This window comes from Aphelocoma coerulescens, chromosome 4, assembly GCF_041296385.1.
Source record: "Aphelocoma coerulescens isolate FSJ_1873_10779 chromosome 4, UR_Acoe_1.0, whole genome shotgun sequence".
Classification (NCBI taxonomy): Eukaryota; Metazoa; Chordata; class Aves; order Passeriformes; family Corvidae; genus Aphelocoma; species Aphelocoma coerulescens.
The window spans coordinates 59,617,135-59,689,223 of NC_091017.1; the positions used below are offsets into that span (position 1 = coordinate 59,617,135).

Sequence of the window (72,089 nt, forward strand, 5' to 3'; positions counted from 1 at the left end):
CCCATTTAATTTTTCACTTCCCTTAATAAGAAATTTGTATGGGCACCCGTGAACAACCATCCTGCACTACTTTTTGCAATCTGTATAAAAATGACAATGTCGGAAGATGAAAAATAATATACTACATAAACATTTTGCTGCCAAAACATATATGGTTAAAAACCTTATACCAAAGTATTTCCTAATAGGGCAATCAGCTCACATACCTGTGATCTTCATTCCTGAAAACTCTTTGAAATTATTGAGTCCAACCATAAACCCAACATGGACGAGTCCACCAGTAAACCATGTCTCTAGGTGTCATATCTCTAAGATTTTTCAGTATCTCCAATGATGGTGACTTGACCACTTTCATTGGCAGCCTGTTCCAATGCTTGCTAACACTTTCCGTAAATATTTTTTTTTCTAATACCCCAATTTAAACCTCTCCTAGATAAACTTGAGGACATTTCTTCTCATCCTAGATGCTTCATGCCTATCCAAAACAGACCCCGGACCATACTGCACCCCTGGACGCCTGGGGAGTGAGGCTTTGAGAAAGCCTGCCAATGAGCCCAAGGCTCCCCAGACCTACTTTAAAGATACAGCAACCATTTTTGAGCATAAAGCAGAGGTTCAGGGAATAGACCATCATCATAGATCACCCCAAGAAAAACATGCAGTAACAACACAAGGGGGAATGAGGAAATGGCTTTAAACTGACAGAGAGTAGGTTTAGATTAGATATGAGGAAGAAAATCTTCACTTCTGTGAGAGGTGAGGCATTCAAACACATTGCCCAGAGATGCTGTGGATGCCCTGTTCCTCGCAGTGTCCAGGGCCAGGTTGGATGGAACTCTGAGCAACCTGGTCTAGTGGAAGGTGTCCCTGCCCATGGCAGGGGAGTTGGCACTTGATGATCTGTAAGGTCCCTTCCAACACAGGCCCTTCTATGATTCTATGATTACAAAAGACCTTTTATCTTCCAATTGTGGGACTACAGTTGTTAGCAGACACCTCTTCAAAGGTACTTTTTCCAAGGACAACCGTCTCATTGTATAAAACTTTTGGACACTTTGATGTGGTCATTAATACAGAGATTCAAGTCATTTAACACCAAGTAAAAGAGAGTATGTCATAAAATCTGCAGCAACAAAATCATAACAATTGAGTGAGATCAAAATTTTAACACATTATGGTGAAATAAAGACTAAGGAAGAAAAACTTACAGGCAGAACCAGGACAAAAAGAGATATAAAGCAATCTGATATTTGCAATAGCTCTATTTCAAGCGTGATGTTCTCACTAGGACAGAGATGTTGTTCAACAATGTTGGAAATCAGGAAGCACATAAATGTTGGATGCACTAAAATTGAAAGTACATTAGAAGTTGCATTTCATCTTCACTGCATGGGCAGCGACATAGAAGACATGATTCACTGACTAAAAATAAGTGGCAGAGATGAAGATGTCCTTGAAAATGCCCTTAGTATTCTAGCTGACCTTTTCTCTCTAGGAAATAATATGGTTTATGAAACATTTGCCTTCAAGCAGGGCAGACAAAAGGAAATGAAAAGCTGACCAGCTTTCCTGCCAGATCGTACCAATTGGCATGCATACGGAGTGTATTGAGCTGGATCCTTCAATCAAAATGTAAATCGTGTGTCATTACTTATTATCCGGGCTCTGAGCAAGCTTTCTGCAAGCCAAAACTCATGGCTGACAGATTTTTGAACATAAATGAGTAGTGATAACGGCAGAGATACAGACTCAACACAGGAAAACTGATGTGCAATTTATTAGCATACCAAAAGGAAATGAGATCGTATTCCAAGAAAGCCAAGCCTCATAAAATTATGTGGATATTGAGATATTTACAGAAGCTGAAGCAGATAACCTACATTGGAAGAGACATTTCTCTTATAAAGGCTTGATAGTAGTAAACACAGAAAAAAACCCAAACAAACCATCTAACAAAACTTTATGGAGTTCATTCTATCTGTAATCAAAATCGAAATCACTAGGAGTATAGAAGAAATGCCATTGTGAATTTGAAAAAATTGAAGTCATTTAGTCAAGGAGTATGGTAGCAAAATATACAGATTCAAAGGAAGCAAAATACATTATGGAAATCTCTGTGAAATACGAAAGATATAAAAGTAGAAAGTAAGAGATAAAACCAAGGAGAAAATCTCAATAAATATGTTATTTGAGATATGATTTTTCAATAGAAGACTCTACATAAATTAACTGAAAATAAGAAAATGTAAAAGCCAGAACATGGTATATGAAAGCAGACTTAAAATTTCAGGAAACTGGAGGTTGAAAACACACAGGATGCACAGGAAAAAAATGAATGATTTTCATAAAAACAGGGTATGTAAAAGTCTGGCAGACCAGAGTGTAAGAAGGGATGCATTGTCAAAAATAGCTCAGAAAATGAAACATAACATACTGCTGGTAAAAATATGAATACACTTTGATAGTAAAGACAAGGAAATACATACAGCCTAACCTGCTATTCTGAATATTTCAAGGATTTCAGAAAAAAAGATAAGGTGATTTGTAAGGAAGAGAGAAATTAGTAAAGAAGTTGACAAAATTCAGTAAAGTTCAAAGAGACAAATTAGTTTGCTAGAATTATTAAAATTATTTCAGTGAACAGGGGAAGCTGGGCAGCTGGGAGACCACATGGTTCCTTTCCCTGAAATGTACCTCAGTGCAGAGCAGCAAAGACATCCACATAATTAAAACAGTAAGACTAATAATTTTTTTTTAAAATAAAATTCACAGATTTATGACACAGATATAATAACATAATAATATGGTCTGATAAATCAAGCATTCACATCAGAAATAAAACAGGTTGCATGTTATTTCTGTCATCTCATTTGCCATGCCAGAGCCTCTCGGACCCTGGGACCCCTCCCGGCCTCCTCGTGTCCCTCCTTGCCCGCCCAGGCCCCAGGGCCACAGTCCGCCCCAGCACTGCGAGCCCCTCTCCCAGCACTGCTGCAGCCGGCCGGGCTCCCCTGCCCATGGGCACTGCTGCACCAGGACTGTCCACAGGTCCACATCGCAGCTCGATCCTGGCCGGCCCGCAGCCCAGGAGGTGCCCGAGGATGGGGCTGAGTGCCTGGCTGGCAGTGGGACAGGCTGGGCAGTGAGGAGCAGCCCTGCTGCCCTGAAGGGCCCCTTCTGGTCCCAGTTCCTGACCCCAGGGAGCTGCCAGCTGCCATGACCAGGACAGTCAGTTGTGTAGTAAAAATTCAGTGTGGTGCAGTCTCTCATTACATAAGCCCTTGCCAAGTTTTCCTGTGCTATGACCCTACACCTGAATCGCTGAGCCAACAAAGCCAGCAATGTCGGCTTAAAAAGAGACTGTTTTCTGCTTATGCCGTGCATGCTCCTTGGTTTGCTTACATAAACTATTTCTTCTCTGCTGTGAATACAAATTTTTTTTCCTGCAAATCTATCACTTGAACAATGAATTCATTTGTACTAAGCTTTCCCAAAATAAGATAATGTAACTATTCCCATTTCACAGCTGAGATATGACATGCATAAAATTATAGTGGAAAGCACACTCTCATTTTGTGTGTCTGTGAGTTCCTTTCCCAGACTAGTTCCACTAACTATACATTTTAAATCTCTTACTGATTCCAGTTAGAGCCCAGAAAACTAGAAGGTTTTGATTTTTTATCTCAAATTCAATAGTTAAAAAATTCACCATTATTGTGTTATAAAACTTAGTAAAGAAGAAAACTGAATGCAAGAAATCATAAGAAAGCAGAAGATCAAATCAAAGTCCTCAGACAGATTTCAGCTGCTTTAATTATGACTTTTTTCTATGTATTTGGCTGTCTTATTCCACATATGACTTTGCACATATCCAAAAAAATGAGATACTCTTCCAAAGAACAATATCTATCCATAGGCAATAATGTCTTACGTTTCTGTAATTTATAAATTTTCACACGGCTAATTCCTATATCAAAGAGATCCCTATTTGTCCCAAATGCGAAAAAGATAGTTTGAAAAAATATGTAGGTCTGACTTTTTAAATGTCTGATGACTTTTACAAAGAAATAAGATATCTTGCATCCCTTAGACAAGAAAATTACATATTTGCATATATATACACACAGACAATAATTTGCTATTAGACTAGTAAAAACTTAGCAATCCCATCAAATTAATTTAGCAATCCCATCAAAACTTACCATCCCATTAGTATAGTTACAACAATTCTCATGGCCCAGATCAATACACAAAAGTTTAATCAATAATATGCTTCATTAATATGCTTAAAATCTTTATACAAATAATTTCAGTTTTTCTGCCCTTCTGTGGTTTTAGGCTCGTATTTTCATTGTCTTCTGGTCAGCAGCATCAGTTTTCTTTAAGGAGAGAAATGGTGGGATGTCTAGCTACTCAGCTCTATAACATATTCTGTGCAAGGAGGAATTTAAAGCTCTTTGTGTTGCCTCTTTCCTCCTGAGCCTTGGGATCTTTTTAGTTTTGTTTCTTTATCACAGTTTATTTCCTTCTTATTGATTCCCATGTGAAGTTTGAAAGTTGTATACTGGCCTTTCCCAACCTCAGCTGGTGTAAAGGGCTGCTCTTTGTTTCTCAAATGTTACCCAGGTTTGTCAGATCTTCAGTATGTAATCTACTCACAGAACTTCAGCTAGTCAGTTGGATCAGTTAATAGTAACTTGACTACTAGCTAGTTGTTAAAAAACACATAAAACAAATAAAACCATGCCAAGGTTCCACAAAAGTCCTTAAAATGTGACAGATCAATAAGAAGCCTACAGGTTTTCAGTAACAGCAAAAATCATATTTGGCAGTCTACATAGCAGCCACAAAGGTATCAAAAGTATGAATGAAACTTCTGAAAAATGAAGTCTCTAAGACTATAATTTACAAATTTTTTAAGTGATTTTCATGTTAAATTGTTTTGTATGGAGGTTCTCTTGAGTTTTGTTTTCTACTCTAACATCCACCTGTTGTGTATCTCTTAGAACAATGTATAGGGAAACATGATTTTTTCTACTACTGCAATGATTCCCTTAAATCAGTAAGGAGAATGTCAGTAGACAGGACGTTTAGAAGAAGTATATTAATGAAATTGAAAAATGTGACAAGGAACAAGTAGTCATGTGAGTTCTAGCATCTTTCTTCTGTTAAAATATTGCATCTTTAACAGTGTAAACTGTGTTTTTTGATTATAACTAATGATATAGTCTGATTTTTTAATGCTTTGTGAAAGGGTCTCCTGTTTCCTGGGAACAATGCAAAGTTTCTCAGCTTTAACTACAATCTCAACTATATCCCTAACCAGGAGGTTTTCCTCACGTTTTGCAATGTCCCTGAAGAGGACTCCAAACATCTGATTCAGGTCAACAAAGGTGACACTGTTACCCAGCCTACAGAAGTGTCAGGTATATCTTTCAATCACTTGTAGTCTACAGAGGTACTTCTGTGCAAAGACAAACAGCCAGTTTTGTGGTCTTGAGAGAGGAAGTGATTGCAGCTGCGTATTCTGTAAGACCAGCTTGCTTTGAAGTGGCGAGCAATGAGCACTTAGTCATAGCTGCTTGAGACAAAGTATTTTCCTTTCCATTAAAAAGGATGACCAGTAGCATTTTCCTTTATTACAGCAAACCACAAGCAGCTGTGTTGAAATACCTGAACAGAATCCTCATTGAAAGCAGATGGCAACCTTCTCTCAAAACACAAACAAACCAAAACCAAAGCCTTAAAAAAATCCAGAATTAATGGAATATGAATATAGGGAAATGCCAAAATTGGGAACATGCTGGTTTTTTCTCTTATCTTCCTAAAACGCTCTATGATTCGTCAACACTGACAATTTTGGGGGTTGATGTGGGGCTGATTTTATTTAACAATTAAGTTAGTACATTTTTGAAAGACTTGTTGTATTTGCATAAATAATCAAAATGTATTTTGCTTAAAAAGGCCATTTGGCTAAACTTAAATAATAGAAATTGGGTACTTTATTCAGTGAAGTAATTTGGAAAGCCTCATTTGTGGTTTGTCTGTAGTTTCAGAGAACATCTGCAGAAAACGTCTTCTGTGGTGTTATGCTTTCAACAGAATTAAGTCTCAGTATAGCATCCTTAGAAACTACATTTGGTAAGTTTTATAAGCTCAGTGGGTGTGATTTTCAGTTTGAAATGAATGTTTCAGGCATGTAGCAAGGGTAAATGCCTCTCTGATATGATGTGAATAGGAGCAAAACTGCCTACCATTGCTTAGGGCAGGGAATTGTAATACGCAGTCTCCTCAGGTTTCTTCCAACCTGAATTATCCTATGATCCTGTGATATGCAATAAGAAGTTGGGGCAGAGATTTATGGTGACAGTGGAAAGCTGAAGATGCTGGAGATAAAGGCAAGCTGTGGCTCAATCATGAAAACGTCTCATTTGGGCTCTGAATTTCTTATTAGCAAGGTGAGAGGTATGGTGACCATGCAAAAAATCTCATGTTCTAGTTTATGCTTGTCTGTAATTTCAGGAAGCAGCAAACCTTAATAATAGCACTCAAAACCGACAAGTGTCTCTATGGTTGCTTAGTATCTTTAGAGTGAGCTGCAATTTTTGTTCTTTCCTGTTAAAAGAGGCAGATTCTGAACACTGAAATTTAGTCTCCAGGCAACCATCCAGCTCTTCGGTGGCTGGCTAGACACCACTTGAATCATCTCTCTGTGTGTAGCAGTTAACAAACAGCTGTCTGATGTAAGTCATGGATTGAAATTACAGCGATGAAAGAGGCATAGATTTTCTGGTTGAAAGTAAATGGTTCCATCTTGACCTGTGTTAACATTATCCAGGGCAACATGTGCTGATGAAAAAACATGGTGGAAGCAGTCTTACATGTGTGCCGGTTTGAGACAAATTCGCAGGAACGTCCAAATTTGAAGACAGAAGGCAGGTTACAGCCAACCCTCCCCCACCAGGTTCAGGAAAAAGTATTCCTTGGAGGAAAGTGAAAGAGAAAAAAAAAAAATTAATAACAAACACACGGGAAAGGAATAATAATACTAAATATAAAACCTCTCGCTGTGGAGAGAACCTGGTAAAATTCAAAGTCCTTCTGTAGGTGTGGCGGTTCTCTTTCCAGAGCTGGGGTGTGGCCCCACCAGGCTGTGGCATAAGCCTCCTGGTGCTGGTGATCTAGTCCAGAGCAGAACAGTCCAAGAAAAGTTCTTGCCTCAGTTAGTGAGCCAGCTAAACAGCAAAGAATTTTAACTCTCTGTCTCTTTCCTGAGAAAAAGCCAAAAAACTCAGAAAAAAAAAGGAAGGGTGCTTCCTCTTCTCTTGCCGCTGTAGAAGCACACAGAGAGAGACAGTAATGTGACCCTGGAGCACAAACTGCTTTGAAAAGTTCGTCTGGCTTTTTTTTTTTTTTTTTTTTTTTTCTCTCGCACCCAGTTTTAAAGACACAGAGAGGCACAGGAATCATTCTGGGCACAGAGCGGTGATAGGGGATACACATCATCAAGTCACCCCAAGACAAGATGATATTATGTTTACAAATTCATTTGCAAAACTTATTAAGTTCTGAAAATAGAAACTCTTTAGAATTGCACATGCACATGTGTATGTATATCATCTGCAGAGGATATAAAGACACATATATGCAGAGCTACAGATACAGTTCTAGAGATAAATATATCAAAAAGAGTAGAATATAACTTATGGCAGTAAGATTCCAAGTATAACTCTGGCATTTATTTTTCACATGTGACATCATAAAGACTGTGAAACTAGTCCAGCAGATAATCAATTCATATTACCATTTAAAAACTACCTATTATAAACCTTTCAAAGCATGACATATTTAATACCCCTAATCCCTACTTATTTATCTGGGGTTTTCTGTTTTCATGTACAAATTAATACTGAATCTCAAGTAGAGAAATACCAATGGAGTAGTCCTAGGTTCAAGTCAAAATCTGTTAATATAAGCATATATAAGTTTAATTTTGCATATGTCAAAGCTTTATTTTTCAGAGAGAGCCTGCCTGCTACCTTCTTTCTATTTAGATGTATTTATTTTCATTAATTTTATTTTTGTGTCCACAATATAATTGAAGCATTTTATAAATATAAAATTAGGACAAAAATAGTTAAAAACCATCATATTCCCAATATGGTACTTATGTACTGTTAAAGTAATGATGTCACACAAAAGAATTTTGTTTGCTTTCTTAAGAACTGTTTAATTTTCTCATTCACTTTGCCAATTTTTTTCACAGGAAGTAATCTAAAGAAAAAACGTAGTTTCTCTTAGTATTTTTGGTTTATATTTAGTACCTTAAGACTAAGATATCTAAGAATCCTTTCGGACTGTTTTCTATAATAAATAATAAATTTATTATAGAAAAACAATCTCTGCAGTACTAGTTGTAAAAACAATAAAAATACAAAAATTAAGTAAAGCACATCTGGGAGAAGTGATTTACTTGGTCATTTTCTGTTTTTCCTAAAATAGAGTATAGGGACTTTTCTTTCACATCATAGTTGAGAAAAAATATATGTTAAAGTTATTAAACTACAATTTAGTCTGTTTCCCATGCAGATACCATTAAAATGTACAGGAAAGGTTATTAAGACCTTAAAAATGGCTGAGGATTCAAGACAAGTTCCAAGAGAAAGTAACAAGATCACAGTAGTTCTGCTGTTCAGCATAGCAAGAAACAGAAATTATCTTACTCAAGTACTAAGGACACACAGAGAACCTTCCTAAGTCACGGAGAAAAGGTGTAAAGCTGAGTCTTTGGAGTGCTGGTTCACTTTCTCCTGGTACCTGTTATGAAGGAAAAATTCTCCATATAGATCATAGTATATTGATTCTGTGAAGACTTCTGCTGGCTAAAAAATGCTCCAAGCCCTATACCTGCTTTATCTTCTGATCTCTTGGATTTGATGTCATGTGAATGTAGTCTCCCTCCAAAACTATGACTACACATGTTCCCCTACACTGGAGTAACTCAGTGTTAGACTGCAGTTTGTGCTGTCAAAACTTGTGTGTATGAGCAGATGCCAGATTTCCACAGAGTTGCTGCACAAAGGGAAAGTGCTAGAGCTCCAACTGTCAACACCTCTATTTGTGAGCAGATGCCAGGTCTCGGCAGAATTACAACACAATGGAAAAATGCTTCAGCTGTCAACACCCTATATGGGAACAGATGCTGGGTTTTGGCAGAGTTAAGTGTAAGAGAGAAACACAGTCCTAGCACCAAGCTTGCAAAGGAAGTCTGGGCTTTGTCAGAATTTCTATCAAAGAATAAATAGCCTAGGATCTCTCCACTGACCACTGCCTCAGCTCATACATTGAGAAAAGGTGTCAGAAGTGTTTATATATTTGTCACCCGCCTCTAAAAATTTAAATTAATGTAATCTGGGAGAACAACCAAATCAAATCAAAACAAACAGATCCAAATAGTTGTCTGTTTCCCTACTGTTGAATTTAGTTTGTGATAGCAAGGTGTTGTTAAACAATCAACATGTATCATTGTCACTTGTAATGGTGACAGAGAATATGCTTCATTAGGAAGGCTAAAAGACAGAAAACTCTACAGTCATGTAGAGGGTTTTGAAAATGAGTGATTTAGATGACCCAAAGAAACATCAACAAAAGTATCAGCAAAACCACCTATATTGAAATAAGATGTTATAAAAGTGTGACTTAACAAAGTTTGATTACAATGTTCACTGTATTACTTACTTCACAAATAATGTAAAAATGATTCAAAACTACCAAGTGAGAATCAAAGTCACCAGGACAAAATCAAAATTATCAATACAGAATCTTAGCACACTGTAGTATAAGGTTCTGTGTGATGTCAGTCACTGACAAAAGATCCATATAAGAGGTGTTTGCCTCAATGAGCAACCTTGAGAGATGTCCCAGCTCAGGAGTCAGCAGCCAGTTCAGAGACACCTCCCAGCTCAGATGCAGCCAGGTCCTGAGCAGGGAGAGCTCAAAGAAAGCTTGCTTAGGCTGTCATATTTATGGAATAAAGTGCTTAGCTTGTAGTTAAATTACATGCAATGAGAAAGGTATGCGTGAGACTCCTTAATTTTGTTCCTTGATAAATGAGCTTTGGAGAATCATTCACGTCAGTCACATGGTTGGTGCTCCAAACGCACTGTGTCACTGTTTCTTCACGGGTTTTCAGAGAACAGATTGGAACTAGATATGTGCTTTGCCCAATAATGACTTAGGCTCGACCTCTTTCGGAGATGGTACAGAACAACCACTAGATTGATTAACGACTTGAGTACATCCATCACAGAGGGGCAATGTTTTCAATACTTGCTTGTCTAAGTACCTTTATATCCTAGTGTGTAGCTACAACCACATATTTTGAGAATACTAATGCTGCTAAGATCTTTGTGTACTTTGATTTAAAATGGAATATAAAGAAATATAAGAATAGTATTCTGAGGTTCATTCCAAGTGATAAACTGAGGAGAATTTTAATGTCCTGTTTGAGACCTCTGTAACTTAGGTCTACTGTAAATCTATAGAATCAGAGAATCAATAGAATAGTTTGGTTTGGAAGGGACCTTGAAAGGCCACCTACTCTAACTCCCTGCCATGGGCAGGGACATCTTCAACTAGATCAGGTTGCTTAGAGTTACATCCAATCTGACCTTGAACATTTGCAGGGATGAAGCATCTACCACCTCTCTAGACAGCCTCTTCTAGTGTTTCACCACCCTTATTATGAAAAACTTCTTCCTTATACATAATCTTAATCAATCCTCCTACAGTTTAAAATCATTACCTTTTTTCTTATCACATCAGCTACTGCTAGAAAATCTGTCCCCATCTTTCTTATAGGCCCCCTTAAGTACTGAAAGGCTGCAATAATATCTTCCCAGAGCCTTCTTACTCCAGACTGAACAACCCCTGACTGTCTCAGCCTTTCCTCAGAGGAGAAGTGTTCCATTCTTCTTATAATTTTTGTGGCCTTCTTCTAGACTCATTCCAGCATGTCCACATCCTTCCTGTCCTGAGCTGAACACAGTACTCCATGTGGGGTCTTACAAGAGTGGAGTAGAGGGGCAGAACGACCTCCTTTGACCTGTACAAAAAGGTCTCAAGAAATAAAAAAATATATTATTAATTTTAGAGATATAATTACTTACTACTTACATATTTAAATGGATTTTCTAAAAGAGGATTATAATTTTTTTCTATCTTGAGATGTGAAAAAAAAAGTGCTTAGAGGTGTGATGGCATTTAATACCTGATGTGGATTGTTTCCCTATATGTCTGAACTGGGTGCTGTGTTAGGATTTGAGCTATTGGTTAGATCTTCCATCATTATAATTCATCATATAATCACTATATAATTGTAATAATTAATCTTTTTTCTCTTGTCAGTGTAGATAAGGAGTTGAATCTGATTTGACTAAGAATGAAGAATAACACTTCTAGAGGTATATTCCAAGAACTTGTACAGGAGAACCAGATTCTTCCATTTCTACCACACAGTAAGTGGTGATAGAAATAAGGGGTGACTCTGGATGGTGTCTCCGGTACAGTTTGTTGAATACCTGCTAGTCACTGGGATAATTAAGAGTGGTCAGAGACTTAGGAAATTGAAGAATGAGTAAAGTGTTGTTCAGTGTATATAGGAAGCAGGTGAACACAACATTGTCCAAATACAAAGTGCATAAACCTGCATTTATTCTGAAACACACCAGTTATGTCAATATGTCTTATGCCAGAGTAAGGTCAGAGCACAATGAGGAAACTTTAACTGGATGCATACTATATAAACACTGCCTATTATTTGCTGACCTTAGGCAACTGGAGCCAACATAGACTAACTCTCCAGTCACTCATAACTTTCTGCAAATGTCATCTGTCAGTCTGAAGTGGTCTAAATTTATCTCCATTCATAAGTAAACAAGGAGTTGTTTTTTTCATTTTACTGAAGAATAATGAAAAATGATATGTTACAGAATTTTCTGTGTCCTGCTTTTCAGGTAGCAGCTTGATTAATATAATCAATCCATTTACGATGGGAATGCGCCAATGGTAAAAATAGGAAAAAAAGTATTTTAAAAAAGATAGAAAACTATGTTAGAGCTATAATAATAGATAAAATTGATTAAAAATATATATATACTGTTTCCTATATTCAACTGTCCTAGATTACAATGTAAAATGTAACCAAAAGTATGTATTCTATGATTACCTTCACAAGCTGTTAAAGCAGGTGGGGCAGTGTTTGTTATCTCCTGCCATGACTCATCCCTGATAACTCCCACTGGGGCCTATTTCTGTTCAATGGGCAATCAAGGCCCCACCACATGACTCATAGAATTACATCAGCCCATTGTGAGATGCTCTGCCCAAGGGGGAGGAGCCAAGCATTCCCACCTGGATGCAGTCCAGGGTTTGGAACAGCACAAGGAGTCCTTACTTACTGGATTCCCTGAGGACAAGAGGACACTGGACTGTCAGGTGAGAACCAGACCTGTCTACAGGATCACTGCTTCAACTGGACCACTTCCCCTGGGCTGCTACCACCACCCTGACTAACAGGGTGTCAGGTTGTATCCTGACTCTGTCAGTGTTCTTGTACTATTGCATTTATTTAATTTTCCTATTAAATTGTAGTTCTGATTTATGATCTCCCACTGGTTTGTTTTCAAATTAGTACATCAACCTAGAACTCTCAAAGGCCACCTAGATAAACTTTCTTCTGCTGTATAATCTGAGCTTTATCAAAGTTATAGACTTATTAAAAAAAGATTAGGCATTTCTAAAAGTTGGATTTAGACAAGAAAGAGATTTTTTTCAAAACATTTCTTATTAATAGAATACCTTGGACTTAATTTGCAGAAAGTTTAGGACATTTAGAATCACTTGCTATTTAGGGAGACATGAGATATGACTGAGTAATATTTGGGTAACTCACAAATGAAAATATGAAGAAATTACTAAATACTTTAATTAAATAAGGAGTATATTACTGCCAAAGGCTGAGTGTTCTAACTTCTGAAAAAAATAGGTCCTAGCCTGATTAGAGATATTCAGCAAATGAATAATCACTTGCTAAAAATTCTGTTTCTTCATTTAGCCATCCTATTACTAAAGCTGGGGAACTTGAGAACTCTCTACCTGCACAGGGCACCAGATGTATTCCAGTTTAATTACATGCTTTTAGCTGTGCTATTGAGAAGCTGTCTCCTGCTTCAATTATCTTTGCTAGGTGCAGTTCTACTATATAAAAAAAATTAAATAAATTAGGACATATTTAAAGTATTCCAGATACTAAGCCAGCCAGATAGGAAAATACTCAGACACTTAACAATACTTCACAGTATACCAATTTTCCTTTGCATACAGCAATATGCTTGTCCAAACACCCAGCATAATTTCATAATTAACCATACTATAAACATTTGAACTTTTATTACCACACTCATAGAATTCTGTGAACCAATCTCTGTTAAATCACCTACATTTAGAACATTTATAATGTTTAACGGATTACATGTGAAGATTATTAAGGTACAACATAGCCACCAGGTCAATATCTAATCTAATTAAAAGTTAATCTAAAGTTATGTAAAAGTGCAAGGTTAGCACTACAAACTGTCTTGCTTTACAGTATTTCTGGGGAAGAGAAAAGAAAAAAAGAATTGTGAAAAACCTCACATAACCTTTTCTACAAAATTTCAGGTCAAATGTTTGCCAAGCACAGCTTTGCAGATAATTTAACAGTCTGTGTTAAAGAAAAAAAAATTCTGTGTTGTACGCAGATGATAGTTCACATTTCATAAGTACTTGTTTTCTGAGGTATCTAATTAACCATCACTGCATTCCTGTTAAATAAATCAGCATTATTATCAACATATGACAGATAAAGAAAGGGATAGATGGCAAATCATGTGTCACCAGATGACAGGTGGTTTAGCCAACATCACAGAGGAATTTTGCAGCAAACCAGCAACTAAAATCATGTAACTGCTGAGCTTTGTGCTTTTGAATTCCACGCAGCTGTCTGTGGCAAAACAACTTGGTTTCAAGACTGTGGTGGACTATTTCTTCTGCTTTTCTCAGAATCATAGTCATCTTTTTTCAGTTCTGTTAAATTTAATTCTCTCTTCTCTATGCTTATGACACAGGTAAATTTTAATAATAAATACTTTTTTTCACCATGAAAAAAAATCATGATCCAGATGGAAAACAGATTGACACAACAGTTACAGTTTCAGGTCAGCTATTTTCATGACCCTGACTATTTACAGAGAAGTCTGCTGTTCACCTTCAGGTTTCTTGGCTACAATTCATTTTTCTAAGATATGTTGTTACATGATGTTGATACATAATGCTTCTAAAACCATATAGGCCTGAATTTGTGAAGCTAAATTGGTACGGAGACTGATGCAAAAAGTCCTACTGAAAGCATATTTGTATAACCAGGTCAGAAAGGATATGAATTCTTTTAAAGTCATAACAGTTCCCTTGTTAAAGAACAAAAGACAATGGACCCTCACATTTCAGTTCCACCAGTTCTGTGATTTATAAGAAAATGTCACTGAAGGAAGTGAGGAACTTCAGTTGCATCTTCTATTACTTCAGAACTTGAGTAGGCCATTTGAAAATCTACAGTAAGATACTTCCAATTTTCTCTTTCTTGGCCACACAGACATGCTTAAACCAGCCCTTATAGTCAATGGGATCTGCATGTGAACTACTGCATCTGGTTTATCTTAGAATGTCTGCATTTCTGTAATGTTTTTTTAAGTTTTTTTCCCACTGTCCTTTAGACAATACTAGGCAGAAAACAGTACATGAATTTACTTGCTTATTTCTGATTTTCTGTCATGATTCCTTTATCAGCTAAATAACGACCTGTGCAGGTCAATGTTCTAGAAACACATTGCAAGTGTAAGATAAAAAGTTTTCACCAGATTCAACCCTACTAAGTTGTGATAATCCTTGTGAAGATTGTTCTCCATTTTCTTACAGTAAATTGAAAAAGAATCTTCTGGCCCTCTATCAGTGAAAAAAACCACAAAACTCAAAAAAGTGAGAGCATCATAAAATGCCAACTTATTATTTTCTCATGACACTTTCAGCCAAAAAATACTTTCAGCTGTTTTCCAAAAGGTATAGTTTTGCCTTATCTCTCTCTTTTATCAAGTCAAGCCTTGTACTATTGCTTGCCCACCAGGACTGCAGATAATCAGGTTTTAGGCTCAGCTGTGAACATTCTCCCTACTAAAGCTAGACTAGATTTAAAGGAACCATTTTTCCCCCCTCCTATTAGTTCTTCACTGGTATCAAGCATTGTTCTCAGTAGAAATTATTACTGACATCTATATTCCTGAAACAAAATGAAGGGTGTTTCAAGATACTAGTATTTCTTCATTGAAATGGACTGTCTAGTGTTCATGTTTGTCTAATTATGTGCTTTTCTCTCACTAGGACAAGCATGTACCTGTATAAATTCCCATATAATACACCAAAAGTAAACATAAGGATGGTGGGTTTTTTGTTATTAGTGATGTGAGGTTTTTTTCCCAAAATATTGAATAGATTGTGGAAAACTTAAGCACAAAGGTATTTCAAAGATTTTCAAGAAAGTCAAGGAGGATAGATACATCCCTGACTGTAGTGGTTTGGTCTAAAATACTCATTACTGTTTATTTTCTGTGAGATAAGAATTAGGGGAAATGCAAAGCAGGCACCAACTTGAATGAATATAAAGAAGTTTATTAACAGACCTAAAAGAAGAAAAGAAAAAAAAATTATACCACCTTTAGAACTCTCCTCCTCCCCCCACCTTCCTCCCTTCTCCCACTGACAATGTAAAGACAACACTTAAGATGTTCAGTCTGTTTACCACTTCCATAATAACCTTGTTCAGTCCATTTAGAAAGAGAAGTCTCTTTTTGCTCGTGCTATGAAAACAGTATCACACCGAGACAGCCACCCACTTCCAAATATTGTTCAGTCCATTTAGGAAGAGGAGTCTCTCTGCTTGCGATGTGAGTCCCTTCCCCCGACTTGCAGCTTTTCCCGCAACTGCTTTCGAGGGTCCACTCTTGAAAGTTTTCTGGGTACAATTTTAAGGTTGAGCTGTTCAGAAACAAAAAAAACAGAGGCCCTTCTCCTTCCCTGGGAGCAAAGGGTCATCTTCATCTTTAAGACTATCTCTGGAAGCATCTCTAGGAATTGAGGTTTTTCTCCTTTCCTCTTTGGAGCAAAAGTCCTCATCTGGTTCATCTGGTTCATCTCTCTCTGTCCAAACTTCTCATGAAATTACAGCTGCGGCAGCATCTGCCTATTGCTTACGAGTTGAACACTCCACCCCCCCATATCTTCATGAAATTACAACGGGATACTCTGATTTATCATAGCTTCACAACAGACTTTCAGCTTTAAGCATCTCCTCTCTCTCTTCCCTCAGGTTTTCAGCTCTTCACAGCAATAAAAGGGTTAATCTCACCTCGGCCTTGCAGCTGGAATGTGGCTTATCGCTGTTGGTCACCTGACCTCTGCCGGACAGAGGTGCCGCTTTGCTGAATCTCGGCCGCAGTGGAGGGGGGAGGTTCCGAGCCGCTCCGGCTGCCCACGGCAAGGCAGTGGGGGGGGTTCCATGGCTGGAACAGGCCCATGGCTCCAGGCTGGCCGTGGCCCGGCCCGGCCTGGCCCAAGCAGGGCCTGGCCGGGCCCGCTGGCCCCCGCACGGGGCCGGCAGCCACCTGTGCCAGCGCCGGAAACGAGAGAGAGCTTGGGGGGGAGTTTGTCTATTCTTAAGTGTGGATCACAGAGGCGGTCACAACTTTAAGTGGCTTAAAGAATTGTCCATATTCAAACTGGCCACTGATAGGTTCTATCAGGTCCCAGAGGAAGCTGTAAGCACCCCTTAGCAAGGATATCCCTTCCGGGACTATGCTTGCTAACCTATGACACTGACTGAAATATCAAAGCTTGAATGCAATTTATAGATCAAGAAGATATAAATTTATCATTTACCAGGCAGTAATAGAGATGGCTCAGAACAAGGCTTCAGATGGCTGGAAGCCTTGTTCTTTTTCTTCAATTCTCATTTCTAATGTCTTTCAGAAGAGGAATATTTGACTCACACTTCGGAGTGAGTCATAAGTTTGAATCTTGCATCCATTTCACATTCTTAAAGACACTCAAATACTGATTTGATGATCCCTACACAGACCTATAATATGACAACGAATGTAAGCGAAGAAGTTGTTAAAGACTTATAGCTGCATATTAATGTAGACAAGATATGAATAACATAATAATGAAATGACAAACTGGATTTGTGCTCAGTTATTGAATAAACTGTGGACAAATTGTGCGTTCATCCATTTCTCTATGGAAACAGAGCAAGTATAACATGAAAAAAAGCATGTGGCTGTGTATTAGCCATAAAAGGCAAGGCTTAGTAACAGGGGCTGCCAGATGTGTCAGTCAGAGCAGGTTCTAGATTTCTCTAAAAAGGATGGAGCCATCATGCCTCAAACCTTCAAACAGCCAGACGAGGACACTGTGCCTCTGCTCACATGTGCTTGAGGAAGGGTGGCAGCTGCTAGGGGTAGGAGACAAGAGAAAAGAAGAAAGGTGAGAGGAACCTCAAAACAGGACCTGGGAGGAAGTAAGTAAAGAGACAGGTTTGGAAGAATGTGGAAGGGGACATTACTGAAAATGGCCTGAAGGAAGAACTCTTGAATGAAAGAGGAATGCTCTGAGAAACTGCAGCCCATGGAGGAGCCATGTGAGATCAAATACACCCCCAAAAGGACTGTGGCCTGTGAAGGACACATGCTGAGGCAGGAGAACAGTAAGAAGCAAGGAACAGAAAAAAACTACTGTACCCTGACCACTGCATCACCAAAGGGCCTGGAAGGGACTTAGTGTCATGTGTGATGAAAAGAAAAGGAGTGAAATTGAGGAAGTGAGAGAGAAGTGCTAGACTGAAGCAGAGCCTGAAGAGCAAGTAGAAAAGTAGGTTTTCTAAGTGTTGGTTTAATTAACTTCTCTTGTTAATACCTGATTCAGTAATTAAAAGTACGTGTTAATTTAGAGTGAATTAAACTGCGTGAAGTTCCTCAAGTCAAGGCTGCTTTGCTCATGAAAGGTTCCTATGCGTAAATTTTCATTTTCAGTGTACCTAATATACAAATAAACTAATACACACTTAACAATTAATGTACACATAACATAGCTATCATGTCTTTCCCATTAATGCATATCAGTTACTGCTGTGGTTTAACCCCATCCAGCAACTAAGCCCCACACAGCTGCTCACTTACCCCCCCACAGTGGGAGTGGAGAGAAAAGCAGAAGAGTAAAAGTCAGAAAACTAGTGGATTGAGATAAAGAGAGTTTAAAAAGTAAAGCAAAAGCCACATGTACAGGCAAGGGAAAACAAGGAATTAATTCATCAGTTCCTATGGGCAGACAGGTGTTCAGCCATCCCTAGGAAAGCAGGAGGCCGTCACACACAATGTTGAATTGGGAAGACAAATGCCCTCACTCTGAATGTCTCTTTCCTTCTTTTTCCCCCAGATTTATATGCTGAGCATGAGGTCATATGGTATGGAATATCCCTTAGGTCAATGGGAATCAGGTCTCCTGGCTGTGTCCCAACAAACTTGTTGCACCCCAAACCTGCCTGCTAGTGGGTTGGGTGAGAAGCAAAGACCTTGACTGTGTCAGAGCTGCTCAGCAACAGTTAAAACGTCCTTGTGTTAATCAGCACTGTTTTCAGCACAAATCCAAAGCACATCCCCATACCAGCTACGTGAAGAAAGTTATCCCAGCATAACCAGCACACTCACCTTAGTGTTTTCTTCTTTTATCAGGTCTCATAAACAAGTCTTTTAATCCCTCTCTTGCACATTTTTCCTGATGAGCAGGAGGAACACTCAGTCCCTTGACATTTACAGGTTCGCATGTAAGCACTTTCTGGCTGGAAACCTTAGCTATTCCATTCTTTTAAACAATTTGTCATTGAGATTAAACAGAAATATCCCCCAAAAAGGTTTAAATTTTTCAGACTTAAGAGTAGCTGAAAAAATATCAGGAAGAAACAAATCTGAAGGGCAGAAGAGTTTTGCATATAGTGTCATCTCATTCCAGTTGTATGAGAAAGGAAAGGTAAAACAATTATCCCACTCACAGATCTTACTGTCTCATCTGCTTATGCATGTTATTCTAAAACATTATTATATTGTCAAGATGATATTTATTCTTTTTTGATTAAGTGTTTACTGAATGCTAAATATAGGAGCTGTATTTTGATACTTGAAATTGTTTTTTATTGCGTGCAAGGAATATGCACTCCAGAATGTGATTAGCTAATTAAAGTAAGTGAGGTGGAAGTTGAAATCAAAGTCTCACATGAACTGTTGGGTTTGTTTGTATACAAATAGAGTTTTTGAAGATGAGAAAGCCTGAAGAACTGTGCTTGAGAACAATGAAACTGTGTAATTTCTGTTAATATCACATTTGACACAACTTGTTAATATTTGTGTACATATAAAAATATTTCTAACATTCTAATAAAAATAATTCTAATTCAGTGTTCATCTTATAGTTCTTATAAACTATTGTTTCTTTTTCCTTAAAAAGATAGAAGATGCTTTAAATATAGCAAGGTTCATCCTTTATAGCTTTTATAGAGCTAAAATTTAGAAGTAAAAAATGGAAAAAGTGTTTTAGGCTTCCTTTTTTGTTGGTGGTGATAAATAAATATGTATCAGGTTTTATTTAACTCTGCAACAGACATCTAAAACAATGATCAGATGATCCATTTTATAGGATTATTTATCTTTGTGACTGCAGAGGAAATCTAGAGTATTAGTATGAAGAAAGCACATGGATTGCATCTTGTTTTGCAAAATTGACTTAATAATAATTTCTTTAGAAGACTAGAAAAAGATATTTGCTTTCCAGATTTGCTGCCAGTTCAGATACCTCCAAATATAAATCATTCTGTAACACAATTAATATACAAAGAAATATGGTTTTTTTTCTGTTAATATAATCATCCAACAGCATAAAGTAGATGTTTTTCTTTCTTTTACATGTTTAACAGTTCAATAGCTGAGGAACATAAAGAACCCTTTCATAATTTTTAGTAATTTTTCTGTGTTTCAAATAAAGCTTAATGAAGGTGCTTTATTACATTTTAGTAAAACAACATTTTACACTTGTCTTCTTTTCTCATTAATCAGGTAGGACTAAGACTATTTTGCAGAATAGTAATGCAGGAACAGGAAAGTGGAATGTCTTCTGATCTGTTAGTCAAGCTGAATTACAGACTGCCAGTCTTCATCAAGCCATAAACAGGCAGAAATAATTTCACATCTGCTTTGAATTTATTGCTAGTTAGAAACAAGTTGATGGTATTTTGAAGTACAGTATCAATATTTAATATAGCATTTCCCATCAAGAGACAGCCCCAAATGGGGCAGGGCGTAGTGCAGAACTGTATAACAAGTCAGCAAGTAGAGCCTCATTTCCTCTGTGTGAAAGTTATCACCCTAAGCCCTTTGCCAGCTTTCTTCTTCCTCTATTATATCTACTCTCTGGTGGATGTCATATTAGAGACTGCAGCCAAAACTCCCTCCATTCTTCACCTACTGGTGCATGAAGGAATCTGTGACAGATGCTGCGGTATCATGCAGTATTCAAAGACCATTCTATTAATTTATTAAATGTTTTTGCAGCCTTATGGCCTTGCCAAAGATTGCATTCTCAGTTAAATGGAAAGATAAAGATTGCCTCCTACAGATAGTGTTCAATATAGTGGCATCAAACTGTTTTTTTGGCATATATCCAGTGAAACAACAACCAAAAAGAAAAACATAGATAAGAAATTTCTATATTTAATGGGATTAACAGTATTAAAAAAAGTAAAACAATTCTACCTAACATGTTAGTAACTGTGGGAAAAAAACATTTCAGGCTTATAGGATGATCCCTCTTGTCCTACAGAGTGAGGTGCTATCTGAAAACTGAAACTTTTGAACCAAGTATCGACTTTAAAACATAAAATTTGATTTTTTTTTTCAGATTTTAGAATACTGTTCATGTGAAAAATGAGTTATAATTTCATGAGACAGAAATATACATCTGTTAGTAAATTAAAATGAATCTTCTCTTGTTTATCATTGTTCCAAAAAAATAACTGGGTTTTTGCAGAGACTTGATTTAATGGAATTTGTTTTTATGATTTTATGATCAAGATTCAGGTGCTCACACTTACTGGGATGATCATTGTGGCTGACTGGATAATCATAGCAAAGGAGCAAGGTCTGGGAGAAGAGGTTTAGTAGATGTCACTCCTCTATAGAAAGACTGAAAAACACTTGAGATCCTGAGGCAAGCTAACCAACAGTACCTTTGAAAATTGTAGGAATGTACACAAAAATCACTGGAGAATATTTTCCTAACAATTTAAGTGGCTAGAACTTAGTGACAGGGGTTGTGTTGCACAAACACAGGCAAGAATATATAATGTCACTCGCTATTTTAAGCAACAGTGAAGCTGTATACTTGGGATCCTTTAGTGATGCTCTTTTTAACACACAGATCTACCTAAATGCAAATGCATGCTCTATATAATGTTTGGTCAGCTGGGGTCATTTATGGAAAAGGAAAAGAAGTTACAAGCATGAATGCTCCACCTTATTCCATGAAACTCAGAAAATGAGAACTTAGTTTTAGTCAGTATTGTTGACTTGTACTGAACGTGCTTCAAATTGGGACAGATAAAAGGATCTTTGGAAATGAATTAATACAAAGACAAGACTGTGGATAAGCATCTGCAATTTGGAATTTACCGTGTTGGTGTGGGGTTTTTTAGTTATAGAAAGTCATGGGTTAATTTTGAATGAATTTGTTTATTCAAGTAAAACAAACATCAATGACCTTATTTATTTTATTTGGCCTTAGTAGATTGAAGTGATGATAATTTTAGGTTTCCCAAGTAACAAAATCACATCAGTAACAAATATTTAAAACCTACTGTATAGACATTATACTGTAAATCATAAATATAAGGGAAAAAACTTTAATAAAAGAAGTGGAACATAAATTGATTTAAATCGAAATTGTACAGATTTAAACAAAATCTATACTATTTATATAATCAAAACACAAAAGGTGTAATTCTTATTTAGCACAACATAATTTTTATTCTAACAAATGTAAATTTCTTGGGGAAAGCAACTTTTCTTTTTACATTAAATTCATTTTCTACAAAGCATGAGGTAATTTTTTTTAAATCTATCAGAATTTGTATAAAGTTTTGTATTTGAAAACTATAGAGACTTCTTTCACATATAATGGTGGGAAAAAGAATTGAAAAAATGTAAAAAATCAACAGTATAAAAACCAAACAAACCCAAATTTTTTAGAATATTTATAGAACTCAATGTTCCACTCCATACTGGTTCACTATCAAAATACAGGACTAGCACAGCAGAATCAATGTTCATTATGTCCCCTGTACCTACTTCACTTTATTTGGAACCAGACTGACTCCATTAACACTTAGTCCAGGTTTCATAACCCTGTACAATCTTCTCTACTTACTGTAGAATTTACAGATGTAGGCACAGAGATGCACTAAGTTAAAACAAATCACTCCTAAGACCCCAAGAAAATGAGTGATAAAGCTAAGAACAGAATAGAGACTCCTGAACTCTTTACCATAGGTCTAATCAATAACAGATTTTTTTCTCCTACTTTACAGCTTCTGTCAGGTTATATTTTCTGGCCTTTCTTTTGTATACAAACAAAATCAAAAACCATAATGACAAGCCAACAAACAAGAAACCCAAAACCCAAACCAAAAAAAAAAAAAAAAAAAGGGAGATGTTCCAAAGTCTCTTTCCTTGGAATTTTTTGTTGATGTTAGTTCACTGTGCACATAGACAGAGTATAAAAACTGTAACTTATTCTTTACAGATCACTGAAAGTAAATACCAGATCCTTCCTTTTCTTAGATATACCCATTTTCCACTTCAACATTTAACTGTGCTACAAGTCATAGTTCTTTTAGAAAGAATGTCTCCAGACAGTTTTATATCAAAATAAATTGTCTGCATTGATATACTTGGTGTCAGTTCAATGACTAATTGTGAATTTAAAAGGCTCAGAATCATGATAAAATTCAAGCATCCTGTCTCTACATCTGATTAGTCCATGCCAGGGGGCAATGAGCAGTCAGTGGGAAAAATACTGCTCCATTAAACAGTATCTCTGGGCTCCCAAAGCCCCTTCTTTTTGACAAACAATCTTTTTCTCAGAATCTGAATAATTTCATTCTTGAGAAAATATGTTTTGATTATTGTAAATGATCAGGTGTTCTGTTTTTTTTACTCTTCTCACATCAAGGTTCAGCACAGTCCAAAGACACACGCTGATACACTGAGCTGGACAATAAAAGTCTGTTTAAAATAAGGACTGTTCAGTACTGAGTCTTTGAATAAATTGTGTTTTAAATACATAAGGCTGACAGTCATATGCTTATGTCTGTTTCTCTCTCTGTCTAACCTCCTAGATGCTAAGATTTTAGAGACTTGAATAATAACATCAGAAGCAAAATCTTTGCAAACTAGTGAAATACAGAGATAGTTTAATGATGTTATCTTTCTGTTTTTACTGTATATGCTAGCCTCAAATGTTGGGTTTGATTTCTGAGGGTTTTTTTGGAAGATTTTAATTTTAACCAAGGGCTAACACCAATACTGTATTTTTAGTTCAACAACTATTAACTGTGAAAAGATAAATTGATTCTGATTGATACAGAACATGACTGTGTCGTGTCATGGTGTGTCAATCCCAAAGAGTCAAAAACCTGTCTCTTCTGTGTTTAGAGATGAATAGTCACTGTGATAGCTCACTCTGAGATTTCTTAACAGACTTCTTACATTCAGGTAAATCTGCCAAACCATCTGAAGACTGTTTCCTTTGACAATGCTTCAAGAGGGATATGCAAAAATTTGAGTCAGCCAGAACACTCTAAACATCTAGATCAGTGCCTGTTCTTTTCACACTCTCTGTGTCTGGACATATTTTTCTGATTCTTGTGTATTTCCACACATTTCAGTTTTTCTCAAATTCCCACCAACCACAATCTTCACCAGACTCTCATGGTCAATTGCTACTCTAATCTTACATATACTATATTTAGTGTCTTTATATGTATTTTCAAAGAAGAAAAAAGGAAGTTAACAAGATGAGCATGTGTCTTAAAAAACTGTAGTGGGTTGACCCCAGCTGTATACTGGGTGGCCACCAAAGCCACTTTATCACTCCTCCTCTTCAGCTGGAAAGATGAGAGAATATACAATGAAATCCTCATAGATTGAGATAACAACAGGGTGAGATCACTCACCAAATACCATCACAGGCAAAACAGACTTGACCAACATTTAATTTATTACCAATTAATAGCAGAGTAGGGTAATAGGAAACAAAAACTAAATTTTAAAAACACTTTCCTCCTTACTCCTCCTTTCATCACATGTTGTCTTCTGCTTATTCCTCCCCAGGAAGAGGACTCACACACTTCTCCTGCTTTTGTTTTTGGGGGTTTTTTTGAGGGAGGGTTTTTTTGAGGGAGGGTTGTAATTGCTAAATACTGCTACATTTGAATAATATATACTTCAGGAATAAAAGTCATTACTACAATTATTTTGTTTTTAAGCACTTTGGGTGCTTCTGTTACTCCAATGGGACATCAGTAATCCCAGGAATATTTTGCAAGTAACAGAGCACATTATCGATCCTTTGTCAGCATTTACTTTTCTTCATGCCTCTTCAATATTAAGTTTTATTATACTTTCTGACATTCTATAAAAAACAATTGTTTCTATTCATTTGGGAATAATTTGGTTTATATAAGTGGTCAGATATTGAAAGCAATGGGAGATGTTGTGATTCTACACAGGCAGTTTAAAAGATTTTAACAGACTTTTTTAATGTGTCAATCTTTTCACTTAGATGGATATAAGAAGACCTCAAAAAAAAAATTCTCCTTATCTTGCTGTAGAGGGTTTAGTTCGTAAAACTGGGTGGAAACACCAATTAAGTGTAGTGGTTTGGTTCAAAATATCCATTACTTACTTATTTTGCTTCTGTGAGGTAAGAATTAGGAGAAAGCAAAGCAGGCACAAAAATTAAAAGAATATAAAGAAGTTTATTAACAAACCTAAAAGAACACTTCCCCCCACCTTTCTCCCTTCTCCCACTGACAACATAAAAAGACAACCCTTGAGATTTTCAGTCAGTTTACCACCTCTATAATAATCCCTTTTTCAGTTCACTTAGGGAGAGGAGTCTCTCTTGCTCATGCTATGGAGACATCTCCACAAGAAACTGTTCTCTCATGGCTTCAGTGTCACAATGAGCCAGCCGCCCGGGTTGGTTCTCTGCTCGCATGCAAAAGTCCTTTCCCTTGACTTACAGCTTTCCCCACAACTGCTTTCGAGGGTCCAATCTTGAGCTACTGGGGTACCATTTTAAGGATGAGCTGTTCAGAAGCAAAGGTTCTCTTCACTTATCTCTGGGAGCATCTTCATCTCTAGTCTTGTTCTTCCCTGGGAGCAAGGGTCTTCATCACTTTCATCTCTCTCTGTTCAAGCTTCTCATCAAATCACAGCTACTTCAACATTTGCTTGTTTCAGCACAGACACTTTTGCTCACAATCGCAGTTTGAATGCTCCACCCCCCCATGCTTTCATGAAATTACAACGGGTACTCTGATGTATCATAGTCCATCACCATAGCTTTACAGCAGAATTTCAGGTCCTAGGTTTGAAGCATCTTCTCTTTCTCGGGGTTTCAGCTCTTCCTTCTTCACTTACTTTGGTGTCTTTATGGTGTTTTCTTCACGTGCCCTCACCTTTCCTCTTCCTCTGATTCGGGAGAGGATTGATGTCTGCAGGCTTCACTGTTCCGGAGAATCTTACAGCACTAAGAGACTTAATCTCACCCAGGCCTTGGCGCTGGAATTTGCCTGTCGCTGTTGGTCCCCTACTCTCTGCCGGGCGGCGGCCGGAGCTCGTTCGGGTGTAGCATTTCATTGCAGCAGCCGCCCTGGGAGGGGCGGGCCGGGCCGCGGGGCCGCCCGCACGGAGCGGGGCCGCGGGGGGCGCAGGGCCTCAGGGCTCCGGGGCGGCTGTGGGCCCCGGCCCGGCCCGCACTGAGGGAGGGGCTGCGCGGGGTGTCCGGCGAGCAGAGGCGGCTGAGATCGCAGCCAAGCCGTGCCCAGGAGGGGCCGGCCCGGCCCCGCTTACCTGTCCGAAAGCCGGCAGCAAGAGAGCTTTCCCAGGCTTTGTTCGTTCTTAAAAGTGGATCACAGAGGCGTGTCAAGCTTCTTAAGTGGCTTAAAAAAGGTGCCAATATTCAAACGAGCCCGTTGATTGGTTCTGTCAGGTCTAGAGGAAGCTGTAAGCACCTCTTTGCAAAGAATCACTTCTGTGGCTGATGGAGTCCCCTTTAACTAAAAACCCAAACTATGCTAAACCGTGACACTTGTTTAATCTATTCTTATTACTGGCTTAAATGTAGTTCTATAAGTATTCATACTGACTTAGGTTGGGAAAGTTCAGGTCTTAGATTATACTGTTTTGAGAGATCGATTTATTTGTTTATAATTTTTTGGGTAGTAAAGTTTATAATTTTAAAACATTTTGTGACAGAGCCATTCTGTTGCCATATATCTATGTAAAAAATTTTGTGCAACCAAACCTTAAAGTTTGCTCAGTTTTCAGAGAAATACATTTGGTACTGTACTTTTAATAAATGTCATGTCTAAGCTGTATTACCTGTGTGATTTTTTCCTACTTAATCTAAGCCAAAGTAATTTTTAAGTGATTAAGTGGGAATGTCAGACAACCTATGAGTTATTCATAAAGGAAATATGAAGAGTCTGTTTATATAAGAACATACCCTACCTGTATTCTTTTATTCCAGCTAATAATAAAGATACAAATCAGATACCAAGTCCTTCTGTTGCTGGATCAGAATAGATGCAAAAGATGTTTAGAAAACCTTGATGAGAGTTGATATGAATGCATGCAAGCTGGCAGAGACCAAAATAAATAAATTAAAAGGACACTTTCCAGAGGCAGAAATTAGTAAGATCAATAAAGGCTTAAAAAGTGTAAAGAAATAATAACATAGAGGTTTGAAGAACCTGGACATAAGAGACCATAATATTTGAATTCTTCTCTTATTCCAAGATATGTTAAAATGAAAGAATAATGCTTATTATAAAGACTAACAACAACAAAAGGCTCTAGGAGAAAAAGAAACACAAAAGTATGCCCTTATTCATCTACTTTTGAATGGCCAAAAGATCACCAAACTTTGTGTTGCCATCATAACCAGTATAATAGCACCAGTAACAATATAGATACTGAGCCTTACCAATAAAATACATTTTTTCATTCCATAAAGTTCTTAAAATATTAGATAATGCATTAAAATGTTGACACTTACATTAGTCAGAACTTAAAAAGTATTTATCAGAGAAATATGTTGGAATTGTATTCCTAATTTTATAGAATGAATGTGGTCTAAAGAGATAAAATTAGAATTTATTTAACATTTTCAGGATACTTTCTGTAGATAATTTCTGAATGCTTCAAAGTAGGTTAACCTATTTGTCTTTTGAAACTTAGTTTAAGTAAGCAAAAAAATATTAAAACTATCAATTGAACTTAAAAATCATATATATTCTTTAAATAGCTAATCTAATTGTAGACCTTCTTATGATAGACAGCTTCAGCAGAAAAGGGAAAGAGTAGCTACTGATGCTGAAATGTGTACTTCTCTAGAGGCCTGTTAACCAGGAACATACAGTAGAGGGAAAAAATTGCAAATCTATGGCAAAATAATTTTGCAGGTAAAACAAATTTTCTAAATTTTCAGAGGAATCAGTGTTGGCGTATCTGTAATGAAGGATTTCAATTTCTTGTCTTGTATAAAGGAGAGGACTTCAGAAGAAAATTTCCATATAGAGATAGGAGTTTAATGATTTAACAATATGTTTAGTGTAATAGTCTTACTTTGAAGTATATATTTTACTTTTCCTTCTTGTTTTATAATACCTGTACTTCATAACTGTACCTAAATGGTTAACCTATCTTCATTGTAAAATAATTATTCTTAGTTCTTTTGTCAGAACTAATATTTGCCTGTAATAATTGTTTCTTTGATTGAAAAGATTATGCTAATTGAAATGTTAATATGTGTGCATTCAATACACATATAAAATATATTGAAACACATTACTCTTTCATAGTGTGTAAACACATAGCTTTGAATACCCTCAACAGTTTTTAGCTGGTCAGAGAACTTTTGTTTGTTTGTTTCCCCTCAGTATTGCTAAGCAAGTCCTTTCTTCCATTTCTGCCCTATTACTTCAGGGAAGAAACACCTAGGGTTATTGACTGTGTCTTGGAGCAGGGCAAATACATAAAACCCAATTAATTCCTAATAAATAAAACATAAAATGCCTCTTGTGAAAAATATAAAAACAGTTCACATTTTTAAGACCTGACCAAAAAAGAGAAAATCCAATACATAATAAAACAGAGGCAAAGCAATGAGTTGTCACTCCAGTTACTGATACAATCTGTAGCACTTCTCCACTCCTCTAGCCAAGACATGTGTCAATCTTAGTATGAACACAGGAGGTGCAATTCTCCTCTAATTATTAAACTTCAACTATATAAATCCTAGGCCATACTTCAACTTTTCATTCCCTACTTAATTACAAACCCATAGCCTCCCAACCATATTTTCTGATTTCTGGACTTTTTGTGCAATAATTTGTGTTTAAAAATATAAGAGTAGAAAAGTGACAAAAGAATTCCACCACACTAAGTAGGTATGGTTCCACACAGGCTATTCAACTCTAAATATTGACCTACTGCAAAGGCACAACATCAAGAAACCTAGTGGGGAAACAGTAAACCTGACAAAGCAGCTCTCCTTGGAAAAAGAAAAAGAAATGGTAGTGAAAGTGTATTTTCTTCTTCCAAATTTTAAGTGAAGATTTCTTTTTCCTTTCTTCCCTTGCTTTAGTCAACTGTAAAGATGCATGATTTTTTAGTCTAGTAGACTAAGGGATTACCACAAGCTATGCAATATCAAACTGTTTCTGTCTTTTACAGGTGGATGTGTTTACCTTCCCTCTTAGAATTACTGCAAAGGTTGTTACAGACTGAGACAAGAAAAACTCTTCACTGGATTTACCTATTTGTGTTTTCTTGGGTATGTAGAAAAGATGAGGACTGTGGAAATAGATGGATTGCATAACTGACACATAAACGCTATTTGAAGGTTATAGTCCCATCAGGACTCAATTTATACTGTACGTCAAAATAGCAAATTCCCAGTCCAAGATGTGATAGAGAGTAAAAAACCTTGGGCACCAAGATTAATTAAGTTTGAAGTGTGGCAACAACTTACATATATCTAGTCCTAAAATCCATCCCATAAACTCTGATAGATCCCATAGACGATTCACCGCCTCTTTTAAGTCACAACTCTCATGCATTTGCAATGCATTTATACAAAAAAAATTGTACAAATTATTCAAGATTAACATTCTAATATGCTCCTTTTAAAATTTATTTTCACTTTTTGAGACATTGTGTGTGGAGGTGAGTGTGGGGGGTGTCCCCATTTTTTAGTATACTCAGTATCTTGTCAGAGCTATTTCAGTGGCATGTCTTTTTCACGGAAAATATGCCAAAATATATTTTGATTTTAGCACAGACATCACAATCATTGGATAGTTCCTCTAAGTTCCACTGAAAGTTATGCAAGTACATGTTGTGGTTTAACCCCAGCCAGCAGCTAAGTACCAAACAACCACTTTGTCACGTCCTTCTGGTGAGAAGATGGAAGAGAATCAGAATCAGAAAAATAAAAGTGAGGAAACTTTTGGGTCGAGATAAAGAACAGTTTAAAAGGTAAAGCAAAAGCTGCACATGCAAGCAAAGCAAAACAAGGAATTAGCAAAGTAAAACAAGGAATTCATTCACCACTTCCTACGGGCAGACAGGTGTTCAGCCATTTCCAGGAAAGCAGAGCTCCATCACGTGTAATGGTGACCTGGGAAGAAAACACCATCATTTTGAGCATGTCAGCCTTAATTCTTTTTCACTCAGCATTATGTACGGAGCACATCATATGGTATGGAATATCCCTAGGGGCATTTGGGATTAGTCGTCCTATCTGTGTCCCCTCCTAACTTCTTTGCCTCCTCACTGGTGGGGTGGCATGAGAAGCAGAAAATGTATTGACTCTGTGTCAGAGCTGTTCAGAAATAATGAAAACATCCCTGTGTTATCAGTGCTGTTTTCAGCACCAATCCAAAGCACATCCCCATACCAGCTACTGTGAAGAACATTAGCGCTATCCCAGCCAAAGCCAACACAGTACAATGCTTGCACAACCTGTCAGGTATTGCATAAAGATACATGCTTTTGAATGCCAAAGCAAAAATTATAGGAATGTGAATTTGCTGAGAGTTTTTAATTTTTAACACAGGGAAGAATAACCAATTTTAAAGCAATATTGACCTTACTAACCAGAAAAACAAAACACATTAAAAAAAAAAAAAAAAAAAAAAAACAACAAAAAAAACACCACACCACCCACAACCTATAACCTATAAGCCATGATTTGCCCTTAGAGTTACATAAAATTAAAGTATTTTCTGAGGTAAAAGAAAAGAAAGTAGTTTGAAAGCTTTGTGAGATTTTTATTATTTATTTTTTTTAGAAAACTAATATATTTTTATGGCTCAACCACTACAATTTTTAAGTATTCATATTAGAATATATATTTTGAAAACATAACTAGTCTTTAAGAACTCTTATTCTTGAAACACAGCGGTTTCTTCAAGAAAATATGAAAATAAATAAATATAGAATAATATATTACCAGAGAAGGGTAAAAATTAAACCCTGAGTTCTTTCCAAGCTGATAGATAATGAGACTGTTCAATTCTTCTATTCAAGTTAATGTACATTTGACCTGTTGAAATGTGCTCTCTGATCCTGTTAACACAGAGGAGATATTTTGAAATGGGCTCACAATATATTGAAAGGGCAAATTTATGTGTGCAGATAGGAGTGAGGAAAGGAGTAAGGTAAGTTCAAATTTTCTAAGGCAAAACACAATTTCATTATGATTATTTAAATCAGTTTTGTCTTTACTTGTGTTGTCCCTTTTAACAGTTCATAACTCCAGAAATTTTATGAAAGAGAATCCAGAAATACATTTCTTCATGAAATTCCCATATTGTTATAATTTTTTTAATAATAGTTTTAAACAACTGATATTTAGGGGTTTTAACTTGGAAATAAACCACCCACTGAAGAACTGAAGTCTCAGCTTCCCAGCTACCATCACAAAGCTGAATGAATCCATGCCCAAAGAAATCTTCCTCAAGCAGATGCTGACACAACAGCAGAAATGCAAAGCTTCCTGCCAACTCAGCTTCAGGATTTAGATTCCCTGAATATCCTAAAAAGAAACCCTCTCTCTCTGGAGTATCCTAGCTAAAGATAGACCTAGTAGGTGATGCCATATCCAGTTCCATGGCAGATAGTTGACATTTTCAGATTGCCAGAGAGATTGGCTTCTTGGCAAGAAACCTTATCCTGGGAAATCTGCCTGGTTGCTGTCAAAGATTCAAGAAAATCAACACTTCCCTTCAAAATTTAACAATTTTATTCATAAGTATTCAAATTAAAAGAGATCTGAAAAAAAACCCACAAAGATATGTTCTTTTAGAAAGCTTCGTAAATATGACTCTGTCAAGGCTGCCACTCTGAACTGTATCCTTAACACTGATTCAATTAAGTAACTTTAATGAAGTTGTCTTACTTCATAGATATATCTCATATTTTGCATTACCAATTAAAATATCATTTAACCAGCACTATCATTTAACCAGGTCTGTGATAATAATTTGCAATTTTTTGGTTTTTAGGGGAGGTTAACAGTTTCCTATTACTTCTTTGGAAAATTACATAGGATTGTTCAATTATTATAAGTATGTAATCAAGCCATCAATATAATAAAATGCCTTTTTAATTAATTAAATTTTCCCATCACTTTATACATTAAAGTATTTAGATACCATTGATGGCTTTCCTAACATATATCTCAGTTTTTGGTGGAGAAATATATCCAGTTTCAATGGATCAATTTGAACAACATGTTTTGGGAGCAGAACAAAACAGAATCAAGAACAACCAGGATAGTCAGTCTGGAATTATAAAATAAATTTGATTAATACTGTGTAGGTATCACAGTTCTCTCAAAGTAACAGGCAAAATGATTCTACAACACTGTCTAGATTTTTCAGACAAGATAAACGTCAAAGCTGAAGTGAATCATTTTATCTGTCCCCATGTTGGAAGAAAATGCTTCCCAGTTTTATGGCGGATGTATTTACATTAGCGAGAAGTAGGTGAATTTTTCAATTGGAGAAGTCTGAAACCAAGAAAATCTATAGGTAGACTTATAAATACTTTTAAAAAAATTAGCTTTGTTGATCCTGATAATTTCCTCTTCATCTCTGAGTCTGTGACCCTTTAAGACTTGATACCTTTACTAGTGCTACCTGAATTTAACGTTATTTTAAGAAAATGTATTGGCATTGGCATGTTTCAAATGCTCCTAGACCATCAGATATAATGTTTTCCTCATAATTTTATTAACCCCTCAATCTTTTAAGATCAAAGACTAAAAACCCTACATAAATCCCATATCTAGCTCAAAAGAGAAAATAAAATATGTGTCATGTCATGTCAGAGGTAACATGATTCTAGATGATTAATGTGTCCTTTACATTGAAGAAACTAATTTGAAGTCATGACTTTAGCCTTTGTGCTGCATATACGGTATAGGAAATTTAGCAGGGTGTGGAGTTCCTATAGTGTGGAAAACCTATGAGTTTTATCAGGACCTTTAAATGCATTAACTAATTGATTTAATCTAAAGCTTTATTTTTGCTTAGCCACTTGTTGAGCAGAGACCAAACATTGTTAAAATTATAGAGTGAATTATTCATCCCATGATCTCTCCTCTTTGAAACACTGTATTCAATGCTGTTTCCAAAATAAGTTGCCGAAATATGCTCCATGATAATTTATAATGCTACTGCTTATTTTTCTGACTCTGGCATTCAACTTCACCTGACAATCTCAATTCCATCTTGAGTCACAAAAGACATTTCTGATACTTTTTTTGTCAATGGTAATTGACAGAAAAAAAACAACAATGGTAATTTGACCTGTTATTCTTTTTTTTGCTTGTTTGGACAGGTTTTATTTTCTACTTTCCCACTAAAGAATGATTGTGTAAAATACTGGTGTAGTGTGTTACCCTGCTTGGATACTAGTCACTGACCAAAGCCTTCTCATATGGACGGGGGGAGAAAATGTAACAAAAGTCCTACCAGGAAATCTGCTTCTGTTGAACTTCTCTCTCCATGGTCTACCAGGACCCTGCTCCAGCACAAGCCTCCTACAGATGTACAGCCTCCTCTGAGGCATCCACCTGCTCTCCTCCATGGGCTGCAGGTGGATCTCAGCATCCCCATGGATCCCCATGGGCTGCAGAGGCACAGCTGCCTCACCACGGTCTACACCATGGGCTGCAGGGGAATCTCAGCTCCAGTGCTTGGACCACCTCCTGCCCCTCCTTCTGCACTGACCTTGGTGTCTGCAGAGTTCTTTCTCTCACAAGTTCTTACCCCATTCCTCTTTGGCCCCACAATGGCATCTGCACAATAGCTTTTTTACCTTCTTAAATATATTATCACAGGGGTATTATCAGTGCTGATTGGCTCAGCCTTGGCCAGTGGCTGCTGGAGCCAGCTGCCATTGGCTCTGTCAGACATGGGGGAAGCCCACTAAAACCGGGCCACTCAAACAAAATTCAACTGGTCTGTGGTAAAACCATATTTAATATTCTGGTTTTTCACTATCTGAAGTGTGTGTTCAAGGCTGGCAAGTGAGCTAAGGCTTAGATCTTTGGTTTTTTGGAGAAAGATTTAATGGACAACAGTCCTTTGATATAAAACTATGTTCGCTAAAGCCTGAATCTGCTGCAGTTTTCTTCACGACGTGTAAAAAAACAAAAGAAAACAAAGAATAGTACACTTGAAATTCAGACCCCCTTCTAACTATACAAGCAAGAAGAGGAAGTTGTAATTTCAAAGTGCTTTCCTTTCTTCGAAGTCTCTAGATGGTTTTAGTAAGGCTTAAGAAACTTTGAAAAAGTTGGTTTTTTAGTTTAAAAGGTGTTTCTTTTGCCTTTTATAATTTTATTTTTTTTCTTATGTGAGAAAATATTATAGAAATTCTTTCTTTGGCACCCTTTCATGAATTCTGTTACTATATGTTTCTTTTGGGTGCAATTTAATTTTTATTTAAAGTGACCATTATGATAAAATGATAAAACATTTTCCAAAAAAGATTATTATAATTCTGCGTGATCATACAGTCAAGTATTTCAGTGAAGGTAAACATTGCATACTTCTGCACGTAAAAGACGACGTTTGAATTTTAAATATTTGTGTTCTGGGAGGTGATCCTTACCAGTTAAAAACAAACAATAAAACAAACAAGCAAACAAAAGGGTTTATGTCTACTAGCAATAAGAAACAGAATATATTTTCTTATATTAAATTTTATTATAAACTATATTTGTAATTGTGCACATTTGCCATTTAATACTTGACTGAAGTATTAACATTATATATAGTCTTATTTTAAAATCTGAATTCTGAATTTATTATTTGGAATCCAAATGGTGTCATGCTGGAGCAGGGTGAAGGAAACAGACATCCGAGTAAACAACTTGTACCATCTTTGCCCTGGGTACAGAATCAAAGAATCAGAGAACGGTTTGGGTTGGAAGGGACATTAAAGATCATCTAGTTCCAAGCCCCCTGTGATGAACAGGGACATCTTCCACTACACCACATTGCTCAATACCCCATCCAGGCTGGCCTTGAGCATTTCCACAGATGGGCCATTGACAATTTCTCAGTGCAACCTGTTCCAGTGCTTCACCACCCTCACAGTAAAGAATTTATTCCATATGTGTAATCTGGTATGCTTAAAAGCAATTATGGAAAAAAAAGCAGTTATGGAAACAAGACTAATACATGTTATTTTAATAAAATGTGTAAAGCACTAACTCTTTGGCATTATAGCAGTAGCACGTGAACAAGCCAGCATCTTCCACATGGGAATTTGAAATAAACAAAAAAACCAAATGACATAATTTTATTGCATTTTAAGATCTTAATTCATTTTAGTAACTAATTGTTTTTATAATATACTACTGATAAGACAATTAGAAAAGTTTATTTTATATCTTTAAAAATACAGGGGCTCAACAGTTATTTGTCTTACATAGGATTACTTAATACAAAACCAATTTGCTTCAGAACATTTTTGGAGGTTTTAGATTTAACTAGCTTATCAAAAGATTGATTTAATTGATGTTGATACATCAATTGGTGTCATTCTGGTGTTGATCTAAGAAAATACAAAGTCTTGACTAAAGAACAGTTGCAGGTTTGGTTAATATTAAGAATCACCAGTATGAAGTCTGTGTTGCAGTGTTATGTTTCTGCCATTGTGTACTTTTTGTATTGTGTGATTTATGTGTGTGACTGGAAATGTGATTTGAAGTTGTTTGTTAAAAATAATGGAACTGATTAAAAATTTATATATATATATGCAAACACTTGAACTGTGAAACTGTTTCTTTTAGTGCATCATTTCTTAAAAGAGAGCAGAAAAAGCTAAATGTAGCATTTCTATGTATCTCCTGAAAAAATGTAAAAGTACCAAATTATTTATGCCTCTTTGCATGTAAAGGTTATTCTTTCGGCCCACTTTTTTTAGTGATACAAGGCAAGCCAGTCAATCTCCTCTCCATTCTTGTAAATCTAAGTAGGGATTTAAGCTAATCTTTCAGCACTGTGAGTGACTATATGATACATTTTATTTTGGAAGAGGTATGAATGTGCTTTAATATTAATGCTCTGGAATACCCTTCCTAAAGCATTCCAGGGTTCATATTTGTATATTTTACAGTTTGTATCTTAACAACATTGCGATGAAGCATCACAGAGTAAGTTGAAATCTGTCTGATTAATTATGTTTATTTTTGGATTTCCAACATGTATGAGAAAATATTTGTAGACATTGGGAAAGTCATTATGAAATGAGACTGTTTTGCATGTAAAACTCAGTAGGTCTTTCAATATACTAGTAAAATTATGAAACTGGTTTTAGGCTGCGTTTTTTCCTAGTAAATAATACTGAAATAGGAATCTTCTAAGTACTTACAGAAAGCCTTTTTTTTTTTTTTTTCAACTGGTTGATTACAAAGCAAATGAGATGTTAATTTATCATATTGTAGGAAAAGATGTTTTAAGGTAAGGCATCTGGCTTCTCAAAAGCTGAGAATAGAGGAATTTAGGAGGTCAAAATAGATATTAACAAAAAAAAAGAAAAGGAAACCAAGAAAGGATGATAGGTCATCTGCTTCTTTTATATTACACCTATTTATGCAGCACAGTAATTTAAATCTATATGCATTTAATAATCTTATCAAGACTAGTTTTTTAAGCAGTAATATTACAATGCAAATAATATCTGAAATGCATGGTATTGCTTTTTAATGCATCATAATAGCACTTAATTATTAGTAACAATGTGAGAGCTAGTGCAGAGCTTTTGAAATGGTGTATGGAGTCTGTATATGTATATGTATATGTATATGTATATGTATATGTATATGTATATGTATATGTATATGTATATGTATATGTATATGTCTGTGTGTGTGACAAGGGGACAAACTAAGTGTTTCTCTAAGCAGCTGGTCATATGGTGATTCATAAGCCATGGAAATTTAGAGGCAATTAGATACAGAAGAGACTGTGGATCTTCTTATGCTTGTTGCTGTTTTGAAGTTGCAACTGTTCCAATGAGGTTTTAAAGAAATATCTCAATGAAATAAGAAAAATTGAGAAAACTTTCAAATGTCTCCATATCAAAAACAAATGCAAAAATTTGTCTAAAATTTCACTGGATGGTTTCAAGTAGTGAGGAGAAGAACATTGGAAAATAATTGTTTTCTCTGTTCCTGGAAGATTTGCTCTCTTTTAGAGCATTCAGTGAGCTTTGCATGTGAAATTATAGCAGGTCCTTCTTCAGACTGATCAATCTAAAAAATATGTCTTATTTTTCTACTGCATTAGATGTTATTCTCCCATTTTAAAAACCAAAAGATTTTTATACTTAGCATATTGTCATATATATTGTTTTTCCTGTGGTTTTTTTCTTTTTTTTTTTTTAACTAGGAGGCATCTTTATTTTTTCACATCTTTGAGCACTTTCCAATCCTTTTATTAGTTTTATTTTATTGTAGCACTGTATGCTTTAATAAGATGTTCTTTGGAGGTGTTAAACAGTTGCAGCTCTTAGTGATTTCTGCTAAAGAAAGAATATTGTAGAAGTACATCTAATGTGTTCTTCCTGTCATTGTTTCGGGAGGGAGAACTGCTGTGAAGACAGTTAAATTACTCTTTATATATAAAAGCCTGATTATGAAAGAAGTACCAAATGCTTTTAAGGCTTTCCAGTATACCAGTGAGTATGATGACTGAATTTTATGGACATTTATGAGAATTTTAAATTTCCATGTCACATCCATTTTGGAGAAAGGCTTTTGCATACCAAAAGCTTCAAGATTTGAGGCTTCTTGGTCACTTTTTTCAATATTTCTTCATTATTCCAAAAACAGGCAAGCAGAAGAGCCTTTTCAGTGTAACATGAGCAAGTCACATAGTGACTTCTTTCCAAAATTTAGTCTTGTAAAGATTAAATATCTAGTCTGATATGCTTTCCATGAAGTTCTCTCTTCCCTAAACCTTTTCATAGACTGTATTCTTTTAATCCATGCAGATTCAGGGACCTCCAGGGTAAACTGCAGCTTGCTCTTTGTAACCATGGCATTGTTCTACCATTCCATGATTTTATGACATCTAAGTTCATATTGAGGGGAAAAAGAATGGAGAGGAGAAACAGAATAATCTGAGGTTTCATTCATGTCATAAAACATGCAATAAAATAGTTTCACTGAAACTGCAGCAGAAACAGAAACTTTCCAACAACATCTTGTAAGTGTTAGAGAATTAGGCATTGCTTTATGCTGGCCAGCATGTGCAATGGAAATCATTCCATCCACACATGCCCATGCTGTGCAGTGGAAGTCATTCCATCACATATGGTTCTTTACCAAACTTTCCTCATATTTATACATAAAAAAACCAAAGAAATTCTCATTCATTGGTTCTCTATTACACAATACTTAGTATTCGATCTCCTGTTGGCTATTGATGCCTTCACCTTTATTGCCTATTTGGTCCTCATTCTTTGGTTCTCTTATCAATCTTTTCCCAGACCAGGTATCTCTGACTGCACCAGGGGGCAATGTTTCTTAGTGTCTGTTTATTTCCTCTCTATCTTCTGGCTACTCCCAATCTGTAGATGTTAAACTCTCATATTCAAATCTTCTTCTTGTTGATTGAGGGTCATCAAGCCTCACCCAGGGAAACTCAAATCCTCAGTAGAGTCTTTTGAAGAGAAACTTCAATTCCCCTCCCCCTGGACAAAGGCAAACTAACCCAAGACTAAAGTTAAAAAAAGAATTTAAAAGTTGTATAGTTTCCAACAATAGTATATTAAATCTTTTAAAGATATCTTCGTGAGAAATAATTTCAGAATATTTAAGAAACCTGGTATAAATAGCAATTCTTCCCAACGGGATTGCCATCTAGCACATAGTACTTTATAAACATGTGAGAAAAACAGGTTAGAGTGAGTTACAGGACAGTGTGTTCAGACATTTTTTAGACAGTTATAGAAGTCACAATATATTTCTTTTTGCCATTGTAAGATTGTAGTTCATTGATAATTTGTTTCAATTTTTGCTTTCTCAAATACTGAATTTCACAGCAATGTACAGTTTACAACCTCATAAAACTGGTAGGTAAAGTAGAAAGTTATTAAGGTCTCTTTAAATATATGTAAATATCATTTCACAAAGTACTTATAGTTCAGGAAGGGCATTTAAACCATAGAAAAGGAATGCCTGAAGCAAATTAAATTCAGACTAGTTTTTGAAACAAAAGTTGGAAACCCTCCCATATGTTAATTCAGATAGAATTGTAAAATAGACTTAAAATTGGTTAATTAATACTGTATAAATAATCATTGCTAAGGGTCTCTTTTTTTTCCTGAAAGAGTCCTGCACAAATTAAAATTGCTCCCCCATTATGTCCATCTCGGCTCCTTTCAAGATGAAGTAAAGGTACAAATTCTTACTGAGTCCTTAGGGTTCAATTCACCTGAAAAGTAGTTATGACCTTCTGTACTGAGCAAGTCTATAAAAAAGCAGCAGGTGGTGTCTCTGTGCCAGTTTGACCTATCCAGATGCAAGGTTATTTGGCATGCAAAGTGCACTTTTGTTATATCAATGAAGGCAATCTCATCCTTTGGAGGGGGAAGGTAAATGAGAACTGTGTTGTAGGTAACCAAAGAAACAGAAGTTTTACAGATGTTCTTTAAGGAAAGTTCATTGCATTATTTAATGGAATAAATAGAACCACAAAAAAAAAAAAATACTGCCTTAATTTTAAAGAAGTGATATGTAAATTTATAGTTCTGCATGGATAATTACTGATGACAATAAACCATTGAAAGAAGGGGATGAAATGCGACTTATAACTATGACCTTTGATGGGCCTGATCTAAAACATAACAAAACAACTAAGAATCTCTTAATTTAGTTGGCTTGGGTCATAGCAAATTTGCCCTTTTGACATGCACTGGCAGTGCCAGAAGGTAACATTAGAGAATTAAGTCCAAAGTAAATCTTCTTAGCTCTATTTGTGGTTGTGTGTCTTGTTAAGTAAACGATTTTTTAAAAAAGGGGTTCTGCAGGACTGAAGGTGTCCCCTGCTATCTGAATGTTTTGCATTCAGTGTCCTGCATAACACCTATTTTAAATAGTAAAACAAAATATCTCTTACAGCTCTTAGAAACGCATTGGGCATATGATATTTGTCACTAGCCATACAAATACAATAAAATGCAGTCAAATGGCTTGATTATTTGCAGAAGTTTTACACTTCATTGTTGATCAGAACTTTACCTACAAACTTAAAACATTTTTTTATTTAAAGTACAGCTTTGCAGATAATGATAAGGAAATATTTTGTTTTCTTGTTTCCCAGAGCTGCCTTTTTCAGCCCATACACTTTCTCAGAAGGATTATGCAAGTCTTGCACAAGGATTTGAACTTTGTTGTCATATCTTACCCCTTTCAATTTATCTAATTGAAAATAAGGATAAATATCTGGACCAAGTTAGTTTTGAAACTTTTATTAAAAATGTGGAAGCACAGGATGTATATTCTTTTACAGAGCATCATTATTTTAGTCCTAGTAGAGCTCCCTGCCATTTTTTGAGGGCAGAAAAGGCAAACAGTACAAAAAGGTAAGGAACTGGTCATAGTGATGCAGTTGTTGTGGACAGAGGAAGAAGATCAGAGGAGATAAGCAGCTTTGTTTGATCATCATGGCTAGGCCCACATAAATGGCAATCACTCTGTTTTCTGCTTACACATCAAGTCTCAGAATTCAGTATCATTAACAATACAGGAAGCGACAAGGAAGATGTGAGGACACAAAATATTTCAATGGCATAACAAGGATGTATTTTTAAGAAACCTTTTGAATCAACACCACTGTTACTAAGCAAAAGTACTGAGAAATTTTCCCTGAAAAAGTAATAATAAAAATAATGTTTACTAAATAACTAAATATTCACATAATGTTGCTTCACTTAGGTGATTATATTCAACTAGAAAAGAACTTTGTAAAATAACCTGAAACCATTTTTCAGAGTTATATTAATGTACTTCTTTTTTCATATTGTAGTAGTCACACAGATTTCTGAAGTCCACTTTCATTATGAGAAAAAAGTGCTTTTGTGCAAGAAAGTTGCATTATTTGGCGGTTCGATATTTCTGGCCATAGATTTGAATGATATTTCCTATACACAGTGCAAATAGGAAATATATGTAGTTCAACATATACATATTGAACTATATACTTTTAAAAATAAGCAGAAAAACCTTAAAAAAATATGAAAAGAACTTTCAGTTTCTTATGGATAAAGGCTGTAGAACTTCTCACAAGACAAACCTAGAGCAGTAAGATCGCTGTCAAAGCTGATGGGTTCTACATTCCTCTGCTGAGAAGTGAAGAATCAATGCAGTTCTAGGTGAGTCATTTTCAGTGAAAGAAGCAGCAGAAAAGAAGTGAGGAAAAAGTGACAGAGAGCATGAATTTACAAGTCAAATGAATAGAATATAAGTTTGGGGGGTTTTCAGAAAAATACACGTACTTAATTGAAACTTTAAATTTCTGAATATGGCATTTGGTGAGTCTTTCTGAATAAAAGATTTTTGATAGTGGTATGTAGCAAAACAACTCTTTTTAATTAACTGTCACTAAGGATACTTTCTAGTCTGACCATTCACAAGACTCTGACTGTCCCAATGCCAGAGACTTTATCTGCTGGGACCCCAGTCCCTTCACAGCCGGCAGCTCCAGTGAGCCAACGGGTGCCTCACTTGTCTCCTGACACACCCCATTCAGACCAGGTTTCCGACCAATTCGACCCCAGGTTTCCCATAGCCGAGTCTCAGATGTCTCCTTCCATAAAGTCATTTAGTCACGGCACTGTAACACATGAACTGCTCAAACTGTTGTCTCCGAGGAAGGAACCCCTGGGTTTTTATACCCTTGCGATTCAAGCGCCAGCAAGTCTGGACCATCCTCCTCAGACCTGCACTCCTCCTCGGTCTCCCAGTGTCCACCCACCTGGCTGGCGCCATTGGTTTTGTGCCCTCTGTTATCCCAAAGATAATCAGTTCACAGCCTCATCTCAGACTCCCATCCAGAGCTCAATCCGCATCTCAATCTGCACCTCAGTCTGCAGTTTGCAAACTGATGTATCCCTCAACAGTATAAGACTTTCATGTTGTTAAATATTAAGATATTTTTAACTAAGAAATACTACTTAAGGTCCTTCAAAAATAAACAACAGTGATGTTCCTTGCTTTCAGTAATTAGTACTCCAATGCTGAATGCATCTCAAATGCAATATTATGCTGTCAAATCTTTGACATAATTTTATTTATGCTGAACCAGATCTATGCCCTATTGTAGTCTAAATCATCAACTTTGTTCTCATTCAGCAGCAGTGTACAATCTTAAACTTTTGTTTTCTGAGAGTCTTTTCCCTGCTGCTAGATGCAAATTTTAGAGGGGTATTATCACCTTGTTGAAATGAAATTACCATCGGTATGCAAAGCTTTGATACAGAAATAGTACAGGGTAACTTGATATAAGGGTGGCTTGTTGCCTTGCCCAAAGACATATGTTCTGATAAGGTCCATCATCTTTTGGCCATATGCATATAGCAACTAATGAAGATTAGCATTTAAGTAGCTTGGTGTTCGTGTTATAAAAGGTAGTCTCCATTTAGGAAGAGATAACTACATCTTTAGCTCTATTTGAATGTAAAATATGCTAAATTGCAAGTACAGGTGTGTCATAAAAAGGGTGGGAAAATGTGTAACATTTCATCAACAATAAATGGTCTTAAAAGATTCTAGCTCCAACAGAGAAATCAGTATCTTTTTAGCTTAGTCACCACTTCCTTAAGTTTACAGGGCAGGAAGCCCAAGTTCTCAATCACTGGAAGTTCCTGACAGGTAAATCTAGACAAGACACCTAGACACTTTCAGGAGCTTTATATAAACTTTTCCTTTTTTTGAGCTGGTAGCCTGGTAGATCTTTTTGAATAATATCCAATCGTTTTTTTTCTAAGAAAACTGTACATTTCTCTCCTGATTGTTGCTTTTGATTTAAAGTCTTCAGAAAAGAAGCCTGCCTCCAGTGTAAGAATGGGAGACATGTCTGCTGTCAGGGAAGAGTATAGTGGAAAATTTCTAATAGAAGAGTAGGAGTTGGTATTCATAAGAGAGAAATTATTCCACTAGTAGGGAGGGAATTCTTGAAGAAGCTTGATAATAAACTAGTGCTTGGCCTCTACAGATCTGTGGTTATTGCTCTTGTGCTGTCAAAGCACCAATTAGCCTCTGGGAATTTCATTGTGTGTTTTCATTGTTGCAGCTGAGGAGATAATAAAGAAGTTTATAAAACCAAATAAGAATATCTGCTAAACTGTGTTTAGCGTTTGGTTATGTACATTTCCTCTATTTTTTTTTTTTTTTTACCTTTATTGATAAAACAATAATAAGCAAAGATCTTTAAAGAAGTTTATATTTTTTCTGTTTCCATCAGTGATAATTGCTTTGATAACCATGGTAAACCATTCCAATCTGATGATCAGCTGTAGTGTGAAATATAAGCGGTTATTGATCAGAGTCCAGGTCAGAATAATTCTAAGAACCCATTACCAAAAAATATATTTCTAAATAATCTCTTAGTTGCTTCAGACGCAAATCACGGTCTGCATGAATGAATTTATTTTTAACAATAATTGTGCATTCTATAATCTATTTTCTATAGAAGAAAATATTTCAGAAGTTGTTTAGCCCGTTCTTTTTCTTCCCGTGGTTTTGTTTGTTCTATTTCTATAGAGAATAAAGTAAAAACATAAAAAGATTCATTTTCAGGATGCGAAAATAAAACATACTGGCATTTCCAAATGGAGTCATTCTATTGAGAAAGTAAAATATTTTGATATTTTCAAAATATTATCCCTAATTTTTAAAGGAGGTCAGCTGAAATTATTTACTGAGTTTAGCTTATTTCTTAGACAAGTCCAATTAACTTCTGGCTCAGTAGCTTTGCTTCTTATAAAACAATTAATACAATTTTAAGCTAAAAAACCCCAGATGTAAGTATATATTTATTCAATTATTAAAGCATAACAACATTTTCATATTCTTATATTTATCACTTCAAAAGTACAGAATCTCAGAACCATAGGTAAGATTGGAAAGGACCACAGTGGGTCATCTGGTCCAACCTCCCTGCTCAAGCAGGGCTATCCTAGAGCACATGGCACAGGAATGTGTCCAGATTGTTCTCAAATATCTCCAGTGAGGGAGGCTCTACAACATCTCTGAGCAACCTGTTCCATGTGTGGTCACTGCACAGTAAAGAAATTATTCCACGTGTTCAGATGGAACTTCCTGTACATCAGTTTCTGCCCGTTGCCTCTTGTTCTATTGCTTGATACCACTGAGCAGAGCCTGGCTCCATCCCAGATATCCATACTGATAGACATTGGTGGAGTCCCCTCTCAAGGCTGAACAGGCCCAGCTCCCTCAGCCTGCCCTTGTAACAGAGATGCTCCAGTCCCTTCCATCATCCTTGTCACCCTCCTCTGGACCTGCTCCAGGAGCTCCATGTCCGTCTTGTATGGAGGAGCCCAGGACTGGACACAGCACTCCAGGTGCACCTCACCAGGGCTGAGTAGAGGGGCAGGATCACCTCCCTCAATATGTTGGCAGTGCTCTCCCTAATCACTCCAGCACTTGGCAATTTAATTCAAAAATAATCCTTCCTAAGGTTTTATGCATTCTAAATTGTATCATCTACATTAATATCAGTCAACAAAAGTTTGACATATTCTTCTCAATCATAAATTAACTAAATATCAATAAATAATATCAACTAAATATCAAATATCTCATAAGCATAATTTAAATCATTTTTATGGTAAAGTAATTCAACATTAAAACAGTTGCAGCTCTTAGAAAATATTTTTTTCAGCAAAGAAATAGATATGAATTCTTTTTAAAAGAATAAAATTATTATCTGTAAAAATAACATTATTATGCTCCTCTTTTATTTATGTCCTGCTGGCACTGTCTGTGAAAAATTTTTGGATTGTACAGTACATACAGATTTTGCATCTATAATGCTTTCTTTAATTCTTCTAAGAATATCAAGGCATTAGCAATATTTAAATCTCTCTGTTTTAACATGTTTTCTCTTTCTCTCTCTAGGCTTGACGTTATTTGTCTTTTCATCTATTTAAACATGAGTCATTCTATGAACCAGTGCACTAAATGACCATCTAAAGATAAATTCCTGCAAAGAAGTTTCCTCCTTATCATTTGGTTCTCAGAAGTTCTGCTTTCCAAAGGCAGTAACAGTTTCTGCCAGAGTTTTTGTCCCTACCCCAAGTTATTTATCAAAAGTAGCAAATGTTTTATCCAAAGCTTCAAAATTATGAAGAATATTTGATAAGTAAAATTATATAATTTCCTTCCTTAATCCAACCCCACAAAAGTGCATAACAACTAAAAATGGCAAGAATCCCACAGAAAAGATCTTGCATAAGTGAAAAATCAATTAAGACAATCCCAAGACTCGTATCCATCATTTATCAGTTGAACAAGGAAGATTGTAACTGCTTAGTGGGACTTACTTTGCTTATATATTTTTGGGATGCTACTACTGCTGCATATCATGAGGTTACACAGACCCAAAATGGCTAAGATACAAAAAGATTGACAGATACTAAGTCTAAGATTTACAAATATGGTCCACATTAAGGGATTTTTTACACATATATACATATATGAACATATATGAAATTTCCTATATTCCTATATAATTAAAGCAAGATGAAAGTGTGATAGTGGCTCCTAATAATATATGCATTTGCAGTGTGAGTAGGCTAGATGGGATAAGTGACAAAGGATGACATTTTAGTAACCCAAACATCTCACAAAATTATGGCCCTGATCTTTATCTCTGAAAGATGTCACAGGGCTCATGGAGATCTTTTGTTTAGAAGGATGAAAGTTACAAGATAAGTTCTTGAATTGTTGAAAATGTGATTTGAAGAGAGGAAAAAAAAGGCTTTTCATAAAGGATGCAGAGTATCCCTGGGGGACCTGATAACACAGTGAAAACTGGTTTGATATACTGCTAACAGATGAGTATGACAATTATGAATGTGACTACAATGTCTCCCTGGTTAATATTTAAATGCTGATTTTATCTTGTTTTAAAATGTCAGAATTAGCAAAATTTTTTATTCCAGTATATTGCTAATGTTTAGCAGAGAAAAATATATGGGAATGTTAAAAGTGTAGAAAACTTAATATTTGTCAGCCTATTAAAAATATTTTAGTATAATGCTTATTTTTTTAAAAAGTCTTTAGGAAGACTTATTTAATGTAGTGTGAATCTTTACCATGCTTGTAAAACCTAGAGCACATGCATCATTATGGACCAAAATGTGAAGTACTTGGCTCATCATAAAACAGTGCAGTACTGCATGGCACAGCACAGGTTGAGCTTGACATATGAAATGTAGGCTTCTTTTGTAACTTGATGATTGTTTCTATTTTTAGTAAATAGGATTTAAGCACCTGCTTTGCTCCCTCATAATTTCAACATCTGTGGAAGGTTTCTTGTGCTTTGTCATTCAGTTAGAGGCACTAGTGACAGTCTCTGACTGCTTCATTTATCATTGTACATTCTGTTCTGCATTTGGAATTGATTGTTTCAAAGATGCAGCCTACTTTGAGTTCAGTAGGCAATTTTTATGCATTGTCTGAAATGTCTCGCTTCATGCTAATAATAAAATCTTTTTGTAAGATATTTATCAAGATCTAAGTAATAAAACAGTTAGGAGTAGGCTTCAGCCTCTAAAATCAGACACATCTTTTTTCAACAGGGACTGAAAGCCCTGTATAGTGTTCCTCTATGGAGCCTCAGTTGTTTGAACTGTAGTGGTTAGTTTGCAACAGAAGTCAGAATTTCTAAATTGCAAAGGAGAAACGTGCACTACAGCACTGACTGTTAATAAAATTCCTAATATGTTCCCTCTTCATAAAAATAAAGGATTTCTTATAACTTAATTTACTTTGTCATCTTTTTAAACTTCTCTAGAGACTGCTTTTTAAATCTTGAAATTTTGCCTGCAGGCTGCTACAGAGACTGTTCTTTGTATATTACATACCACAGAAAAATAAATATATTTTTTTGAAATGTATAGTGCAGCATTTTGTGCTGAGGTGAACAGTTAGAAATATCACACCAATAGCGGTTCAAAGAGGGAGAATTTTACTGCCTGGAAGGTTTTGGATATGGGAATTCAAATTCATTAACCTTGAAGAAATCTATTTTAAATTCTGTCATTAATTTCACAAGCCAGTCATTATAATTTTCAATGCTATGAAGAGCCTTTTCAGTTGGGTATTAGAAGGTTGCTTTGCCTGAGAAAAAAAGATGGATCCTGCTCACCCACTGCCTTTCCTTGAGCCCTGGTTCTGTAAAAAATTGCATCTTTACGATGCACTTGGTGTTTGTGTGTCTGAAAATTAGTCTGACAGTTTGAACAGCAAATACCAATACACATTAAAGAGGGAGGATGTAGGACTCTTTTTAATATTAAACTCTCTGTCCCATTTTTAATTATATATAATACTTAAAAACTTGAATAACATTTCTATCTTTGATGGCAGTTAACTATTGATTTCTTTGGCTTAGGTTAGCACTAGTAATATTTACTATGGAAGCTTCAAAGTTGTGTTGATTTTATCTTGAATACATTTTCTTTCATTAGTAGCTCATTATCAAGCTATTATAGAGACAGTCTCTCTGTATGATACATGATTTCCTAAGAAATTAATAATATTATAAAAATTCCAGTAGCAGGAACACTGAATTTGTTCAAGTCAGGAACAGGAAGAGTAGCTTGAATATGTCTTTCTATATACTGTCTTTTTCCTGATGTCAGAGTGGTTAGACTATGGATGAAGAACTAAGTTAATTCTGGGGTTCACTAGTACACAAACTTCAGAACCAGCTATAAGTGTTAATGAATGACAGTGAGTTCAAATGAAAATGGAACTGCTAGGTTTAACATGTAGGAAAATATTTCTTTTTAGAATAAAGGTCATATTGTAGAAGAACTGTAGTTTTCTTCTATTAATCTTTAATCCGAAGCATCGGACTTTGTTTTCTGGAAGCAAAAAGAAATAATAAAATGGCTTTTATAGTGAAAGAATTAGCTGTTAAAGATAAAATACTTCAGTACTTTTTGAGAAGTCTGTATTGTCCTACAGACATTGGAAAAGACCAAATAAAAGTTAAACTACTAATTTCCTTTTTTTTCCCCAATGTTTTTGTCCTATACTTCAGTATGGGACATGATATGGTGTAGCCCACCACTTCCTGCAAAATAATATGTAAGAGCAATAGTGATAAAGGAATTCTGGAAAAAAAAAAAAATATATATATATATATATTCTTCCCGAGACTTCTAATGCAAGAATGAGATTAGTTCCAAAGAAAAAAATGTTTTGTAACCTTGATCACTCTAATTTACCTGGGCTATCTGCAAAGAATCCCACAGTTTGATTTTCTGTCTATGAATGAATCCAAAACCTTCTATATTGGAGAGCCAAGGATTAAGTAAAAAATCATCCAGGAAAAAAGATCCAGATCAGCTATTTTTTTCACTGAAACTCTACACAACTGCACAAAGTTTAACATGTTCCCCCAAAAGCTATTCTCTGTTTTTCTTGCCAACAGGCACATAAAAATTCTCAAGTATAAGCTCTGAAGTAAGAGGAAAATAAAACACTTAAAACTTCCATACTCAATAAATAACTAATATTAAAAAAAAACCTGAAAAAGAGCAAAATTTGAAAAATGAAAATAATCTCAGTAATTCTGAAACAGGGTTGTTTTAATCATATTAGAGTATTAGCAGAAAACTTCTGAATCCTTTGAGTTCTTGTTATACAATACACATTGATTTTTGTCCTGTCCTGATGCTAGATTTGTATTATATCCACTCTTATACCTTTTATTAAGAATTATACTTAAAAGAATACATTAATTTTCTTTCAGATATTTCTTCAGTTGTTTTTTCATTCTTTTTTTGTGTTTACAGTTTAATTTAGATACACTCATTATCTCTCTTTTGCTTGTTCTTTCTCTTCTTGTATCTCAGTAGTCTATCTGAAATCTCTCCTGTGTGCAGATTATTGTAACTGCATTCCATGATTAGTTTCATTTATTACAGTGCAAACTTCCTAGAACTTTGACATTATTCTGTAAATTGAGGTACAGCACACATGAATCATATACTTGGGGGGGTTTTGTTGTCTCTTGTTTGGAAGCTATGATCAAACAATTTTTCACTGATAGGTTTATTTGTTCTAGTAGTTTCCTTTGCATTTAATGTGGATTTAATAAAGAGCTAGAGGAAAAGTATATTAGAAAGCTTAGATGTAAACAACTTTTGAAATTCCCCTCGTAATTTTTGATCTTCCTTGTATATAAAAGCACCCCCATTCAGGAAGGAAAAAAATAAGAATTTTTTGATTCTCTGTGGAATCCAAACAGTAACTGTGACATTCTTAAGCATGTGGAAACTAAAACAGCATCCTCTCATTTGTGTTACTGGCGTGGTCAACAACCTTATTTAACCCTATCCTAAATTTCTAAAAAGAAAGAAAATGGTGGGTTTTTGAGAGAGCAGTTAGCCTTAACATGATGACTTAAAATATTTAATAAATCCTCATATTTCAAAAATAGCAATAGTTTTCATATATAGAGTTCTTCAAAATCTTTTTGTATTTTTTTTCGGATTGGTAGCATAAGGTCATTTTCATTCATGAAAATTTCTTATGGAAAGATTTAGACTTTGTCCTTATTTCAGCTAAATACTGGGTGCTCACCTATTTTGTATCATTGGTTTCCTTCATTCTGAGGAGGAAAAACAAGTCACTTGCTAACTGCTGTAAAATCAGCAGTCCTTCAGAATTATTCCATATTTTAGCTTGCTCAGTTTAAAAGTAACATACCAAAAAAGCCTACAAGATCTACAAAACCAGTCTTTATATCAAACCATTATATGTTTATCTAGATGTACGGATGTAAGGCTTGAATATGCGCAGGTATGCAGAGAGAGAAACTGGAGGAAGAGCCACACCCAGACCTGTGAGTTGACTGATTTTGCTCTAGAGAAAGAGTGGGAGGACAAAGACACAGACCTGCAGCTTCAGAACAGCTTCATTGCTCTGATAGAATGTGAGGGAAGAAGACTCTAGAGCAGTGCCAGAGCCAGTCAAGCCTGAAATGCAAGTCAACATCAAAGGAAAGCAGCAGGTAGTAATAGTTGGAGACTCTTTCCATGGGGAATGGAGGCCCCCATCTGCCAGTCCTGTTTGCTGTCTAAGGAGACTTGTTTCTTGCCTTAGGCCCAGGTAACAGATGATATGGAGAGACTTCCAAGGTTTGTCCAGCCCTTGGATTATTTTCTGTTGCTGTTCGCACACATGGACACCGGTGGTACTGTGAGGGAAGACATAACAACATCAAGAGCTGTTTCACAGCTCTGAGTGTGGGAGTGAAGGGCATAATAATGCACACTGTTTCACCTCAGTCCCAGTGGTTAAAGAGAAAGCTTGATTAGGAGCAAATGGGTACTGCAAATGGTGTCATACAGTGATTTGGCTTTTATATCACGCTATCTCTTTTGAAGGTTGAGGACTGCTGGACAGGCCTAGTTCTTAGGGTCAAAATGTGGAAGGAAATAGCAGTAGAAGAAGAAGGAAAGAAATAGGGACCCCGTTCTTATATTTTGTCATTTTAAAATGAGAAATTATTAATAATTTCCAAAACAGCAAGGATTTTCCTGTTTCATCAAAAATTTTTTTCCCCAACAGTTATACTTTTAGTATACAATTCAGTTTATATCTTTTCCCTTTTTTGCTCCCTTTTTCACATATCTGATGTTGAAACCTAGTCTTCCAATAAGTACCTCAACATAAGTGCATGTTATGTGTTTTATAAAGATTCAAGGATAGTATCACAATTTACCCTTGATGAACAGTGAGAAAGTCATATGTATTGGTAATTAGTGAAGATTCTTCTTCTTGAGTATATGATAATCATAACTGCCTAAGGCTGGATGGTGTGCTGATAATGACAGGAATGTCCTTTATATAAGAGAAGAAATGCAGTACAGAGATGAGAAAGAATGCAGATTTAGAGAACCATAGTGTCATGAAGGAAGGTGCATGTTTTCATCAGTTGACAAGAGAATATGTTCTTTTTTAACCTCATCTAACTCACTCTCTCTGCTCATTTGCCAAGGGAGGTGTTCTGGAGGGGAGAGTAGTTGCACTCCACTCAAAGCTGTATGGTTCAATTTGTCGGTTTTATTCAGAATATTGTGATATTGCCCTTTTCATACGTATTTAACATCTACAGTGCACTATCCATTTAAAAGTAATATATCTATCCTCTTATTTGTACCCTCTAAAGAAAAATCTATCCACCGGACCTCTCAACAATGAAACCCCTTTTGAGCTTTCAGCTGCAGAGGCCTGGCAGTGGCATTTCAACAGAATATTGATGCTTAGAAGTGACTGAGGACAAGAAAGCAGTGGGAGTCATCACAGAATTGATCTGGTGTAACCCTAGGATGTACATAAACTACAATATATATTCATAAAATTAGACAAATTCATTTAACAACTAAAGAAAAATGATCATGTAAAAATTGACTGAGCCACCAGAATCAAAGGGTAGTGATCACTGGTTTGACATCAGCAGTGACCTGTAAAAAATGGAATACCTCAAGGGTCAACGCTCGGAAATTTTGGGCTTTTTTAAGTGTTCAATATCTTAATCAATGATCTGGATGATAACACAGAATTCACTTTCAGCAAATGTGTGAACATTACTATATAAGGGGAGTGACTGATATACCAAATGTCAGAGCTATTGTCCTGAGGGACCTGTAAAAAGCTGACAACTGAGCCAAAAGAAATCTATTAAACTTCAGCAAGGAGACTGTACATCAGTACAGATTAGAATACCAAATAGCTAAATGACAATGTACCATGCACCTAGGTATGATTCCCTCTTATCATCTTCCTGTCTCCAGTTACTTGAAATTTAGAGATTATGTCAACCAACTGTGTAATCTTTGTGCAAACCTCCTGGAAAAAGTTGTAACAGAGTTACAGGAGAAGAACTGGCTCTGGACAAAATAAGTTAAGAACATCCTGAAGCTTTTGTTCTTTTTTTCACTTGTTCCATAGAATCAGAAATATATATGCTATCCCACCTGACAGCTCATATCCATTGCCATCACTAGTTAGAGGAGGCACTGGTCTAGGCTGGGCTTGGGGGGAATTTCACAGAATTCTTATTGAATTATAAATTCCTCCAGTAAATCTCTAACGCCATCAGTCTGATTCAAAGACCACTGAAAGCAGCACACAAGGAATCGGAGTGAATTGTACTCCATATTAGTGTCAGTCCATTGTTTATATACATGGTCAGTAAATCTGTAGCAGTAGCAAAAAGATGTATATATGTCCATTCATGTGCAAAAGGAGGAACGTGCTCAGACATTTACTGAAGAATTATGATGTGAAATCAGAATAATCAAATTATATCTATATTTCATCTCAAAAGTAGCATAGTAAACATAGGACTTTTAATGGAAATATTTCTTCTGAGTTCCTTATCTGAATGAGTTTTGGCCTTTTCGTTCCATTACAGAAGTTATTATTCTAATGAGATGAAGAAGGCTGCTGATTCATGTACACTGCTCTGTACCAATGAATTAATGAGGAAAGAAAATTATCAAGTATATATCTAGTAAAGTGTAAGCTATAGCTCATTACAGGGAATTTCACACATTGTTTCTCAAAAGAACTTGGAAGAGACAGGAAAAAGTTGACAGAATGCTCCCAGAGTGACACTAACCAAAGGTGCTAATACACTGTACAAACAGGGCAATACTGAATATCAGAATAGTAATTATATAATCTATATATTTTCTAGCATTGAGTATGACGGATTATCTGTAGCTAATATGCAGGAATGGTGTGGCTAAATTAAAAGAGGGTTGTAGAAAGAAGCACAGAACTGAAGATTTACTCCTGAAGCACTTACAAAATTAGTGTAATCATTATGCAAAATGCATTGGTGGAAGAAAACCAGCAATGGTATAGGCTATATTTGTTTAAAAAAGTTTTTTGGCACAAAACAAATGTATTGGTGGGCAAATGTTGATATTGGGTCTCATATCAATCATATGCTGTTGGAAGATTTCACTTCACTTTAGTCTTAATTTGGTCTCCTAAGTGTAAGTCCCAACTATACATGTAATTCAAAGCTTTCAGAAGAACTATCACATCATAAACCTTTCCTTCTTTGAAAAAGTGTGGGCTCTTTGGGAAATCTCTCTGGATGCCTCACATTCTATTTTCTCCTGTCTCATGAAGATGATGACAGCAGATCAAGAGACATGTCTGTTGTCACCACCACCACTGCCTAGACAAATACTAATGTGCCAAATCTTTAAATCAGATCCTGTGAAATTTTCAAGTGGTGCAATGTGTCTGCTGTCTTTTACATCTTCCCACTAAGTTTGGCGGTACTCAGCACGAGGCACCCTAGACAGGCTGTGGGAGATTTAATCTGAAAACCCAGATCACAGGACACCCTTTCCTGGAACAGAGCAGATGGATGGGATAAGAAAGGTACCTTAACCCAAATGAGAAAATGGTGCTTTCTTCCTGGGCTACGACAATGTCTGTGACCTTTTGGTGGTGCTGTTTTGCATTGTGGTAGATACTGTTTGCCCCTGTGCCACTGGGTCCTGAGACTGTCATCTGATGAGGATAAATACATGAATGGTAGAGGAAAAGGATTAACATGAAATTAAATTAGTAAAAATCAGGAACAGAAGCAGAAAGCTGGGAGAAAAATGTGATGGCCAAAATCATCGTCATCATCATCATCATCATGTTAGCTAAAATGATTCCTTATAAACTTAACTCTGGAAAATCTTACCCATTTGAACTAACTAAAGGGACAAACAATACACTTGCAGTGGTGCTAAGAATGGAAGAATCTTAGCAATTGCCACATTTTCTAGATCCAGCAGTCCCCTCTCCTCCAGATCTGAACATCTAAAGGATTGCAAAGTTCTGTAGTCTGGGAGTGCATATGAGCTGATCAGGTTGATCTCTACTTCCTATTGTGCTCCTATTATTGTTACCTAGCAGCATGGTTTGGGAGGTCTATCACCTCTCCAGTGCATCCTGCTCCTGAGTCTCCATCTGATCTCTATGTGGACCCCAAACTATTAATCCTGCTGAACATCCTGGATAACACCTGTCGTCTCCCTCCTCTCTGTCTTCTCCTCTACCCAAATCACCACCCAGGTACTGGGGCACTACAAAGGATTCAGGATGACTTTTCTGGTCCAAGCTGCCTCCCTTCTCTGGTAACATGGGGACAAATCAGCAGGGAGCACACAGATGCTGCAAAACCTCTTCATCAGAGGAAAGCAAAAGAATAAGCCTGTCAGTCCTTAAGTGTCTTTGAAGACACGACACATTAATTTCTGTCTAATGTCATCTTTTCCACAGACCACAGCTACTGAAGAACACAGTTTCTGCAGATCGTGAACCTGATCAGCTCCTGTGAGGGATGGTTGAAAATGAGCTCTGAATAGAATAAGTACATGAGGAAGGATTAGTGGTACCTCAAAGGCTTGAGGGCTGGAAGCATATATGAGGGCATTTGCTTTCTCTATATATCAAAGAAAAGCAGTTTTTGAAGTCCAGAGTTTTCAAAGACTCAAGTACACTTGCATGATAGATGTGAAGTACTTTGATATTCATTGAGTGCAGGCATTTATTGGCTTAATTTCCTCTGGATGGGGTGTGTGAGTGGGGGGTTTATGTGTGAATATGTGGTCTGAAGCAGCTTTGAGAACTAACTCAGCATGTTGTAAGTGATTTTCTTCAAAAGCTCATTACTGCTCCCATCCAGACTACAAATGCAGACCTAGTCCTAGACAACTATTTTGATTCTGGAACACTTAATACTTGTCTTCTACTTCCAATGTCTCTAGACTGCTCTATTTTTCTCTTGGCTTTTCTGTCTGCTGCTGTGAAAGCAATAAATGATGTTTGAATTTGTGGTTTTGGTTGATTGCTTGTTTATTGTGAAGGTGGTTAGGCTTCATGCAGTCAGATTCTAATATCAGGGCTTTGCGAAATGTATAAAAACCGTGATATCAGGCTACCTTTGCAGAGAATAAATATGTACTGTAGTTCTCCTGGAGACACATCATGTCATTTGAACTAGCTCATACTTCTAGTGCTCTGCTGATTGATGCCTTTATTGACTTGTGGCAAATATAATTAAGAAACCTGTTGGTACTCAGTTAAAAATTTAAATGGTTTCTGAAGAGAAAATAGAGAAAAAAAATTTAAAAAAAACCAAAACACCACAGAAAAAGAAAAAACCCCTTAAATAACCCACTTTTCTAGCTTTAACCACTTCAGGGGGTTGTTATTTTGTTTTAATGTTGAGGGTCAATAAGCTTTCCCTGCAGTGCTGTTCTGCCAAGCATATGTACCTGTACTAAATGAAGGTGAGGTGAAAAGAAGTAATCAGAAATAGGCAGGATGAAATTAAGTCTGCCTCTAGGCATGTTTATATATGCAAATCAAGCAATAGAATATTACAAGGGATTTTTCTAAGTGTTTTGGAAAACAAAAACTTGTGGACTATTTTCTAAGGGTCAATTCTGAATGAGGCATTTGAGCTCACAAGTTTAGTACATTTCCAAAGCTCAAGAACCCTTCTTTTTTCATATTTCCTTCCAAAGAATGCATATAAATTTTAAACCATTGAAATATGACATTCAAATATGTAAAAGTGAGTGGAAACATTGTACATGTATTGAAAGAGCCAACACAGCCTAGGATTTGGCTGGACAGGGTGCAGGACCATCTTGTCTAGACTGTACTTTTGCCAAGAAAGTTTGGACCAGATGATTCTTGAGGTCCCTTCCAACCTGTTACTCTACAGTTTGAAAAGGTGCAGTTTTAACAGTATTTAACAATATTTAGTATTTTAACAGTATTCATTTATTTTTTCATTCTTAAATAATATAGTTCTCTGATAACACATTTAAGAAAGGATGGAGAAAGCTGCAGTGCAACTGCATTCAGAGAAGAGAGGAGTGAGAATATGTAAAAGAAACAGCCCTGCAGACACCAAGGCCAATGAAAAATGAGGAGGAGGAGATGCTCTAGATACCAGAGAAGAGTGGTGAAAACCATGGTGAAGCAGCTGTGCCCCTGCAGCCTGTGGACTTCCATGGAGGAGCAGAGATCCACCTGCAGCCCCTGAAGGACTCCACCATGGAGCAGGGGAATGCCCAAAGGAGGCTGTGACCCCATGGGAAGCCTGAACTGGACCAGGTTCCTGGAAGGACCTGTGGGGATAGGAGCCCATGCTGGAACAGATTTGCTGTCAGGACTTGTGACCCCATGGAAGGGACCCACTGTGGAGGAGTTTGTAAAGAACTGTAGCATGGGGTAAGGACTTACATTGCGGAAGTTCATGGAAGACTTTCTGGAGCAGACGAAGTGTGAGAAGTCCTCTCCCTGAAGGGGAAGGCGTGGCAGAGACAACATGTGATGAACTGATCACAACCCTCATTGCCTTGTTCCCCTGTATTGCAGAAAGGGATGAGGTAGAGAAAATCAAGAGTGAAGAAGACAGGCAGGGGAAAAGCATTTTAAGATTTGGACTCATTACCCTACTCTGATTTAGCTGGTAATAAATTAAAGTGATTTTCCTAAGCTAAGCCTGTTTTGCCTGTGATGGTATTTGGTGAGCGATCTCTCCCTGTCCTAATGTATGCCCTTATGTCCAGCCAGGGTCAACCCACGCAGTACTTTGTGAACCCAACCAAATTCTTCATATTTTGAGGGACAGGGACAAATATGAAAGTAAAGCGAGACAGTGAATATATTGAAATATATATTTCTTTATATTGAAAAAATTTGAAGAGTCACCTCAATTGAAAAAGTTTTAAAAGCTTTAGAGCTTTACAGTGACAGACCTCATAGGCCACACAGCCTGTGTGAAATTGGATTCGATGTGATTATTTCTGGGCAATAATTCAGAGCAAATAACATCAAGAAAGCCTTGCATAAATCCTGACAGAAAAAGTGGATTTAAATCAAACTAATAGGTTGCAAAACATATGAAATATGCTTTGTACTGTGCCTTGGAGACACATGGCCAAATCCATATTCAAAAAGTAAAAACAAACCAGAGTGATTTGAAGAATAAATCACTTGTCATCGTGATCTTTAAAAATGCCAGAATTTAATGCAAAAATATAATCCTAACATTTATTGCAGCAAAAATAAATGTCAACATATTAGACTTAACTGGCTAAGCCTTGTGGTAGCATTTCTACAAAGTGAAAGGAACATGACAAGTTGTATTTCACATTTATTAGAATAAGATTTGGTCTTCTTTATCATAAGCAGTAGATTTAAACACTTTATTTTAATTTACTTCACAATATTGAGAAAAACATTGACTCAGATAAGAAGTGGAATACCATATACACTTTTCTCCGAAGCAATCAATCAACTTTAGAAGCTTAATATGTAATATGAAAACACTAGAGTCTTGCAGTGGAAAAAAAAAATGTAACATAAAATGTTTGTGACATTTCACAGACACTACTTAGAAACATATCTGCAATATCTAGAGTATCATAAAAGTTATAGTCTACTATTGGTTATAACAGATATATCTTCATAAACATGTAATTACACATTACTGTACAGGAATATAACTGAGACCATTTTTTAGTGCTGCTAGGTACTTATCCAGACACAATCAGTGCTCTAATTCCTTCTCAAACCTCGATTCTGTGTAACACTTGGGTGCTCTTCCTCTCCTTCCATTACTTATGACATTATGCTTTCCAAAGTGTGTTCCTACACACTACTAACATAAATACACTCAAAAAACTTAGGCATCATAAAGACTAGCAGTTTTTAAAATCTTGTATTCATAAGAAATAATCCAAATTAATTGGAAATTAATACATTTCTTTTCGTTATTGCAGTGGTAGTTTAGACTTCAAGGGATTTTAAATTATTGTTTGTTGCCTCACAGGTTAGCATGTTTAGATCATTTTCTTTCAGACAACAAATAATGTTTACCTACGTCTAGAATAATAAAGTAACAGAAATATTAAAACATCAGTATGATAACTGCATTAAGTATCTATATGAAATAACACTAAAAAAGTTTATAATTGAAAAATACTTTAAATTTATATTTAAATTTGCAAAACTTAAGCACTTAGAAGATGACAGATTTTTACTTCATGTGATATTACTTCAACCTCTTGGTGCTTTCTATCTGACAATGTCAGAGGTAGTTATCTCTTTAAGAGAAAAAGAGAATGGCATATATCGTCATGTAATTAAAGAACAAAAGCATACAGGATTGTCAGAATACAGTATCATTATCTATATGAGAATTACTTTTTAGTATAAACTTTCCATTTTACAGCTTTGAAGTTTATTTATGTAGTGACACACAACAGTATAACATCTCCTAGTTTTGCTTTACGTTTTCCTTTAAATGTTTAGTGTTCAGGTTTTTTTGAAAAGGCAATGTCAGAAAGAAATATATTTAATTGTCTCCCAATGGCTGAGGGAAGATTGTGTATGTTACATAAAAGAATCTACTCTGCAGTTTGCCATCTTTCTTGCTCCAGGAGCAGCAGCAAAACAATCCTGCATGTGGCAGAGCTGCCAGGAGTCACTGATGTGTCTCACTGTGGATGCTGGTGCTGGTCTTGTTGGAGCTCCCTGGAAAATCTAAATGATTTACCAGAGTAGATGAAAGAGAAAAACCTAGTGAGAGAAAAGAGAGTGCTGGAAATGGTATGAAGAGGTCTCTAGTAATAGAGATAAGCCCATTAAAACTGTCCAGAGTGACAGTTGGTTTATTTACTAAAGCTAATAGGTACAGGTAATAGATATCCAGCAAAGGGCCAGTTTTTTAGCAAGTAGGTTAAAAAGACTCTACCTTAGAAAAGAGTATAATCATATGACAAGTTCAGAAGATCCATGCCTATTTTAAAAGGCTTTTTTTATTTCCTAATATCAGACATAAACATTTGTCCCAATCTTTTCATTGAAAGAAACTAAATTATTTTAGTTTTCACACGGTCTTGAAGCATGCATAGGTTTGGTTAGTAGGAAATACGAGCCAACTGACTTGTTATGGATTTGTCCATGGAACAGGATACTTCCATTATCATATGTGGGGCTGAGGGAAATGTTCTCCTTTTTTTGTGCACATAGGCAGAAAAGCTGGTACAAACTAAGTTCTGGGTCTAATGAAAAGCTTTACAGCCTCTGCAAGTGCTTATTTTTGAGGAGATTCTCATATAGATCATCTCCCACATGGCTTTGGCAATTGGCAGAGGTCAGCTCTGGCTCTCAGGCATTTTAATGAATTTCACTCCCTTGGAATGCAACTTCTAAAATAGGCCCTATGACAGACTCATTACATCCTTTGTTGTTTGTAGGGGGCTTTAACAGTCTTATATGCAAATGCCTCCTTTTTATTCACATAAAATACTATATGACATAAAAGTGTATGCTATATACTTCACATATCAGTAAAATAAGAAGTTGAATATTCTTTCATTTGAATGACAAAATGTACAATTATACATTTAACACTGAAGTATGTGCTAAGAAAAGGAGTTGTAGCATATATTGATTATTGCATTTAAATTAGAAACTAGTTAGCATTTTTGATAATAAGGTTCACAAATGTTTAAGTATTACACTGTTTTGTATAAATAATAAAAATGACAAAAAATCTACTTACATACACTAAAATTATGCTGCAATCAAAGAATGAAAAGATAGTATAATACTCTTTTTTAGAGGAAATCAAGCTTCTCTTTCAGTGGAATCTTATTTCTGCCTAGATTTTATATCCTTCAACTTACAGATACATAAAGGTGTTTATAGACCTGAAACTGGTAGCCACTTAAAGATGTTTAAAAATTTCTAGAGAAAAAAATTTATTGAGCTTTTGACATATCACAAACTACATATACTTCTGCTCATATACTTTTGTAGGTTACATGAAAAATTCTCCTTACCTTTCCTCTCCAAAAAATCCCTATTGTATTTTTATCTCCTCATAAAACATTCACTAAAGCAAACAGAATGTTCAGGTACTAATATTCTATTTTATGTTTCCACTACTTTGTAAAGGAGCTTTTTTAATTTTGATTTATGTTTCATTGCCCCCTGCTGTTTGATAAAGAACTTTTTTGTTTTTTAAAGAATCAACATCTTAGTCTACTTTCTTTACTAATGAAAAAGGAACTGGACTTGAAATCATTTTCTCTAGTTATGATCCTAAATTCAATATGTGCTTTTTTTTTACCTGAAACACAGAAGCATTCAAATAGCACAGACATTCAATTAAACTATTATGGAAATACTGCAAAATGAAAAAAAGTACATTCAAGTGCCATTTCCTGTCTTGCACAAAATATTGAGAAGGTTTGATAGTATTTTCATATGCAGTGTTTCATCCTTCTTTAGTTACTGTCTTGAGATACGGAATGACTCGTGAAAAAGGTGTTTTCCTTACATATGCAGACCTGTGAGCCCCTGCTTCTTGAGAAAGATTTTCTGTTGCTTGATGAGACTTTTCATTTGGATATTCTCATCACCTGTCTCAACATAATTCTTTTGATTTTCAAAAATATTTACCTGAAAAAGCTGTACCCTTACTGATGTTCATTTTTTTTCTTTTGGAAGCTACACAGAAATTTTGCCCAAGCAATACTTTTTCACATGGATAAGAATATCTAGAAGACTTCTCTAGTGGGATCTTAATATTAGAAACTTAGATATGACAGATATTGACTGTGTCCACCAGCAAAAAATCTGTGTACCCTATGAATGGTTCTCTTCTTCAATTACTCGCTGTCATGGTAGGGGAGCATTGGCTCTACCAAAGTGAGATTTTCTTTTTTTTTTTTTTTTTTTTTTTTAATAAATGAGATATGTAGGCAATGACAGCAAAAGCTTGCTGCAAAAGACTTCCATAAGTCACAAAATCTCATCAGTGTCATTAGAGTTGTGGGACTGGATTTAAAGTTGTGGGTTTACTTTAAAAACTGAATTTGGAAAAGTTACTTGGGCTTCTAACCCAAATCTACAGATACTCTATAAAGCAACTGAAGCCCATGGAGAAGAATAGTGACATTTGTACTGTATCCACTACACCTAAAGTGTAGATCTACCAACATGAAGGGGAGCCTGAAGACTCAGGCTAATACCTGGTTTATCTTGGTTGATGAGATAGCCTGAATTAAAACCTCTTGTATCTGGCTGCATGAAACAGAGGGAGCATGACTTACCCACAACACTTTCTTTCAGTATATATGTCATTTTATTTCAGTTTGTCAGAGGCAAACTAAGAACATAGCCAATTAATTAGCTCAGATGACTTGGATGACTTGATAATTTGTCTGTGCCCTGAGGCTTCTTATTAAATATCCACAGTTTATAATGTAGTACAGACCTGGAATACCCGAGCCAGATCAGATGCTGTGTAGGTGTGTTATATCAGTATAAATGCTCAGCTCTATACAAGTTAATTTAGAATATTCCTTGCTTAAGGGAAGAAGCAGCTACAGATAGAGCCACAAACACATTTTTTTCTGTTTCTCAGCTAATCAGAATCACAAGTACTTTTTGTGGAAAAGATTTACAGCGTCTATCTGCCCACATCACAGAAAAGTGAGGAACTAAGCTGATTGCACAAAGAATTACTTCAAAATTACCTTTTGTGTATTTTAATAAGGCTTTTGATACTGACCCTCAAAGTATCCTTCTGGACAAGTTGTCCAACTGTGGGATGAGCAGGTTCATGGTGTGCTGGCCAGGATTGAACGACAAGACTCAAAGAGTTGTAATGAGTGGGGCTACAGCTGGCTGGTGACCAGCCATTAGTGGTGTTCTGCAGAGTTCAATTCTAGGGACAGGTCTGTTCCTCCTAATGCAGGAGTTGAATGCACCTTGAAGTGGAAGGAGTTGAATTAAATATGTTGATGATACTAAACTGGGAGAAGCTGTTGGCTCTCTCAAGGGAAAGAGGACTTGCAGAGGGACCTAGATGGATTAGAGCTTTAGAAAATCATCAGTGGTATGAAATTCAACATAAAGAAATACTGTATTCTACATCTGGGATGGAGTAACTCTGGGCACAATTTGGAGAGGAGCCATTGGAGAGCAACCTTGTAAAGGATGTGGGGCTGCTGGTCAGCAGCAGCTCAGTGTGAGCCAGCAGCATGCCCTGTCAGCCAGAAGGCAAATCCATCCTGGGGTGCATCAAACACAGAAGCACCAGTCAGCTAAAAGCTGTGATTATCCTGCTGCACTCAGCAGGTGCAGGCTCACCATGAGTACTGTGTGCAGTTCTGGGCCTCACAAGTTAAGAAGGATGTTCAGGTCTTTAAATGTGTCCAGAGAAGGGCATCTAAGATGGTGTAAATCGCTGAAAGGTATGTCCTGAGGAGTGGCTGAGGACTTTGGCCTTCTCTGGTTTGAAGAAAAGGAGGCTGAGTGGTTAGCTCATTGTTCTGTGCAGCTTCCTGAAGAGGGGAAGGGGAGAGGGAGGCACTGAGCTGTTTCCTGGGACCCACGTATGTGAATGGTTCAAAGCTGAGCCAGGGGAGGTTCAGACTGAATATTAGGAAGCATTTCTTTATTGAGAGGATGGTCAAACTTGGATCAGGTTTACCAGAAAAGTTGCTGATGCCCCAAACGTGTCAGTGTTTAAGAGGCATTTGGATCTCAATAATATGCTTTAACTTTTGGTCAGCCTGAAATGATCAGGCACTTGGACTAGATAATCTCTGTAGGTCCTTCCAACTGAAATATTATGTTCTATGCTATGCTATGCTATGCTATGCTATGCTATGCTATGCTATTCTATTCTTTTCTCACTCACCCAGCCAGCATCTATGTTTTGTCTGCAAGAAATGAAAAGGAGCTCAAGACAAACAACAAAACAGAGGAAGCCTCTGAAAGAGAATGAGAGAATAAGTTTGAAGGAGAAAAAAAGAGTATTTAGGCTGGGGGAAGACTATCACAACATGCTTTTGTGGAGGAAGGTACAAGGAAAAAACTTTGGAGAAATAGGAAGGTGAAAACAGGAATTTGGGAGAGAAAAGAAAGAAGACAAATGTGTACAGAGGCATTTCCATGCTCATCAGTAGAAAAAATAGACTGCAGTCCAAGGTTAGCTCTGGAACCTTTGGTAATAGTGTTATGAATTTATGAGTCTTTATCTTGTTCCTCTTGCAACACTCCCATCCACTCATACATATCCATATATTTCAGCTTTGTTTGCAAACACTCCCCACTGGATCCAAACCTCATAACCATAAAATAAGAACATTTGTATTTACTTCTCCAGAAATTCCTCCTACAATCTTTGTTCTGGTTCAGTGTTGCCTTGTTTTTCCTGAAACAGAGCACAGTGTATTATAATCTTTTGAATTTCTGTTTAAAATATCTTATTACCAAGAATTTGTTTGCACTCTTGTCCACAGCTAGAAATTGTTGATTGTGGTGGCCGGTGAACATACATTACAAAGGACAGACTTTTCAGTAAGACAAGTCCCTAGGTACCACAAATAGCTCGTGCTGTTAGGGTGACCAAAAAGGCTTCTCCCAGGATGCATTGTTCTGTTCTGTTAATCTATCCCAGTTTGGATTCCCCAGTTGGCTGCTGGCCTCTACCCCTCGTCACTCCCCCAGAGTTTCCCCATTGGTCCCCGTTCCCTGGTCCCGCCTTTTCCCTGCCCCCAGATAAAACTGTGAGTTTCGGGATCATGTTGGTATTTGCCTCTGCAGCCTTTGGCAGTGTAGCAGCAATAAATGCTCCTGCCGGAACGCACGGAAATGCCCTTCTTGACTCTTTGCTACCGACTGTAATACTGAACCCACCCGTGCATCTGTGGGTGCTTGAGGGACCCCACAGAGTTGGCCAGGGACAGTATTAGTTGATGGAAAAGCCTGAATGAGAAATTATCATTGTTATTTATATAGAAAGTTTTAGCATTTTAGTACAAATCAATGGTGTTAATGTTTTTCTCTTAACATTCTGGCTGCAGCATTTATTGTTTTGGTGTTTCTTGACTTTTGAGTTCTGGAATCCATTTATGCAATTATTTAGCAACATAGCTATTAGCTATGAAATTTACCTCACTTCCAGCTTATTCATAACTTACAAATGAGCATCATGCCATACATATCTATCTGAGATAGATCCTAAGTGTGCATTTTAACATTTGGGATAATTTTTTAGTGAGTTCTCTTCCTCAGATTGCTCTGATTTTCCATCCTGATCATTGCCATAATTTGTTTTGTAAATCTTTCACAACTTTTTAGAAATATGTGTTCTGTCTGGTTCTCTTCCTAGACATTTGACTGTTTTCCCAAGAACTATAGTCTTAGGAAATGCCTTTTTGTGCCACTGGAATATCCCAATATATTTATCACTTTAGCATCCCAATATTTTTCTTTGTTTCTCTTAAGGATCTGTGGCTCTTAAAAGAGTTGTCTGTTCTTTATATATCCATACTCATTGTTCTGTTTTTACTCATTCTAGATTATAGTACAAGTGTCAGAGATAATGTCCTTTGACCAATATATATATAAAATAAATTAGGTCAAATACATGCCAAATCTGAGGCTAAACTGTGTGGAGGCTTGATGTCAGCTGTGGGTGGTGTACAATACCAAGAAGATTACTGATTAGCTTTGTAGATATAGAGAATTCTATACCACAGCCTTTCTTTGATGATAGTTGCAAATTTTCCTATTCTCTAACAAAACCAGTTGAATGAAGTAGAAAATCTTCCTATTTTTTATAGAAACAGAAGAAGTAATCAGAAGAGCTGCTTCTGTACAGGTTTTGTTTCTCAGAGTCACATTCTTCTCTCTTGCAGTACACATGAAGTCTGGTAGTCTTCCCTAAAAATACCAATTGTTCCAGCTTATTGGGTTGCTCATAGAAACAATAACAGAAGCTGTTTCCAGAATGTAATTTGGCATCATATTTTATTATCAAAATAATTGTGCAAGAATGCTCATTATGTACTTATGAGACATAAGGACATATCTGGATTATTTCTCAGCTTACATAACCTATTCTTCCCAAAGAAGAAACTACACACAATCATATATAAATATGTAAAAAAAACTTGATGGTATTCAATAAAAATAAACTAATATAGATATTGTATATCTGCTATTGCAGATTGCACTTCAGAGATATTTTTTCTTTCCTATTATTTGCAATCAAAAAGCCATTCTATTCGTTAAGACAAACAAAGTCATAGTAAAGCAGCTCACCACAGCAATAGGTTTGACATGGTAGGTTAAGAGTATGTTTGAGGCAAATCAGAGCCACTCCGTGATAATGTCTGCCGATTTAGGTTCTGAGAGTAAAATACATACATACCTGGATATCTTCATAAAATGGGGCAAAAGGCAAATACTCTTAATATTATTGTTTTCTAAAAATTCTGATCCAGATCACAACCCTACTATTCTACATAAACTCCAAATAAAAATTAAGAAATACTCTTTGCTTCAACAGGTCATAATGTAATCAATATAGGAAAGAAAAAGAACCAGAGAAAAATCATTCTTACTTGTGAGGTTAGAGAATAGTGGTTCACAGAAGTCTCACAGAAGGGTGATAGAAATAGCATCTTATTTCCAAAAGTGATTCAAATGTGTAATTAACTAATACACATGTAGAAGGAGAACAACTATCAGCCTTCCATACATACTAAGAGAAAATATATCACATGGTTTATTTTTTTGGACCGTTATCTGCAGATATTTTAGTTCTGTAAACAAGACTAAGCTCCATTTATAGAAGTCAAACAGTGTTATTTCAGAGTCAAGGGGGAATGATTTCAAACTGAAAGAAAGCAGGTTTAGATTAGATATTAGGAAAAAATTCTTTACTATGAGGGTGGGGAAGCATTGCAAGTGGTTGCCCTGAGAACCCATCCTGAGAGTTGTTCAAGGCCAGGTTGGATGGAGCTCTGGGCAACACGGTCTAGTAAAAGGTGTCACTGCCCATGGCAGGGTGGCTGGAACTAGATGATCTTTAATGTCCCTTCAAACCAAGGCTATTCTATGATTCTATGAATAATTGACTTCCTCATATGCATTTTCTTATTGTTTTTTTCTTCTACATGACAGCTGTAGGGTTATGAGAAGTAATAAGCTGAAATAAGCCAGGCTACTCAAGCAGTTTTGCCTCACAATATATTGATTGAGGGAAGACTCCCTACTCAGAGAGTGCTTCCACCAGATGATTATAGGCAGATAACCCAGATGTTCAGATGTAACTCATAGAGTTTGATTTTAAACCATTCAGGCTGAAAGATGAAAAGCCATTTTACCTGGATTGTTGTTTACAGTCATGCTGGCCTCTCTTTGCAATATTTGCAGGATGGTAGCAGATGTGTGATAATAAAATTTGAACTACAATGCTCTGGCAAGTTCAAGCACTGAGCCAAAACAAGAAAGTCTGTTCAGAAATCTCTGCTTCTTAAGTTTTACAAGAACTTTTCTAGAGTTTCATCACAAAATCAGAGAATTCTCAGGTTGGGAAAGGACCTCTGGAAATCCCTAGTCCAAACCCCCAATAAGTGAGGTTCATGTTTGTTTGTTTGTTTATGTGTTCATATGTTTGACAGTAGATCTCATTAGAAATTTTTAGCCTTTTTTTATTTTGTATTTGGGTTAAAAGTTGATTGGTCTTTATCTCTGGAAGATAGAATAAATGCACAGCCATGCTATGTGTGCCAAAGGAAAAAGGAGCACTTGTGGATGCTTATATATGTATACATATATATATATATACATATATATATATGTAAAATTTGTCAACACATATATAGAAATACTGCTATTTGCCTGTGTGTATAGATACCTGTAAAGTGAAAAAAGCATGGTTTCTGTGCAAATGTAATAAAGAATGTAATAAATATTAAGAAAGTGAGGCAGCTGTATACTGCTTCTCATTATCTTCATCATTCAATGCATAATTCTAATATGTATTTCTGCTCAGTGTCAAAGGTTTACCCTGAATATAAAATTATTGTTTTATTCATGAGGTTCTCCTTTAGCATTGTACTATATGAGTTTTCACCATATCCTCTTTGTGAGGTGAAATACTTACTGCAGTTACAAAACTGCACAAACCTTTCACAAACAGTCACTGGGAGAATTAGTCTTCATGATGGTCTCATTCCTATGTCTTTATTGGTTCTTCCACCTGTCAGTTGCACAAATCATTGGCTCTACCCCGTGGGTTTGTTTGCTGGGTCTTATTCAGGAAGACCTTTTTTTAGGTGCAATTAACTATTCATCCAAAAAGTGGTATCCCAGTTACAAATTGCAGAGGTTCCATTTTAGGTGACTTGACTGGTCTTGAGGCCATGACAGATCTTTATCTTTCTACATGATTTTAACAACTGGATCTTTCTGTTGATTGATCAGTTGTTAATATACTTACTACACTCTCTGTGTAACATTCTAACTTGCAAAGGAAAACCTTTAGTACTTAGTCATGGTTGCTTGTATACTGAAGTCTCATTTTACCTAAATTTTCTCACTGTTACACCGCAATACAATTCCAGAGAACAAAGCCTGTGATACTTACATCCTTTCTTTTGTAAATGTGGTGGACTGATCTTGACCAGTAACCTGAGGTGGGTTGACCTTGGTAGACTGCCAGGTACTCACCAAGATGTGCTAGCAATCCTCTCCCCAAACAAGACAGGGGAGAGAAAATATAACAAAAAGCTCATGGCTTGAGATAATGACAGGGAGATCACTAAGCAATTATAGTCATGGGCAAATTAGACTACACTTGGATGAAGTTAGTTTAGTTTGTTACCAGTTAATGAAAGAGTAGCATAATGAGAAGTAAGAACAAATCTAAAAACACCTTCCTCCCATCCCTCCCAGGCTCAGCCTCACTCTCAGCTTCTCTACCTTCTCCTCTCTGGTGGCACAGAGGGAGTGGGAATGGGGGTTGTGGTCAGTTTGTCATAAGTCCTGTCAGAAGCCTGCTCCAGCAAAGTCTGTCCTTGGGTCACAGCTTACTTTAGAAGTAAGACTTTATAACTTTGTCCCAGTCAGACCCAGTACAATGAAAAATAAGATACATGACTAGAAGTGCTGTGTTATTTTGCGCATCCAGGAATTATGCACCATCCAAAAAATAACCATTAAAGTGTTATTTAAAAATTTAAAAAGTCACTATTAAATTAAATAAATTAGCAAGTCAAGCATTTACACTTAGAATGATAGAATCTGCCATCATGAAATGTTTTAAATCATGTTGAAAGCAAACAAAGTTATTTTTCAAAAGTTTTCTGATTGGAAGAGATATTTAATTCTTTGAACTCCTGACATTAAAGAAATAAATAACTTAAAAAAAAAATCAACAAAGGCAAGGTAAACCCAACCAAACACAAACTCTTCAGGGAAACTTCAGCAAAAGAATTTTTTTTTTCTTTCCCCAAACTACGGATTATTTTGTGACAGCTTGTTGCAGTGGAGTCTCCTGCAACATGCATTAGACAGCGAGGCCCATGGAAAGAAACAGGGACCGATTCTTGATAGAAGTTTCAGAGATCTTTATTCTCCAGCCACATGGCCGGGGGACTGAGCAATCATGGGACAACCAGGGTCCTCCCCAGGCAGGGGAACACAAAATAACCAATGGGGAACAGGATTAGGGTACATGTGACCAGGGAGCAGGGAGACCCCAGGATTAGGGTACATGTGCCCAGGGAGCATAGAGACCCTGTGCCTCCACCCCAGGGTCCCCTCTCCCAGGACCCTATGGCAGGGGGGAGAAACCCCAACAATAGCCAAGCAAAATAGGTTTTGTAAAATATTGGAAGCAAATAGCAGACAGTATTACTGGGTTTGTAATGATGATGTACAGTGACCTTTTTTTTTTTTGCGAATGCTAGAAAATGTGAAGATTCACATTTTTCCTAAGCTGAAATTCACTAGGTGTTTAAGAACATATTCAAAACTGTAATTGCAGATGAAGTCTTCATGTTCTAAAAGCCAAGAAGACAGATGTCAATAACAAAGAAGATGGCACCAAGCTATGACAGAGAACTGCATGAGGGAAGAATCTGCTACACTTACTTATATTTAATTTAAATTATGGAGACACACACACGAAAAAGGTAATATCTTTAATTTCCCTTAGAAGTTTTTTATAACTGCTTAGGCTAAAGCAGAAAGAGAAATAAACTTAAAACCCCCACTCACTTAAAATAAATGCTTGTAGAGATTGTATTTAAAAGAAATTGCTATTGTAAGTTTCTTAAGTACAGAATTCTGGGAAAACATCAGGGAAACTGAAGAGGAAAGAATTAATATGTTCATGAGAATATGAGACAGTGAGAGACAAAAATATGCTGACAATGACCCAAGGAGTGAGGCTGAAGCATAACTGGAGATACATAAGAGCTGTATCTATTAGAATATGTCTAATGTTCATGAATGAAAGGAAGCTTCTAAAAACAGAATTTTGAGAAATGTAACACTTTAGGTTTCCAGCATGAAAGTTCATATGTTTTCACACTTCATAATGTTATGCAAATTGAAACTTACATGGAGCAAATCTTAGGCAAAATTTATAGACTGTATATATATGTCATAAGCAGTAGGTAAACAACATTTGAACAAACCTCCCTGCCCAAGATTAAATTAATAGGAATGTAGAAAAAACATTTAAGATCTGAATTTGTGTTTAAACACAGAACCTAAGTCAAGTATTTCTGAGGTTTAAAGTATTTCCCATTTATGAGCTTTCTTTCCAAGCAGAGAACATAGAACATAGAGTGTATGTTAATGCTTTTCTACACAAAATGTGTATATGTGTGTTCCTCTATCAGCATGAGGGAGAAAAGGAACTTCTTATAGCAAGAATATACATGGAAATTTAAAATTAAAGGAAGCTTGCCTTTCGTTGCCTTTAAGATGTTCAGTTGTAGAATGGGAGCTGTTCAGTTTTTCCTTTGCTTTTTTCTCTGGCTCTGTTTCTAAAGCTTAAACTTGCCATAAGGGGTTCTCTTTTGGATTAATTTGGAATACATGGGAGTACTAACATTAATTTATATTTATATATTTAATATATAAATATATAAATTAATAAGTATATTTAATATATAAATGTACATATAACTATTAAGGAGGAATAAAAATATGGACATCTTCACAAACCTATGTATAAGTACAATGTCAAGTACTGACTTAAACTCTGCTATGTATTCATAAACAGAGGAGACAGAGAGGAGACCTCATTGCAATTACAGCTTCCTCGTGAGAGGAAGAGGAGGGGCAGACACTGATCTCTTCCCTGTGGTGACCAGCGACAGGACATGAGGGAATGACGTGAAGTTGTGTCAGGGGAGGTTTAGGTTGGAAATCAGGAAAAAGTTCTTTACCCAGAGGGTGGTTGGGCACTGGAACAGGCTCCCCAGGGAAGTGGTCACAGCACAAAGCTTGACAGAGTTCCAAACATGTTTGGACAATGCTCTTGGGCACATGGTGTGAATCTTGGGGATGGTGCTGTGTAGGGCCAGGAGTTGGACTCAATGATCCTTGTGGGCTCCTTCCAACTCAGCTAATTTTGTGATTCTGTGATTTGCAATCTGGTAGTCCTGAAACAGTAATTTGGTGGTGTTAGGTGTAAAAGATAATAAAGGTAAGGAATTTCTGTGAACTTGTTTTGTAGTAATAGGTCAAACTTAATTCTTTAGTCAGTTTCTTGACCTCACCTTTATTGACACAAATAGTAACAGAAGAAAATTTCTCAAAAATGCCTCATAAGAATAGTAATAAAAATCAAAGAAACAATGAGAACAACATGAACAAAAACCTGAGCTTTTCCCTTTTTTTGTTTTTGTTTTTTTTTTTGTGTTTTTTTGTTTGTTTGTTTTTTGGGTTTTTTTCAATCCTATATATACTTGTTCTTGTACAACATTTCTTCTAGAGCACTTTCATTAGCAAAATTTATTGTGCTGGATTATATAATGCTGAAGGCTTCCTACTCACTTGCAGTGATATACTTTCAGTAAGACTTTATGTGAAAATTAAAACTGAATGGAATTCTGTTTTGTTTTTGCTTTTTTTAAATGGATTTAAGGTCCCAAAAGTGCTTATTTATTTTTACCCCAGTATTTTTGAGTGAAAAAAACCAATCACAGTTATTGCTGTATTCACAAGAAGAAATCACAGTCTTTGCAATTGTCCCATAGAGAAGCTTGTATTTACAGTGACATTCCCTCAGTACTCTGTACTTTGCTTGAGGGATAGTCTGTGTTACATTAAATAAGTGATTGAACCAGCTGAATTTAAACAGAAATCTTCTCATAAGAGCTAATTTACAATTTAGATTAAACTGAAAATGAAATCATTATTATTTAGGAAAAACTAAAACTGAGGCTTTTCCTTTTCTTTGGGTAGCTATTTTCTAGGGCAAATTAGTGATATCTCTCATAAAAATGAGTGCTTCCATCAAAATGTGGCAACATTGGGTCACTTTTCTAATTGCAGTGAAAACAATTAAGAATTTCACATTGTCTTTTGTTAAGTATTTTATTGAGATATGGAAGTTTTGTTCAGAAAAGGAACAACACACAGATTACTTGGATTACTACATTGAATTACAATTATCACCAAAAAATGCAGTTTCACCACATGGTTTAGAATTAAACTGACAATGGCAGGTGGACAAGTTTTTAAGTATAGTTTTTCCTTAAAGATATTTTTAAAGTGACTTACCAAAGCTAAAGTATGATAAAGGACTTTAGGTCATGTTTGATAAATAGCTGACCATTTGATCTCTTTCTGATGCTGTAACACTGGAGGCCAACACAATTTATAAATTATATTTT

At 36.2% G+C, this 72,089-nt stretch overlaps 1 long non-coding RNA gene across 1 annotated transcript; it reads right to left on the minus strand.

The window, feature by feature from the left end:
* Nucleotides 1-5,233: 5,233 nt before the first annotated feature.
* On the minus strand, nt 5,234-12,270 carry LOC138109103 (uncharacterized). The gene is made up of 4 exons (XR_011150267.1): nt 12,227-12,270; nt 10,805-11,118; nt 8,724-8,817; nt 5,234-6,982 (listed from the first exon to the last, which is right to left on the minus strand). It is a non-coding gene; the product is annotated as an uncharacterized lncRNA (long non-coding RNA).
* Between the last annotated feature and the right edge of the window lie 59,819 nt (nt 12,271-72,089).